This window comes from Coregonus clupeaformis, chromosome 4 (genome assembly GCF_020615455.1).
Source record: "Coregonus clupeaformis isolate EN_2021a chromosome 4, ASM2061545v1, whole genome shotgun sequence".
Taxonomy (NCBI): Eukaryota; Metazoa; Chordata; class Actinopteri; order Salmoniformes; family Salmonidae; genus Coregonus; species Coregonus clupeaformis.
In genome coordinates this window covers 16574052-16634999 of record NC_059195.1, presented here as the reverse complement: position 1 = coordinate 16634999, position 60948 = coordinate 16574052, and the positions used below count along the sequence as shown (strand labels likewise).

Genomic DNA, 60948 nt, shown 5'->3' with positions numbered 1-60948 from the left:
ATAGAATATAACATCAGCACAGGCACAGCACCAAATCCTCTCATCAGTAAAATAATGAGATACACTTGCGCGGATAAGAGTTTGTTTTCTCCATCGATTGGTGATGCGCAATAGTTCGTGGTTCAACTGTAGCACACACTGGAAGCGTCGCAAAACAAATCCATGGAGAGCGAGCGATGAGAAAAGAAATTGATTTCTTCCGCATACATCAGATGCGGCGGAAACACGTGGGCAAACAGGAAGTCCTCGGTGCGTATTTTCCGCGGGCCTTTGACAACAACAGAGATGCAGCAGTGTACAGAAATGGCGGGTAAGTAACACATTAATATATACAATATTTAAGTCGACAAAACCCATTTTATGGTTTGTATTACAATTTGTATGATAGATGTGTTCACCTCTTTGAGTGTTCGAGGTATGTATGTTACTGTCACAGGCAATCGAGCTGTCATCAAGCTAGCTAGCACACTAGGTAGCTAACTGTGTTAGCCCTTACTAGCAAGCTAGCTTGTTAACGTTATCAGGAGTCAGTGATGATGTTGAGGCTAGGGACAAGCTACCCCATTCATAGACGCTAATTGCTTTAGCGCCTATTGACGATAGTATCTTCTTTACGGGGTCTTTTTGTTAAGAGCTCGGTCTGAAAGTTAACACGCATCGCTTGCGGAAGTATTTTGGAAACATAAGGACCTTATCTTTCATATCAGCGAGAAATAATTTTCAAAAAACAAAAGGTTAAATTGATACACACCTTGATAGAGTTAGGGTTAGTGTTCCCACAGGCCATATCTCCATGTTACAGGGCTTGTTTATGGAAGACAAAAGGCGACCACTAGCTATGGGACACATCTGGAGTCTGTGTATTGGTTGGACTCCCTGAGTTGTTCATCGTTCTGGTGGTTGGCAAGGAAAATAACCATACCACAATATAGCTGGCTTCACAAAAAAATGTGCCTTAAAGTGTTTTGTGCAACTTACTTAAAGCTAAAGAAACTAAGTGAAAAAATAAGGGGGGAAATGTTTTATGCAACAGGGCCCAGGACCTTAAGAACAGAACTGTAAGTCCTCTCGAGATGACATTGCCACTCTGTGAATCATTATTAACAATGACTGGGGAAACAGACTATCTAAAGGGACAATCCAGGAGGAATAACATCGTTGTGGATGGCATACCAGAATCTTCACATTAGATTTTGGCCCAGTCTGAGGAGAAAGAGAAATGATCACTGAAAAGTAGGACTGACCCAACTTAGTCGATTGTTTGGTTGATAGGCTGTTGGTCGACAGAGATTTTTTTGAGCTGTGGCAAATGGATTTCTATAAAAAAAATGTCACACAAGACACCTATCTGATTCGCGCCTGTCTGTGGCAGTAGTGGAAAAAGTACCCAATTGTCGTACTTGAGTACAAGTAAATATACCTTAATAGAAAATAACTCAAGTAAAAGTGAGTCACCCAGTAACATACTACTTGAGTAAAATGATTTGGTTTTAAATATACTTAAGTATCAAAAGTAAATGTAATTGCTAAAATATACTTAAGTAACAAAAGTAAAAGTATAAATCATTTCAAATTCCTTATATTAAACAAACCAGATGGCATGATTTTATTTTATTTTTATAGATAGCCAGGAGTACATTCCAGCACTCAGACATAATTTACAAACTAAGCATTTGTGTTGAGTGAGTCCGCCTTATCAGAGGCAGTAGGGATGATCAGGGATGTTCTCTTGATAAGTGCGTGAAATGGACAATCTTCCTGTGCACGTGTCTCTCTCCAGAATGCGCTCTCATCCGCCATGTCGTGTGCATTCATTGTTACATAACTTAGTGTGAATTGTTTGCCCTTTGAGTGTCTATCACTTCCCCATTACATATACCACCAGTAGTAGCCAGCATTTACCGTTAATTCCCATAATTTCTAATCTACAATGTTTGTTTGGTTACGGTAATGGCGCTTCTCAAAGTAAGTTTTTTCCACCTCAAACAGCAAGCAAGTTTTTAGAGTCCATTGAGAATTACAATAGTTCCTCGACGTATTTGAAAAATATTTCCTGCTTTCTCCCTTTTGATAACCACTCAGCATGAAAGGGGAAAATGTAATGCTCTGATCTAGTGAAAACATCATAAAATACCTAGTTACTTCTTATCCCTTGCACAAATAGCCTACGGCTGTGTCTGTCCCGAGCTCACTGGCGCGAGAAACTCTGAGGGCCCAGAATATTTCATACAATGTTGCAAGTTTGCTAGCATGAGCTTAGAGACTGACACGGTTCATAGTTGATACAATGTTTGAAGTTCGTTGCAGACAGGCCATGCATAGCCAATGTGATTTGTAGGATATACATTTTTATCAGGACATTTTCTAACTGCAGGCTGCGATGTTTTTATTTGTTGGTGTTATAGGCTATTTTATATAGTTGGCAATGGAAGTTACTTTTAGATTTGTATAATTTTCATTTAGATTATGTAGAATTTAGACACATGACAATGATTTTGAGATACAAAAATATTATAAATGAAATGCGCATATCAAAATCATAGCTGGCACGCTGATTGGTAGAAATGGTCAGATAAATTGGCACTCCAAATGGAAAAGGTTGCCGACCCCTGGTGTAGCCTATTACCGGCAACTTCAGGATTGTAACGGCAGAATCTGCGAAGGCCAGCAGCAACGGGAGGAGAAGGGTCGTGACATTTAAAAACAAATGTTCTTCTGGTTAGGATATCTTGATCTCTGGCTCCCTCTTTAACAGCGTGCTTAAAGCATCAGACAAGCTCAGTACATATAGTTGATTTTATTAAAACACATAATGTTTCTAAATATGGAAGAATATACGTTTTAAAATTTAGACCAATCGATTGGTTGAAAGAAAAGACAACTTTCTTTCGAGCAATATTTTCTTTGGTCGGGGACAGCGCTACTGAAAAGCTGCAGATGGAAAATTGAGATGGAGTGTGCCCACAGGTCTGGAAAACATGTAACCAGCCTAGGTGACAGACCCAGGCCGGTAGTGGTCAAGTTCCTGAGGTTTAAGGACAAGATGGCTGTTCTGGAGAGAGCCAAGAACTTGAGAGGAACCAACATCTTCCTCAACGAGGACTTCTCTGAAGCTGTGCGCCAGAGACGGAAATAACTTATCCCAGCTATGAATGCTGCCAGAGAGCATGGGAACATTGCTTACGTCCGCTACGACAGGCTCATTGTCCACCCTCTCCCAAACGCTTTGGAGGAATGAGATAGCCAAGCCTCAGGGTCAGTAGCTTCAGCACAACATCACACTTACAATACACACACATATTGATTTATTTTGTTAACAGAGGTCTATTTTCTGGGTGACCTGAACATTGACTGGTTAGCAACTAGCTGTCCTCTCAAGAGGAAGGTTCTAAGTGACTAATGCCTGTAATATGATCCAGGTTCACTCAGCCAACTAGAGTGCATACCAATAGTGTTGGATCTGTCACATCCACTTGTATTGATCATATCTTCACTTAATGCTGCAAAGCTTTGCTCCAAAGCAATACCAGTTTCCATTGGCTGTAGTGAACATAACATTGTGGCAAAAACAAGAAAAGCTAAAGTGCCGAAGGTTGGGCCTAAAGTAATTTGTAAGAGATCATAAAAAAATTTGTTCTCAGGATTATTTTGTTGAAAATGTATGTTGGTCTGATGTGTATGAGGTGAATTCAGATGCAGCACTGGAAGTATTTGTAAAATGTTTAATGCCAATTGTTCACAATGTACCCCTGGATTGATGATGAATTGAAAGATTGTATGGTTCAAATAAATTATGCAAAAGAGGTGGCACATACAGTATCTTCGGAAAGTATTCAGACCCCTTGACTTTTTCCTCATTCTGTTACGTTACAGCCTTATTCTAAAAAGGATTAAATAAAACAATTTCCTCATCAATCTACACACAATACCCCATAATGACAAAGCAAAAATAGGTTATTTAGACATTTTTGCAGATTTCTTAAAAACAAAAAACAGAAATACCTTATTTACATAAGTATTCAGACCCTTTGCTATGAGACTCGAAATTGAGCTCAGGTGGATCCTGTTTCCATTGATCATCCTTGAGAAACCTTTTGTTATTGCCAATCATTTCAATGACTATTTCACGAGTGAAGTGGAAAAACTGAAAAGACAACATTGAACAGTGAACCATCATATTTTTAAATAAAAGATCTCAATGAAAGCGAAGGATTGCTGTTTAGAATTTGGTCAAGTTAGTGTGGGAGAGGTGGAAAAACTATTGTTATCCATCAATAATGATAAGCCACCAGGTATAGACAACCTTGATGAACTATTGAGAATGGTTGCAGACTCCTATTTGCTATATCTTTAACCAAACTCTAAAGGAGTGTGTGTGTCCATAAGCATGGAAGGAAGCTAAAGTAATTCCACTGCCTAAAAATAGTAAAGCACCCTTTGCTGGCTCTAACAGCCGCCCAATCAGTTTGCAGCCTATTCTTAGTAAACTAATGGAAAGGATTGTGTTTGACCAAATAAAATGCTATTTTTCAGAGAACAAGTTAACTACTGAATTTCAGCATGCATATAGAGAAGGGCACTCAACTTGTACTGCACTGACTCAGATGAATAATAATTGCTTAAAATAAATGGATAATAAGATAATAGTTGGAGCGGTATTGTTAGATTTCAGGGCAGTCTTTCAGCCTTTGATCTTATTGATCATAAATTGTCATTGAAAAAACGAACTTGCTATGGCTTACCATCACCTGCCATCACATGGTTGGATAATTATTTATCCAATAGAACCCAGAGAGTGTTCTTCATTGGAAGCTTCTCGAACATCAGAGATGTACACTGCGGTGTCCCTCAGGGCAGTTGCCTTGGGCCGTTACTCTTCACTATTTTTACAAATGATTTGCCAGTGGTCTCACACAAAGCTAGAATGACTATGTATGCGGATGATCTCGCTCTCCAAGGCCAATGTGAGCTAAACATTTAAACAGGTTAACAATCACAAGGCTGCTGGGCCAGACGTAATACCAGGGCACGTTCTCAAAGCATGTGCAGACCGGCTGACAAGTGTCTTCACAGACATTTTAAATATCTCCTTGTCCCAGTCTATAATCCCAACATGTTTCAAGCTGACCACCATTGTCCCTGTTCCCAAGAGCTCCAAGGTAACCTGACTAAATTCCTATCGCCCTGTAGCGCTCACATCTTTAAAAGTCCTTTGAAAGGCTGGTCATGACACACATCAACACCATCATCCCAGACACCCTAGACCCACTCCAATTCGCATACCGCCCGACAGATCCACAGATGATGCAATCTCAATTGTACTTCACACTGCCTTCTCCCACCTGGACAAGAGGGAAAATAACAATGTCAGAATGCTGTTCGTAGATTACAGTTCAGCATTCAACACCATAGTCCCCTCCAAGCTAGAGACCCTGGGACTGAACCCCTCCCTCTGCAACTGGATCCTGGACTTCCTGACGGGCCACCCCAGGGTATTGAGGGTAGGCAACATCACCTCCGCCACGCTGACCCTCAACACGGGGGCCCTCAGGGGTGTGTGCTTAGTCCCCTCCTATACTCCCTGTTCACCCACGACTGCGTGGCCACGCACAACTCCAAAACCATTATCAAGTTTGCTGACGACGCGATGGTGATGAGTCAGCCTACAGGGAGGAGTTCAGAGACTTAGCAGTGTGGTGCCAGGACAACAACCTCTCCCTCAACGTCAGTAAGACCAATGAACGGATCGTGGACTATAGGAGAAAGAGGCAAAAGTATATCCACATTGACAGGACTGTTGTGAAGCGGATTGAGAGCTTCAAGTTCCTTGGCGTCCACATCACTAAGGACTTAACATGGTCCACACACACCCGCACAGTCGTGAAGAGGGCACGGAAGCACCTCTTCCCCCTCAGGAGGCTGAAAAGATTTGGCATGGGCCCTCGGATCCCCAAAAGTTTGACAGCTGCACCATCGAGAGCATCTTGACTGGCTGCATAACTGCTTGGTATGGCAAATGCACCGCCCTTGACCGCAAAGCGCAACAGAGGGTGGTGCGGACAGCCCAGTACATCACTGGGGCCAATCTCCCTGCCATCCAGGACCTCTACATCAGGCGGTGTCAAATTGCCAAAGACTGCAGCCAACCAAGCCATAGACTGTTCACTCTGCTACCGTTCGGCAAACGGTACAAGAGCATCGGCTCTCGGACCAACAGGCTCCAAGACAGATTCAACCCCCAAGCCATAAGACTGCTAAATAGTCAATTAATGGTACCCAAACTATCTGCACTGACTCTATGCATACTCACTAGACTATATATACACACCATATACACGCTCACACACTACATTGACACTCACACAAAACCCACACACATTCACATAAACTACACACACACACAAACAAACATACCGACAACACGAACACACATACAGTGCATTCGGAAAGTATTCAGAACCCTTCCCTTTTTCCACATTTTGTTACGTTACAGCCTTATTCTAAAATTGATTAAATAAATAACAATTCTCATCAATCTACATGCAATACCCGATAATGACAAAGCGAAAAGTTTTTTTGAAATGTTTGCAAATGTATAAAAAATAAAAAAAACATACCTTATTTACATAAGTATTCAGAGCCTTTGCTATGAGACTTGAAATTGAGCTCAGGAGCATCCTGTTTCCATTGATCATCCTTGTCCACCTGTGGTAAATTCAATTGATTGGACGTGATTTGGAAAGGGACACACCTGTCTATATAAGGTCCCACAGTTGACCGTGCATGTCACAGCAAAAACCAATCCTTGAGGTCGAAGGAATTGTCCGTAGCCCTCCGAGACAGGATTGTGTCGAGGCACAGATCTGGGGAAGGGTACCAAAACATTTCTGCAGTATTGAAGGTCTCCAAGAACACAGTGGCCTCCATCATTCTTAAATGGAAGATGTTTGGAACCACCAAGACTCTTCCTAAAGCTGGCCGCCCGGCCAAACTGAGCAATCGGGGGAGAAGGGCGAACCTTCCAGAAGGACAACCATCTCTGCAGCACTCCACCAATCAGGCCTTTATGGTAGAGTGGCCAGACAGAAAGCCACTCCTCAGTAAAAGGCACATGACCGCCCGCTTGGAGTTTGCCAAAAGGCACCTAAAGGACTCTCAGACCATGAGAAACAAGATTCTCTGGTCTGATGAAACCAAGATTGAACACTTTGGCCTGAATGCCAAGTGTCACGTCTGGAGTAAACCTGGCACAATCTCTATGGTGAAGCATGGTGGTGGCAGCGTCATGCTGTGGGGATGTTCTTCAGCGGCAGGGACTGGGAGACTAGTCAGGATCGAGGGAAAGATGAACAGAGCAAAGTACAGAGAGATCCTTGATGAAAACCTGCTCCAGAGCGCTCAGGACCTCAGACTGGGGCGAAGGTTCACCTTCCAACAGGACAACGACTCTAACCACACAGCCAACACAACGCAGGAGTGGCTTCGGGACAAGTCTCAATGTCCTTGAGTGGCCCAGCCAGTGCCTGGACTTGAACCCGATCAAACTTCTCTGGAGAGACCTGGAAATAGCTGTGCAGTGACACTCCCCATCCAACCTGACAGAGCTTGAGAGGATCTGCAGAGAATAATGGGAGAAACTCCCCAAATACAGGTGTGCCAAGCTTGTAGCATCATACCCAAGAAGACTCGAGGCTGTAATCGCTGCCAATGGTGCTTCAACAAAGTACAGAGTAAAAGGTCTGAATATTTAAGTTCATTTTTTTATATCAATTTGCAAAGTTTCTAAACCTGTTTTTGCTTTGTCATTATGGGGTATTGTGTGTAGATTGATTGGGGGTGGGGAATTCATCAATTTTAGAATACGGCTGTAACGTAACAAAATGTGGAAAAAGTCAAGGGGTCTGAATACCTTCCGAATGCACTAACACACACACTTTTACACATTTGCTGCTGCTCTTCTTTATTTTACTCATATTATTATCTATCTGGATGCCTAGTCACTTTACCCTGCCTTCATGTACATATCTACCTCAAATACCTCGTACCTCTGCACATTGATCTGGTACTGGTACTCCCTGTATATAGCTCCATTCTTGTGTATTTTATTTTATTCCTCTTGTGTTACTATTTTATTTTGCATCGTTGGGAAGGGGTCGTAAGCAAGCATTACAAGGTAAAGTCTACACCAGTTGTATTCAGCGCATGTGACAAATAAAAATTAGATTAGATTTTTATTCCACACTACATGTCTGCACCCAAAACCAGTGAGCTCACTGAAATTCTAAATAAGGAGTTCAAAACATTCTCTAAGACCTAAACCTCAACTGGAGTTGTATGTAAAGAGTGTTACAATTGAGGAAGTCGAGGAAGCTAAACTCCTAGGTATAACATTGGATGATCAATTATCATGGGCAAGTCATATTGACAAAGTTGTTGTGAAGATGGGGCGGGGTATGTCTGTTTTAAAAAGATGTTCTGTGTTTTTGACACAATCAACTACTAGTTGTTCAGGCTCTGGTCTTGTCCCATTCTTGATTGCGCTCCGGTAATGGGGTCAAGTGCAGCAAAGAAAGACCTAGCAAAGCTGCAGCTGGCTCAAAACAGAGCAGCACGCTTGCCTTAACTGCACATACAGAACTCAAATCAACAACATGCATGCCAGTCTTTCCTGGTTGAGGGTTGATGAGAGATTAACTGCTTCTCTTCTCGTTTTTATGAGAAATATTACTGTGACAAATGCCAGATGGTCTGCATAATCAAATAACATTCAGCTCAGACACCCATACATACCCCACAAGACATGCCACCAAGGGTCTCTTCACAGTCCCCAAATCCAAAACGAATTCACGGCAATTCAGTTTTATACAGAGTCACAATCGCATTGAACTCCCTTCCATCTCCAATTACTCAAGCAATTACCTTTAAACAACTAATGGAACGACGTGGACTGTGAGGGAGCACAAACAGACACACTCTAACACATTTAGTTGTTTGTACTATTTTTTTGTTGCGTTTATCATTGTATTTTAAATGTGACAGTCCTAGTGTATGTGTTTTGTTACTTGTCATGTTTTTTGTGGACCCCGGGAAGAGTAGCTGCTGATCCTAATAAATAAACAAATAAGATAGAAATGCTGTTTGTTTTGCTCCACAGGGATGAATGTAATGGAGAAGAAGTTGGCAGAATATAAGTGTGACTCCAACGAAGCAATCTGTTTAAAACTAGTGTGATGTCACGAGAGGCTGTGTCCTGGAGGGACGTTACATCCCCCTGAGATGGCTGCAAACCCAGACAGCTATGGCTCCATCTGCTGGTATGGTCGGGAACTCCAACCCTCTATGGCCAATCTTCCCACGCAGCTGAAACAAATGAGGAGCTGATGAGCTGAAGGTTTGGGAAGGGAAGAGACACAGTCTCCAACCTGGGCTCTCTGGAGGACAAGAGTGCTGCACGTCCACTTCCATGAGGAATATAAGGATTTGGAGATACTTACCTTTGGGAAATACTCACCTTTGGATATATGCACCTGTGGAAATACGTGAGAGACATTTGGAAGGACTTTTTGCTGGGTTGGCCACTAGCTGCAACGTGGACTACAGTAAGGCTGGGGAAAAGTTATCTGAGCGAGTGAGAATTATGATTTTGGATGTGGAAGAGACATCCCTGAACTGTTAACCCTTAAAGAGCCACAAGAGAACAGAATTTTGTTATATTTTCGTTAATTTCCCAAGACCTATAATAAAATCCTTGTTTTGTTTGAACCTTGTCTCCTTGCACTACTTGAGCAATCCCGCTGAAAGCTGTGTAGCCTCTCGTGACGTCACAGATGGTGGAGAATACGGGCACGCTCAAGCGTTAATAGTGCATGTCAGAGGAGGATACCGAAGGTTTGATCACCCAGTTTTCCAAGTTGGCCGTAGGCTCCCCGCCGACTGAAATGGAGGACATATTGAAAGCCCTTGTTGCTGGCCAGCAAGCCCAGATGCAAGCAAACGTGGCTCTCTTGGAGGAGCAAAAGAAAGCCAACCTTCTGAAGGCAGAGGAATTGCAGTTGCAGAGACAGAGGGTGGTCCAAAATACCCGCCCAATAAAGGCAAGTGACTTTATATCTAAGATGGGAGCTACCGATGACATTGAGGCATACCTGCATGCATTTGAGGCCACGGCCACTAGGGAAGCCTGGCCCAAGCAACAGTGGGTTGGTCTGTTAGCCCCCTTTCTAACCGGGGAAGCGCTGAATGCTGTCCGGGACCTGGGCCCTGACCAGGTTACTGACTATGATGCCCCTGAAGTCTGAGATCCTCAGCAGATATGGACTCACAAAGTTTGGTATGGCCCAGCGCTTTCACAGTTGGACCTTCCAACCAGACCAACCTCCTCGGGCGCAGATGCATGAACTTGTCCGAATCGCAAGGAAATGGCTGGATCCGCAGAGGAATACAGCAGCGGCGGTGGTGGAGGCCGTTGTGGTGGATCGGTTACCTACGCGCCCTGCCTTATGAGGCAAAACGGTTCATCAGTCAACAGGCCTTGACCACGGCTGATCTGACCGTGGAAGCTGTGGAAAAGTACCAGGCCACAGCGGAGATGCTGAATGCTTCCCCGGAAAAACCCCAGGAGGGCGGCCCCACCACAAATGGGAAGAACCCGTCCAAAGGACCCCAAGGTCTCGAACCCAGCCACGTCAGGACTTATCCCGGCTCCAGGGGAGCCAGAAACCAGGCGGGTCCAAGAAGAGTACACCAGGAGGGGGAAACTCGACAGTGTTACCGGTGTGGGGAGATGGGACATATCTCCTGGCAGTGTGGGAAACCAGCCGATGAACCTATGCCCACTGCGGAGTCCTCCAGCTCAGCACCCACACACCGTTTTGCCTCGCTCTTGGGAGTCGTAGATGGCGGCCCAGATCGACCCCCCCACCTGCCCGGTAACTGTGAATCACCATGATGTGGAGGCCTTACTGGATTCTGGTAGCCGGGCCACCCTGGTGCGTAAGGATTTGGTGGGCCCAACGTGTCTGACTCCGGGGAAAGTCCTCCCAGTTTCCTGTGTCCATGGGGACACCAGAGAATACCCCATTACTGAACTTACAATGACCAGCACACGGGGAACCACACACACGACGGCGGGGGTGGTTGATTCCCTCCCCGTCCCTGTCCTAATTGGACGAGACTGCCCAGCCTTTTACCCACTCTGGAGAGAGTCTCAGGAGAGGATAACCCGAGTACCTCGAAACGGAGAGGCAAGACTCATCCTGGGAAGGCTCCGGTGCAATCCTCCGAGTTACTCACTCCCGCCCGGGGTCGGATAGGGATGGCAGGTGCCCAGACCGACACAGAGACGGAGCTACAGAATCTGGACAAAGAACTGTCTGGTCTGAAGGGGACCGCTGAGAGGTATCGTTTGTTAAAGCAACAGTTAGACATGAAGACAGAAGAGTTAGATATCCTCCAGGCTAAACTCCAACAGAGCTCCTTCCATAAGCAACAGGAGGAGCTGGAGAGGCTGCGCAGGACCATCGAGGAGTGTGAGGAGACCCTGCGCAGTAGTAAGGAGGTCCAGAAGAAGGCAGAGGAGAAGTACAAGGTGTTGGAGAACAAGATGAAGAATGCGGAGTCAGAGAGAGAGAAGGAACTGAAAGCTGCTCAACAGAAGCTAAACTCTGCTAAAACCAAGGCTGATGCGTTCAGTAAGAAACTCAAGGAGAGACAACAGGAGGCTGAGTCCCTGGTCCTAGAGTTGGAGGAGTTGAAGAGAGAGCAGTCTGGCAAGCACCACGGCAATGCGGACGCCCTCTCCCGGCGTGATGCCTTCTTCGCTGCCTTTACCCGACGAGGACGTCGGTCCCGAGGAGGGGGATGTGTGATGTCACGAGAGGCTGTGTCCTGGAGGGACGTTACATCCCCTGAGATGGCTGCAAACCCAGACAGCTATGGCTCCATCTGCTGGTATGGTCGGGAACTCCAACCCTCTATGGCCAATCTTCCCACGCAGCTGAAACAAATGAGGAGCTGATGAGCTGAAGGTTTGGGAAGGGAAGAGACACAGTCTCCAACCTGGGCTCTCTGGAGGACAAGAGTGCTGCACGTCCACTTCCATGAGGAATATAAGGATTTGGAGATACTTACCTTTGGGAAATACTCACCTTTGGATATATGCACCTGTGGAAATACGTGAGAGACATTTGGAAGGACTTTTTGCTGGGTTGGCCACTAGCTGCAACGTGGACTACAGTAAGGCTGGGGAAAAGTTATCTGAGCGAGTGAGAATTATGATTTTGGATGTGGAAGAGACATCCCTGAACTGTTAACCCTTAAAGAGCCACAAGAGAACAGAATTTTGTTATATTTTCGTTAATTTCCCAAGACCTATAATAAAATCCTTGTTTTGTTTGAACCTTGTCTCCTTGCACTACTTGAGCAATCCCGCTGAAAGCTGTGTAGCCTCTCGTGACGTCACACTAGGTTTGTCTCATGCGTCTTCTTATTTAGCTTTGTGTGTAAACTCTTACTTTTGGTTTAGGATGTTGAGATAAAGTAGCTACTTGCACTGACATTTTCAGTTTGGTAAATGGTGCTTTGAGTGTTTCATATTCATAATGCAATATTTGACCCTCTTACTCAAATAATTAAATACAACCATTTCTCTCAGTCCGTTTCGCAGAGGTGGATGATGAAAGCACGACATTCCATCCAGAGTACAGCCACCAGCTGTATGGTGATGAGTGAGTATCAATCCTAATTCAGCCAATAAGATCTGTGCATCTCATTACAGTAACTCCATGTGAACTCTACGGCCGCGTTCCACAGCTAAGGCGAGGCGACGCAACAACCAATGGTTGCGTGCAACGTTATTGACTGTGTCATCGATTGACAAATTGCTATAACATATGTGGTTAGCTGATACTTAAAATACCTATCCAGGTGTTGTAAGATCTGTCAGGCGTCAGCAATGTCTAAAATCTGGAATGCGGCCTAAATCTGTGTGCTGGTTGCACGACTGTAAACTGTTGAGATAGCGTTCACATAATCCAGTTAACTCATCTGCAGTGAGCTCCAAAATTATTTGGACAGTGACAAATTTTTTGAAATACAATGACTATGATGTTAAAGTGCAGACTGTCAGCTTTAATTTGAGGGTATTTTCATCCATATCGAGTGAACCGTTTAGAAATTACAGCACTTTTTGTACGTAGTCTCCCCATTTTTAGGGGATCAAAAGTATTGGGACAAATTCACTTATGTCTATTAAAGTAGTCAAACGTTAAGTATTTGGTCCCATATTCATATCACGCAATGACTACATCAAGCTTGTGACTCTACAAATTTGTTGGATGTATTTGCTGTTTGTTTTGGTTGTGTTTCAGATTATTTTGTGCCCAATAAAAATTCATGTTTAATAATGTATTGGGGTTTTGTAATCACTTTTCATTTGTAAGTAAGTATAGAATATGTTTCTAAACACTCCTACATTAATGCTACCATGATTACAGATAATCCTGAATGAATCATGAATAATGATGAGTGAGAAAGAGGCATAAATCAAATAATTTTATTGGCCACATGCGCCGAATACAACAGGTGTAGACATTACAGTGAAATGCTTACTTACAGCCCTTAACCAACAATGCATTTATTTTTTTATAAAAAAGTAAAATATAAAACAACAACAACAAAAAAGTGTTGAGAAAAAAAGAGCAGAAGTAAAATAAAATAACAGTAGGGAGGCTATATATACAGCGGGGTATCGGTGCAGAGTCAATGTGCGGGGGCACCGGCTAGTTGAGGTAATATGTACATGTGGGTAGAGTTAAAGTGACCTGCATAAATAATTAACAGAATAGCAGCAGCGTAAAAAGATGGGGTGGGGGGGCAGTGCAAATAGTCTGGGTAGCCATGATTAGCTGTTCAGGAGTCTTATGGCTTGGGGGTAGAAGCTGTTGAGAAGTCTTTTGGCCCTAGACTTGGCACTCCGGTACTGCTTGCCGTGCGGTAGCAGAGAGAACAGTCTATGACTAGGGTGGCTGGAGTCTTTGACAATTTTGAGGGCCTTCCTCTGACACCGCCTGGTATAGAGGTCCTGGATGGCAGGAAGCTTGGCCCCAGTGATGTACTGGGCCGTACGCACTACCCTCTGTAGTGCCTTGCGGTCGGAGGCCGAACAGATGCCATACCAGGCGGTGACGATACCAGTCAGGATGCTCTCGATGGTGCAGCTGTAGAATTTTGTTGAGGATCTGAGGACCCATGCCAAATCTTTTCAGTCTCCTGAGGGGGAATAGGCTTTGTCGTGCCCTCTTCACTAATCCCACGACTGTCTTGGTGTGTTTGGACCATGATAGTTCGTTGGTGATGTGGACACCAAGGAACTTGAAGCTCTCAACCTGTTCCACTACAGCCCCGAATGGGGGCGTGCTCAGTCCTCTTTTTTTTCCTGTAGTCCACAATCATCTCCTTTGTCTTGTCTTGGTCACGTTGAGGGAGAGGTTGTTATCCTGGCACCACACGGCCAGGTCTCTGACCTCCCTATAGGCTGTCTCATCGTTGTCGGTGATCAGGCCTACCACTGTTGAGTCGTCGGCAAACTTAATGATGATGTTGGATTCGTGCCTGGCCATGCAGTCATGGGTGAACAGGGAGTACAGGAGGGGACTGAGCACGCACCCCTGAGGGGCCCCCGTGTTGAGGATCAGTGTGGCAGATGTGTCATACCCCCCAAAAATGCTAACCTCCCCTGTTATTGTAATGGTGAGAGGTTAGCATGTCTTGGGGGTACGTATGATAAGGTTCACCCGATATGGATGAAAAGACCCTCAAATTAAAACTGGCAGTCTGCACTTTAACCTCATAGTCATTGTATCATTTCAAATCCAAAGTGCTGGAGTACAGAGACAAAAAATGTGTCACTGTCCCAATACTTTTGGAGCTCACTGTAGCTATTTATTCCCTTTTTTATTGATTTATTTCCTCCTCAGTGAGGTGGCTTTTGGATACAAAGGCCTTCAGATTCAGCTGTACTACAGTGCCGGGAACCTGATCACCCTCTTCAAAGTGAAATATTCAGCCAGAGTCACAGAAAACTTTGACTGCGTGGAGGTAAATAAGTTGTTTGAAATTATGCCTTTTATCACTTAAGCCGAGCACAGTAACACTGCCGTTACCTAAAAAAGAGATGTCCTATCAAACTATATTCCATCCAGAGATGGGCCCCATTTCTTATGTTGTGAGGGTTTCTCAACCACATGCCCTGACCAGGGAAGACTGTGTCTTTGTGAAAGCTTAGTCTTTCCTGGTCAGGTGAAAAACCACCCTCAGTACCCTTATATCTTCTCTTCTGGAGCTTGTCCAGTTTCCCAACCTGCTTTAGTTCGAGGTGAGCTGTTTTGGGAGCCTTTTCGGTGGGCTGCTTTGTGCAGGTTTCTGTGGGCCTTCTGGAGTGAGCCAGAACCTCCCTCTGAGTGGTGGTATTATGCAGCAGATATGTAAGAGATCTCATGTTTTGTCAGACTAATCCCAGTCTATCATAGGCTCAATGGGCCATTGGTACACTAATCCTATCCCTCCCTCTCTAAAGGGAAGGATCAGAGTTGGTTCGAGGGGTCTTGGCTCATCCATTGATTTGAATTTCTCTGTGATAGTCTGCAGGAAGTGGAATATGTCCTGCTGGGGTATGTTTCCCATAAGTGTGTTTTGTCAGGAGGGAGATTGGTCCCCAGAATGATCCCAAATTACAGTTCTGAACCTCTGACAACGTTTTCCTGTTCATCAGCTAATCTGTATAGTGCTTTCAATTGTAAGAAATCCAAGTAAAGTAATGGCCAGTAACACTTCACTTGCTTTACACATAGTATAGCTGTAATTGCTCCAGTAACAACATTGCATTAACACTTTGTTACATTTGAATTTAGCCATTGTATGGAGTTGAATGTTTTTTATTATTACACAATATCAAGAAGACAATGTTGGTAACTTGTTACCAGAATATAGTTACAGCATTTCTACATTTCTAGGTGTAGTAGGATAGATAATGTCAACTGTTACCTGGACGTTTTCTTGGAGATTCACTAAAAGTATGTCGCAATTGTCTAATTGAGTGCATAACATCATTATACATTAACAAATAGCAGCAGGAATATCATATTTGTTATAGACACAGAGCAGTCATCAGTGAAAATATTTTTTTGATAAATTTTTCCGTAGTTGTTTTCTTAGTTGAACATTTCCCAAACTGTCTATTCTGTTCCCAATACTAAACAGTACTCGGATGTAAAAGCGGAAGAATTTCCAGTGAGGATGACAGACAGGCCAGCGTTGACCCACTAGTGTCCACCTCGTTAAGGGTTTAGTGCAGCTGGTGCTAGGTAGAGAGTTAGAGAGCAGCAGCAGAGTTCAGGCTCCAGCTGAAGAGTGTTTGTCTGTGAGTGCATGCTCACTGGCTGGGTGTAGTGCAGCTGGTGAGAGGGAGGAGGGGCGCTGTGGGAAAGAGTTCAGCATGCAGCTGCTACTACTCTAATGGAAGACTTGTCAGAGATCACCTTTACCCTAAACCAGCCAAACGCTATGATGGACTCCACACAGTCGGACATCGTTTTTGTTCCAGTCATTGTTTCATACTGGGCATCACTAGTGAAAATCTGAAACGTGCATCAGTGATGTGTAAATCAAATATGAGCCTAGATCTAAAATGTAAAGCTGTTAATATACAAATGTTTGGATTGTTATTGCAATATGTAGCTTACGTTTAAGTCAGCCAAAATCATTGTCAATGGAGATATCTTTTGTATGAAAAATAAATCCAATAAAAGATAATTAGGTAGATCTACAACTTTAATTAAGCAGATAGTGATGAATTAAAAAGTAAAATTGAAGTGGGACGTTTAGCAAAATAACACAGTTAGGTTAAATGGTAGGGCCGGGACGATAACGGTATTGCGATACTCGCTCGTATCACGTCAAGGAAACAAAACACAAAATAAACGCGAAGCGAAGCGGATTTAACTTCTTTAGGGAAATGTTGGAAACAAACATCATTATGTTGTCATTTAGTCACATGTATTTATTTTCTAAGCTATAGCATACTATGTTACGTTTTGTTTATTCCATATGTAACTCTGTGTTGTTGTTGTTTTTACCGCACTGCTTTGCTTTATCTTGGCCAGGTCGCAGTTGTAAATGAGAACTTGTTCTCAACTGGCTTACCTGGTTAAATAAAGGTGAAATAAAAAAACCATACAGCCGGTTTTTAAAGGACCAAAACGTTTGGTCTGCTTCGTGTTTTCATTTTTACCATGGAACCAATATTGCGATACTGGTATCGTCCCGGCCCTACTAAATAGGCCTAGTTAGTGCCTCTCTGGGTCCTGAGAGAGATCTAATTGAATGTATTTGCTCTATAGGTACATGTAAAATCACAAAATCCAAGAATTGTGAAGGACAACGTGATCTGATTTAGTGTTCTTTATGGGGGTTTTTACCTTCAAAACGTTTTCACTACTCTAAATAAGATATGTACACATGATCAATTATATCCCGAAGATAAAAGGCATTCGGATGAAACAAAACGTTTCTAAAGATGCATTGTACGTCATCTAAACTGAACTATTGTCTTCTTTTATTCAGGATTGTGCAATTTAGTGTCTAGTATATAGGAGAGTGCCTTGGACAATATGACTTGTTTGTCCATGGCCTTTTATTTCTGATCCTCATTCCTCAGAAATGCAGTTGAACAATTGCAATGGTGAAGTGGCATTCAGCTGCAGGTGCATTACTTCCAGTTGGATATTAGCTGATGTCTGAAAGGAGAGGAATTAGCAGTGTGTTGTATTAGCCTTTTGTAGTGCGTTTTGTTCAGGCCTTCTTCATTTCCCTGTTTTCAATGGCAAGCAGAAAGGGTCTCGGTATATAACTAATGCCCATCGCACATGTAAATGGTGTGAAAGGGCTGCTTAGCAAGTTAATACAAAGTGTTCTCATGTCAATCCTTGTGGAAATGGATACAATGCAAACATCACAGCTGAACCAACCACACATTCTAGTGAGTAAAAAGTCCAGGGGGAGGGGGCCCTTTGTCTGCCAGGCTCTTTGGCAAATTCATTTGATTGAGTTGCGCTCGCCAGGATTAGACGAGAGGCCTCTATTATGGATGCCCGAGGTTTGTTAAGTTGAGATCAATTCATGACATTTTATTGCCCAGTGAGATGCAGAAATACGTTATTGTGGGGACTTCATCAAATATTCATGTTTAAACGTAAGTAGTAAATGTATTCAATTAAGTGCTCTTTTACCAAGGGGTTGGGAACTGGGGCGGTCGTCTCTGCTCCGCTGACAGTCTTAATTGCCTAATGGTTCTCCTTTTTGTGGCACAAAAATATGTATTCTTCCACTTTAATTCCTTGTGTTCTCTGTCAATCAGGGCTGAAGCATAGCCTAATGACCGAACAGTAGGAACTTATTTCTTTGGTACTTGTTCGTGATTAGACATGGCAGAGGAAAAAATAAATAATGTCCACAGATTTCCTGATTATTCAATTTCAGCAGATAGTCCATAAAACTAGATAGGCTCTGTAAGGTCTTTGTAATAAAGACCTTCGACATGTTTAATCTATATGATCCAACTATATCAAAGAGCAAACACATTGTACTAAATGTTGAAGAAATACCTTTATTTCAAATGCATGATGGACTTTAAAGGTTATAAGATTGCAGTTGTCCTACTAGCAAATACTTATCTGGCTAATCAGCATACTTTTTTAACAGAAAAGGAACAATTGAATGCATATACATTTGAAGTCAGAAGTTTACATACACTTCGGTTGGAGTCATTAAAACTTGTTTTTCAACCACTCCACAAATATCTTGTTAACAAATTATAGTTTTGGCAAGTCGGTTAGGACATCTGCTTTGTGCATGACACAACAATAATTCACTCACAATTCCAGTGGGTCAGAAGTTTACATACACTAAGTTGACTGTGCCTTTAAACAGCTTGGAAAATTCCAGAAAATGATGTCATGGCTTTAGAAGCTTCTGATAGGCTAATTGACATAATTTGAGTCAATTGGAGGTGTACCTGTGGATGTATTTCAAGGCCTACCTTCAAACTCAGTGCCTCTTTGCTTGACATCATGGGAAAATCAAAAGAAATCAGGCAAAAAATTGTAGACCTCCACAAGTCTGGTTCATCCTTGGGAGCAACTTCCAAACGCCTGAAGGTACCACGTTCATCTGTACAAACAATAGTACGCAAGTATAAACACCATGGGACCACGCAGCCGTCATACCGATCAGGAAGGAGATGTGTTCTGTCTCCTAGAGATGAACGTACTTTGGTGCGAAAAGTGCAAATCAATCCCAGAACAACAGCAAAGGACCTTGTGAAGATGCTGGGGGAAACGGGTACAAAAGTATCTATATCCACAGTAAAATAAGTCTTATATCGACCTAACCTGAAAGGTTGCAAAGATCGTTCTTTTTGGAGAAATGTCTGATGAAACAAAAATAGAACTGTTTGGCCATAATGACCATCGTTATGTTTGGAGGATAAAGGGGTCGGCTTGCAAGCCGAAGAACACCATCCCAACTGTGAAGCACGGGGGTGGCAGCATCATGCTGTGGGGGTGCTTTGCTGCAGGAGGGACTGGTGCACTTCTCAAAATAGATGGCATCATGAGGAAGGAAAATTATGTGGAAGCTTAAAATCTGTAGATCCACCATGTTCATCTTATTTCACCTCGAATATAAGTCTTGATTGCTTCTGGATGCAATTGCTACCATTATGTATGCATCAAGTTCACATGCATAGCTCATGTTTTTGATCGGAATTCTTATGCTGGTATGCACAATTATGTCATTACATTTCCTTTAGAAGACTGATAGCGTCACTGTTATAAAAGTGTAGCATATTTCAGTCCGCAAGTGCCATGCTGTGACTATAAAATAGAGCGCCAAACAGGCACCATCTCAAGACCAGTCAGGAAGTTAAAGCTTGGTTGCAAATGGGTCTTCCAAATGGACAATGACCCCAAGCATACTTCCAAAGTTGTGTCAAAATGGCTTAAGGACAACAAAGTCAAGGTATTGGAGTGGCCATCACAAAGCCCTGACCTCAATCCTATAGAAAATGTGTGGGCAGAACTGAAAAAGTGTGTGCGAGCAAGGAGGCCTACAAACCTGACTCAGTTACACCAGCTCTGTCAGGAGGAATGGGCCAAAATTCACTCAACTTATTGTGGGAAGCTTGTGGAAGCTTGTGGAAGGCTACCTGAAACGTTTGACCCAAGTTAAACCATTTTAAAGGCAATGCTACCAAATGCTAATCGAGTGTATGTAAACTTCTGACCCACTGGGAATGCGATGAAAGAAATAAAAGCTGAAATAAATCATTCTGACTACTATTATTCTGACATTTCACATTCTTAAAAAGTGGTGATCCTAACTGACCTAAGACAGGGAATTTTTACTAGGATTAAATGTCAGGAATTGTGAAAAACAGAGTTTAAATGTATTTGGCTAAGGTGTACAGTGGGGGAAAAAAGTATTTAGTCAGCCACCAAAGTTCTCCCACTTAAAAAGATGAGAGAGGCCTGTAATTTTCATCATAGGTACACGTCAACTATGACAGACAAAAGGAGGGGGGAAAAATCCAGAAAATCACATTGTAGGATTTTTTATGAATTTATTTGCAAATATGGTAGAAAATAAGTATTTGGTCAATAACAAAAGTTTCTCAATACTTTGTTATATACCCTTTGTTGGCAATGACACAGGTCAAACGTTTTCTGTAAGTCTTCACAAGGTTTTCACACATGTTGCTGGTATTTTGGCCCATTCCTCCATGCAGATCTCCCCTAGAGCAGTGATGTTTTGGGGCTGTCACTGGGCAACACAAACTTTCAACTCCCTCCAAAGATTTTCTATGGGGTTGAGATCTGGAGACTGGCTAGGCCACTCCAGGACCTTGAAATGCTTCTTACGAAGCCACTCCTTCATTGCCCGGGCGGTGTGTTTGGGATCATTGTCATGCTGAAAGACCCAGCCATGTTTCATCTTCAATGCCCTTGCTGATGGAAGGAGGTTTTCACTCAAAATCTCACGATACATGGCCCCATTCATTCTTTCCTTTACACGGATCAGTCGTCCTGGTCCCTTTGCAGAAAAACAGCCCCAAAGCATGATGTTTCCACCCCCATGCTTCACAGTAGGTATGGTGTTCTTTGGATGCAACTCAGCATTCTTTGTCCTCCAAACACGACGAGTTGAGTTTTTACCAAAAAGTTATATTTTGGTTTCATCTGACCATATGACATTCTCCCAATCCTCTTCTGGATCATCCAAATGCACTCTAGCAAACTTCAGACGGGCCTGGACATGTACTGGCTTAAGCAGGGGGACACGTCTGGCACTGCAGGATTTGAGTCCCTGGCGGCGTAGTGTGTTACTGATGGTAGGCTTTGTTACTTTGGTCCCAGCTCTCTGCAGGTCATTCACTAGGTCCCCCCGTGTGGTTCTGGGATTTTTGCTCACCGTTCTTGTGATCATTTTGACCCCACAGGGTGAGATCTTGCGTGGAGCACCAGATCGAGGGAGATTATCAGTGTTCTTGTATGTCTTCCATTTCCTAATAATTGCTCCCACAGTTGATTTCTTCAAACCAAGCTGCTTACCTATTGCAGATTCAGTCTTCCCAGCCTGGTGCAGGTCTACAATTTTGTTTCTGGTGTCCTTTGACAGCTCTTTGGTCTTGGCCATAGTGGAGTTTGGAGTGTGACTGTTTGAGGTTGTGGACAGGTGTCTTTTATACTGATAACAAGTTCAAACAGGTGCCATTAATACAGGTAACGAGTGGAGGACAGAGGAGCCTCTTAAAGAAGAAGTTACAGGTCTGTGAGAGCCAGAAATCTTGCTTGTTTGTAGGTGACCAAATACTTATTTTCCACCATAATTTGCAAATAAATTCATAAAAAATCCTACTATGTGAATATCTGGATTTCTTTTCCTCATTTTGTCGGTCATAGTTGACGTGTACCTATGATGAAAATTACAGGCCTCTCTCATCTTTTTAAGTGGGAGAACTTGCACAATTGGTGGCATTGCATTGAGGAGTACACCACATCAGTCACTGGCTTCATCAATAAGTGCATCGATGATGTCGTCCCCACAGTGACCGTACGTACATACCCCAACCAGAAGCCATGGATTACAGGAAACATCTGCACTGAGCTAAAGGGTAGAGCTGCCGCTTTCAAGGAGCGGGACACTAACCCGGACGCTTATAAGAAATCCCGCTATGCCCTCCGACGAACCATCAAACAGGCAAAGAGTCAATACAGGACTAAGATTGAATCGTACTACACTGGCTCTGACGCTCGTCGGATGTGGCAGGGCTTGAAAACTATTACAGACTACAAAGGGAAGCACAGCCGCGAGCTGCCCAGTGACACAAGCCTACCAGACGAGCTAAACCACTTCTATGCTCGCTTCGAGGCAAGCAACACTGAAGCATGCATGAGAGCACCAGCTGTTCCGGATGACTATGTGATCATGCTCTCCGTAGCCGATGTGAGTAAGACTTTTAAGCAGGTCAACATTCACAAGGCCGCAGGGCCAGACGGATTACCAGGACGTGTACTCCGAGCATGTGCTGACTAACTGGCAAGTGTCTTCACTGACATTTTCAACATGTCCCTGACTGAGTCTGTAATACCAACATGTTTCAAGCAGACCACCATAGTCCCCGTGCCCAAGGACTCTTAAGATAACCTGCCTAAATGACTACCGACCCGTAGCACTGACGTCTGTAGCCATGAAGTGCTTTGAAAGGCTGGTCATGGCTCACATCAACAGCATTATCCCAGAAACCCTAGACCCACTCCAATTTGCATACCGCCCCAACAGATCCACAGATGATGCAATCTCTATTGCACTCAACACTGCCCTTTCCCACCTGGACAAGAGGAACACCTACGTGAGAATGTTATTCATTGACTACAGCTCACCATTCAACACCATAGTGCCCTCAAAGCTCATCACTAAGCTAAGGATCCTGGGACTAAACACCTCCCTCTGCAACTGGATCCTGGACTTCCTGACAGGCCGCCCCCAGGTGGTAAGGGTAGGTAACAACACATCTGCCACACTGATCCTCAACACGGGGGCCCCTCAGGGGTGAGTGCTCAGTCCCCTCCTGTACTCCCTGTTCACCCATGACTGCATGGCCAGGCACGACTCCAACACCATCATTAAGTTTGCAGACGACACAACAGTGGTAGGCCTGATCACCGACAACGATGAGACAGCCTATAGGGAGGAGGTCAGAGACCTGGCCGTGTGGTGCCAGGACAACAACCTATCCCTCAACGTGACCAAGACAAAGGAGATGATTGTGGACTACAGGAAAAAAAAGAGGACTGAGCACGCCCCCCATTCTCATCGACGGGGCTGTAGTGGAACAGGTTGAGAGCTTCAAGTTCCTTGGTGTCCACATCACCAACGAACTATCATGGTCCAAACACACCAAGACAGTCGTGAAGAGGGCACGACAAAGCCTATTCCCCCTCAGGAGACTGAAAAGATTTGGCATGGGTCCTCAGATCCTCAAAAAATTCTACAGCTGCACCATCGAGAGCATCCTGACTGGTTGCATCACCGCATGGTATGGCAACTGCTTGGCCTCCGACCGCAAGGCACTACATAGGGTAGTGCGTACGGCCCAGTACCTCACTGGGGCCAAGCTTCCTGCCATCCAGGACCTCTATACCAGGCGGTGTCAGAGGAAGGCCCTCAAAATTGTCAAAGACTCCAGCCACCCTAGTCATAGACTGTTCTCTCTGCTAACGCACGGCAAGCGGTACCGGAGTGCCAAGTCTAGGTCCAAAAGACTTCTCAACAGCTTCTACCCCCAAGCCATAAGACTCCTGAACAGCTAATCATGGCTACCCAGACTATTTGCACTGCCCCCCCACCCCATCCTTTTACGCTGCTGCTACTCTGTTAATTATTTATGCATAGTCACTTTAACTCTACCCACATGTACATATTACTTCAACTACCTCAACTAGCCGGTGCCCCCGCACATTGACTCTGCACCGGTACCCCCCTGTATATATAGCCTCCCTACTGTTATTTTATTTTACTTCTGCTCTTTTTTTCTCAACACTTTTTTTGTTGTTTTTATTTTTACTTTTTTGTTAAAAATAAATGCACTGTTGGTTAAGGGCTGTAAGTAAGCATTTCACTTTAATGTCTGCACCTGTTGTATTCGGCGCATGTGGCCAATAAAATTTGATTTGATTTGACTAAATACTTTTTTCCCCCACTGTATGTAAACTTCTGACTTCAACTGTAAATACAAGGCTACTTTCCCTCATACAAGATGCTGCCCGTAAACCCTGTTCTTTCCTCCCTGCAGCCTGATGATGTTGAAGGGAAGATCCGGGAGATCATCCCTGCTGGGTTCAGCTGCAACACGGACGACTTCATCTCATTGTTGGAGAAGGAGGCCAACTTCAAACCCTTCGGCACCCTGCTTCACACATACCACATTCACAATGTGGAGGCGGGAGAAAACCTTACCTACCAGATTCACAAGGTTCACTTTCTAGTCCTTGTTCCTACAGTATACAGTACTATATGTAATTATATACAGATAACTGTGCTTTCCATGTCACCTGTATGACTTGCAGATTATTTCAGTATGAGGGTGCTCTGCTTATTTTTCATTACTTAGACTGTCCTCAGACCTTCTCTGTGTGCTGTGTTCTCTAGGTGGACGTGTCGTGGCCGGGATTCAGAGACTACCATGAGCGCCTGCAGACCTTCCTCGTGTGGTTCATTGAGACGGCCAGCTTCATCGACGTGGACGACGATCGTTGGGACTTCTTTCTCGTGTGAGTGGTGCCCTCCTTAACCAACGTCACGCTCCACAAACCAATTCATTGACTCATTCAGAAACAATGGGCTCCTTTGAGGTGCTCGCGACCAATTACCAGGCCAGTTTGATTTTATTTTCCCTGGTTATTGGAGAATTGTTGATCTGGCAAGAGGCACCTTTGTGTTGAAAACCCTTTTCATAAAAAAAATTCAGGGCAAGAGCTGAATTGAACATGGTTGTCTTTTGAAACACTGAATGACATCTCAAACAGTTAAAAGAGCCTCTGCCAGTGTTTTCTTTATCCTGGCACCTATTTATAGTGACAATGGGTAAATGGACTGAAGTGATGTGGAGGGCCTCAATCCCCTTTCTACCCCTCTTCTCCTCTTCTAAGTTGCAGTCCTCCAATTAAGTGCTTAACGTATTCAGGTTGTAGCAGGTGTACGGATCGGGACGGGTCTGGCTGCTCCAGCATGCTGACACTGAAAAAGGGGCCCAGAGAATGGAGAGGAGAAAATGGACGAGGCATGGGAGTGTGCCTGTAATTGACCTGCTTGCCTTTGTGTTTTATCTGCAGATTTGAGAAGTACGATAAGGATGGGGAGACTCTCTTCGCAACTGTTGGCTACATGTCAGTTTATAATTACTATGTGTATCCAGACAAAACCCGACCACGTGTAAGGTAATTGCTAGGGGAGCACGTGCCTTCCCATTCTTTTGTACAAAAAAGGAGAGGAAAATTATATATTTCTGTTTCCCTAGTCTTACAAAAATCCCAAATTACTGGCTTATGTATCCAACCATCCAACCCCGCTCTGACTCATATGGGAGCCAAAATTATCAGTATCTTCAACAACAAAAAAGCTTTGCCTGTAAATAAGCATTTTGTTTGATGTCTTGATGGACATGACATAACAATTTGTTACGTTTCTTATAATCACGTGAAAAGAGCTCCCTCAATTTCAATTCATTAGTACAGTGCCTTCAGAAAGTATTCATACCCCTTGACTTATTCCACATTTTGTGTTACAGCCTGAATTCAAAATGGATTAAATGGATTTATTCTCATCTATCTACACACAATACCCCATAATGACAGTGAAAACATGTTTTTAGAAATTGTAGCAAATGTATTGAAAATGAAATACAGGATCTCATTTACATAATTATTCACACCCCTGAGTCAGTACTTTGTAGCACCTTTGGCAGCGATTACAGCTGTGAGTCTTTCTGGGTAAGTCTCTAAGAGCTTTCCACACCTGGATTGTGCAACATTTGCACATTATTCTTTTCAAAATTCTTTAACCTCTGTCAAATTGTTTGTTGATCATTGCTAGACAACCGTTTACAGGTCTTGCCATAGATTTTCAAATAGATTTAAGTCTAAACTGTAACTCGGCCACTCTGGAACATTCACTGTCTTCTTGGTAAGCAACACCAGTGTAGATTTGGCCTTGTGTTTTAGGTTATTGTCCTGCTGAAATGTGATTTAATTTCCCAGTGTCTGGTGGAAAGCAGACTGAACCAGGTTTTCCTCTAGGATTTTGCCTGTGCTTAGCTGCATTCCGTTCCTTTTTTATCCTGAAAAACTCTCCAAGCATACCCATAACATGAGGCAGCCACCACTCTGCTTGAAAATAACACATTACTCAGTAATGTGTTGTATTGGATTTGCCCCGAACATAACACTTTGTATTCAGGACAAAAAGTTAATTGCTTTGCCACATTCTTTGCGGTATTACTTTAGTGCCTTGTTGCAAACAGGATGAATGTTTTTGAATATGTTTTATTCTGTACAAGCTTCCTTCTTTTCAATCTGTCAGTTAGGTTAGTATTGTGGAGTAACTACAATGTTGTTGATCCTACCACAGCCATTAAACTCTTTAACTGTTTTAAAGTCACCATTGGCCTCATGGTGAAATCCCTGAGCTGTTTCCTTCCTCTCCGGCAACTGAGTTAGGAAGAACGCCTGTATCTTTGTAGTGACTGGGTGTATTGATACACCATCCAAAGTGTCATTAATAACTTCACCATGCTAAAAGGGATATTCAATGTCTGCTTTTTTTATTTTTACAAATAAGTGCCCTTCTTTGCGAGGCATTGGAAAACCTTCCTGGTCTTTGTGGTTGAATATGTGTTTGAAATTCACTGCTCGACTGAGGGACCTTTACAGATAATTGTATGTGTGGGGTACAGAGATGAAGTAGTCATTCAGAAATCTTGTTAAACACTATTATTGCACACAGAGTGAGTCCATGCAACTTATCATGTGACTTCTTAAGCACATGTTTACTCCTGAACTTATTTAGGCTTGCCATAACAAAGGGGTTGAATATTTATTGACTCAAGACAGTACCATTTTTCATTTTTAATTAATTTGTGAAAAATTCAAAAAACATAATTCCACTTTGACATTATGGGGTATTGTGTGTAGGCCAGTGACAAGAAAATCTCAATTTAATCTATTTTAAATTCAGGCTGTAACAGAACAAAATGTGGAAAAAGTCAAGGGGTGTGAATACTTTCTGAAGGCACTGTACATTATTCCATGATATCATAAATTATGAAAGTTTGCTTTTTCATTCTTTCTTTCTCAGATGATTATCTTAACATCGAGATCTGATCAGTCATATACAAGGTTGCCTTTTTTCTGTGAATGGCGACGGGTTTGATAGTTCTGGCAGAGGTCAGCAAGGCTGTTCTTTCATGTCTTTGTGTGTGTTGGCCTGGTGTCCTTCTGAACAGCCAAATGCTGATCCTGCCGCCGTTCCAAGGAGAGGGTCATGGAGCCCAGCTGCTGGAGGCAGTGCACAGGTTCTACTGCAATCTGCCTAAAGTACAGGACATTACAGGTGTGTGTGTATGTGTCAATGTAACCAACACAAAATGAGTTTATCTTATGATGTTTCAGTTTGGGAAGGAGGCTATAACTGTGCTAGAGTTTCACACATACAATTTCATACATGTATTTACGTGGTTAAATACAAAGCAGTTACACACAAATAATTGATTTACATAGGAAAATGTAATGAATTTATTTTTATTTAAGTTTATTTGCCAGGGACAATGTACAACAAAACGTAAGTCTCCGAGATGAGAAGTGATGCGTTGCACCAGATGTAGCTGACAGCTAATTTACATCTGCAGTCCCTGAATAACAGAGTAGCATCTCCGCTCTCCTGTCCAGAGGGGCACCCCCTTTTTTCCTGTCTATTTTCCCCTCTACTTTGAATGTGGTCTTTGAATGGACAGCTCCTGCTGGAAGTAGGTCTTCTTATTCCATGTGGCTTTAAATCCTCTCCATGTTGCTCTGTACTGAATTTTTCCAAAACCGCAGTGGGAGCTAGATAAAATGTAAATGCAAGCAGCTTTAGCAGAACTGTGCTTGACACATGCACCCACAATCATACTTTGACAATGGTGTAATTATTTGACTGTGTCAGGAATCCATGGGACCTGAATATATGCCTGTATTGAAAACTTTAGCCTTGGATGTGTTGGGGTGGTAGAGGTGAACAGTTTGAGAATACCTAACATTTGATGTAATTGTATGTAATATATATTTATTTTAAATGGAATCCCAAGCTTGTGTGTAATGTCTTGTTTTCTGATGTTCTTGTCAGCTGAAGACCCCTCAGAGAACTACGTGAAGCTGAGAGACTACGTTCTGGTCAAGCTCTGCCAAACACTGCCGTCATTCTCCACAGACAAGCTTCCGCTGGGCTTCAGTGATGACATGGCCACAGAGGCCAGGGAGAAGTTAAAGATAAACAAGGTCAACAGCAGCTTTAGCCATAAAGCCCAGAGGAGGATACATTTGATTACTGTACTTTCAAAGGATCTTAAGGCTTTTTTCTTTTCACAAAACCCTTATTGGACAAATTCAGTCATTAACCCATGGCTCTCCAGTCCTAGAGGGAAAATGTACCATTTCATCTAAAGGGGTGGGCACTCACTTATCTTACTGCACTTATTCTGCGTCATGTTTTCATTTTTGCCATGGAAAAAATATTGCGATACTGGTATCGTCCCAGCCCTAATGCCCATGGTGTCGCGAGACCAAATTGTTGTTTCTCACTCCGCCATGGCTCTTCCATGAGGCTTCAGTCACCTCAGCATTGTACAAGGAGGTCCTGACTAGCTCAACCAAACCTCAAGCGAACTAAGAAATTGGCTCAGTCTTTTCTAGATGATTGTGGAGACAGACTGTATGGTTTCTTAAAGGTACTAATGGCCCTGTCCTGTTTTTGCCCCTACAGAAACACGCAAGACGAGTGTATGAAATCCTGCGACTGAGGGTGACGGACATGAGCGATGAGACGAAAGCAAGAGATTACCGTCTGGAAGTCAAAAAGAGGCTATTTGCCCCCACCAAGGTATATTCAAAAGAAAGGACCGGAGCTTCTCCAGTGAAATGCATTCCTCCATCCTCCTGCAGTGTCCGCCTTGTGCTCTAGTTTCTAGTCAAATGGAATTAGCAGGTTTTGTCTACTGTGTAATGGCTGTGTATTTCCCTATGGACTTCATCAGTGGTGAATGGCTGTTAGTCGCACTATACAACCTGGGATTAATTCAGAGTTGATTTAATTTGATAATAAGGCGATTCCACACCAGCGGGAGCAGAAAATATTTATACTATCTGATTGTTCTGGTAAATCTCACATAGGAACTTAATTGGGAGGAAGGATGTTTGAAATGCTATTTACATTTGTATCACAAACCAATTTTTTGATGTTTTTGATGAAAGTGGCCATTTTAGGCCCTTTTTAGACCTATACATGCCTCCTGTATGACCTTATGACCTGTGAACGATACATGATACAGACAACATCTTGCTGTCATTATACTGCTTATAGTGTGCTCTAAGTTATGGAGTATGTCTAGATTCTGAAAGACACATTTTCACATTAATATATTCAGCATAAAAAATATGAATATCTCAACTACCCTTTTTTGATTTTGCTTATTTTTAGACATTGTTTGGAAAAGTATACTCTTCAAACACATCACATTTTCAGAGTGGGCTCTCTGGTACTTTTAATGATATGGTCCATTTTATATATAGAAATTGACATTATAGGTCCTTCAAACTCAACTCTGGAGCTTGAAGTCAGTTCCACTGCATTTTTTCATTATTCCCCTCTAATCAGGGACTGATTTAGACCTGGGACACCAGGTGTGTGCAATTAATTATCAGGTAGAAGAGAGAACCAGCAGGCTCTGGACGTCATAGGGTAAGAGTTGAATACCCCTGGTGTAGGTCATTAACCAATCACAGCCCTCCTTTAGGATTGCATATCAGCAAATCATCAGCACAGGGAGTTCCCTTTGAATCCATTTTCCCATTCACTGTGTTGGTAGTGCTCATAAAATGTATCATAACTTCAGAATTAGCAAAGCCCACTCTGGAAATTTGATGTACTTATATATTGTTCCAAACAATGTCTTAAAATTAACTAAATCTAAAAGGGTTGTTATGAGATATTAATATTTTGAATGTTGAATAAATGAATGTGAACATTTGTCTTTCAGAATCAGCACACTATAAGGAGTATAAAGAAACCAAGATGTTGTCTGTATCATGTACGGTTCATGGATCATAGAGTCATACAGGAGGCATGTATAGGTCTAAAATGGCCACTTTCATCATGATTTTCAAAGAAATGGTTTGTGATACAAATGTAAAAAGCATTTCAAACATCCTTCCTCCCAATGAAGTTCCTATGTGAGAATTGCCAGAACAATCTGAGATACCAAAAATATCCTCAACTGGCGTGGAATCGATGCATTAACTGATTATACCACACTTTTCCAAGTGTTTAAAGTGTTTGACAACTAATGACTACCCACAATGCATTAGCATGGTTTAGAAATGGCCAAGAATGAGGCCAAGAATATGACACGCACTTTATCCGCTTAGAGCTACAGTATCTCACAAGTGAGTACACCCCTCACATTTTTGTAAATATTTGAGTATATCTTTTCATGTGACAACACTGAAGGAATGACACTTTGCTACAATGTAAAGTAGTGAGTGTACAGCTTGTATAACAGTGCACATTTGCTGTCCCCTCAAAATAACACAACACACAGCCATTAATGTCTAAACCGCTGGCAATAAAAGTGAGTACACCCCTAAGTGAAAATGTCCAAATTGGGCGCAATTAGCCATTTTCCCTCCCCGGTGTCATGTGACTCGTTAGTGTTACAAGGTCTCAGGTGTGAATGGGGAGTAGGTGTGTTAAATTTGGTGTCATCGCTCTCACACTCCCTCATACTGGTCACTGGAAGTTCAACATGGCACCTCGTGGCAAAGAACTCTCTGAGGATCTGAAAAAAAGAATTGTTGCTCTACATCAAGATGGCCTGGGCTATAAGAAGATTGCCAAGACCCTGAAACTGAGCTGCAGCACAGTGGCCAAGACCATACAGCGGTTTAACAGGACAGGTTCCACTCAGAACAGGCCTCACCATGGTCGACCAAAGAAGTTGAGTGCACGTGCTCAGCGTCATATCCAGAGGTTGTCTTTGGGAAATAGACGTATGAGTGCTTCCAGCATTGCTGCAGAGGTTGAAGGGGTGGGGGGTCAGCCTGTCAGTGCTCAGACCATACGCCGCACAAATTGGTCTGCATGGCTGTCGTCCCAGAAGGAAGCCTCTTCTAAAGATGATGCACAAGAAATCCTGCAAACAGTTTGCTGAAGACAAGCAGACTAAGGACATGGATTACTGGAACCATGTCCTGTGGTCTGATGAGACCAAGATTAACGTATTTGGTTCAGATGGTGTCAAGCGTGTGTGGCGGCAACCGGTTGAGGGGTACAAAGACAAGTGTGTCTTGCCTACAGTCAAGCATGGTGGTGGGTGTGTCATGGTCTGGGGCTGCATGAGTGCTGCCGGCACTGGGGAGCTACAGTTTATTGAGGGAACCATGAATGCCAACATGTACTGTGACATACTGAAGCAGAGCATGATCCCCTCCCTTCGGAGACTGGGCCACAGGGCAGTATTCCAACAAGATAACGACCCCAAACACACCTCCAAGACGACCACTGCCTTGCTAAAGAAGCTGAGGGTAAAGGTGATGGACTGGCCAAGCATGTCTCCAGACCTAAACCATATTGAGCATATGTGGGGCATCCTCAAACGGGAGGTGGAGGAGTGCAAGGTCTCTAACATCCACCAGCTCCGTGATGTTGTCATGGAGGAGTGGAAGAGGACTCCAGTGGCAACCTGTGAAGCTCTGGTGAACTCCATGCCCAAGAGGGTTAAGGCAGTGCTGGAAAATTATGGTGGCCACACAAAATATTGACACTTTGGGCCCAATTTGGACATTTTCACTTAGGGGTGTACTCACTTTTGTTGCTAGCGGTTTAGACATTAATGGCTGTGTGTAAGTTATTTTAAGGGGACAGCAAATGTACACTGTTATACAAGCTGTACACTCACTACTTTACATTGTAGCAAAGTGTAATTTCTTCACTGTTGTCACATGAAAAGATATACTCAAATATTTACAAAAATGTGAGGGGTGTACTCACCTTTGTGAGATACTGTACTTCTTGTTGTGTCTTGTAACTTATGTTGCATGACTTTGTCTAGAATAAGGAGACCGATTATTCCCCAGGTGCAGGAAAATGTCTGGAGTACCAAAGGCTTATTATTGGCGATACAATGGAGCACGGCAGGCCTCCACAGTATTGTTACCCCAGGATTCAATTCCATTCAGAGCAGTGTCATTATGCAGGATTTGCATGTCATTAGGAGGGGGGAGTAATTTAGGTAGAAGTAGGTTGCTAACAGCACATATTCAAGCAGTTAGAGAATCTGCTTGCCAAATAGCACAAGTTTTATATCAGCACTCTTACTGTGCTTTTTGAAATTTGATTATACAAACTGTTACTAATTTTGTATTTACAGGATAATATTGATTTACATATTATGTATGTTCCATGACATGTCATTTTTGAGTGTCTCATTGAAACCGAGCATATCAGCCATTACAGCAGGTTCTACAACTGGTGGCCCGCGTGCCGAATTTGGCCCGTGGGTGTTTATATTTGCCCCCCTCCCCGCATGTCTTTATTTTAATGTATTTTTTATTGTTGGACATAAAAGACTGTAAAAAAAACACCACTAAATCAGCTCCAAGTGATTTTATTTTTGGAAATCTGTTTCGAATTATTACCACGCATAATAGAGAGATGCGTGATCATATACAAATGTAAGCAAGGTTTGAAATTATGTTTTAGTCAACTGTTATATCTGTTTGGGCTTCTTGAGGTCAATTTGCAGTCTACAAATGATTTGTGATTATGTTCCGGCCTCACGACTGTCCGCTGAAGAAAGAAACTGCCCGCTGCTGAGTCTAGTTGATGATTTTACATTTTAGTCATTTAGCAGACGCTCTTATCCAGAGCGACTTACAGTAGTGAGTGCATACATTTTCATACAAATAAATAAATTAAAAAGTATACTCCTTCATGATCCCTGCATTAGAGGATTGCTGTCAGCAGTGTAACCACATGTCTTAAAAAAGGCCAATATCTGCGGAGGAAAAAGGTCTGTGGTGAAAAAGGAAGTAGGAATTCCTTGGGAGACTGGCTGTGGAGTGGAGAGATCTGGCGGCCAGATGCAGCAGGCTGATTTGTTTTTGGGGAGGTTTGGTTTGTAGTTAGCTGAATGGCAGTGTCCTCCTTTCTGTGAATGTGTGGATGATTTCACGTCTCTGCTCAACTTCTCTTCCCCGATTCCCAAGAGCGTGAGAGAAAGTGTGTGTACACAAACTTTTTTGCACTGGCCACAAAATACATGAGTGAGGACTCTTGGTCCATGTCCAGAAGCTTTCAGCACTCCTGCGGACTCAATTACAGAATCCTTTGCCTCCCCTCTGACTATTTGGTTTTAAGACATTAATGAGATGCAGTCAGGTCTGCAATCTGAGGACCTAGAGAAGGAACAATATTAACTTGGTCTTGTCAGTTAAACGTGCATTATGTAAGATTCCCTGCTGCTAATTGCAATCAAAACTTAACAGATGCATTCGCAAAATACCATACAGCATTTTCTGTTTTGCTCCAATAAAAAAACATGGCTAACACAAGCTAATAATGCAAAGTTTTGGGGAAACTAGCATGGGGATTTTACACAAACGCAGTGCGTTAACCAGTGTATGTCTTTATTGTGTGCTTAGAAGAACCAGCGGGAGCTGACCAAGATGATGAAGTGTCTGCGGCCAGAGGAGCTGGCGTCCCACATCAGTCAGATGGACACGGCGCTGCAGCAGGAGGAGCTGGAGAAAAGCTACCAGGAGGTGCTGGCCGAGTACAGGAGAGTCATCGAGAGGCTAGCACAGGCCTGATCCAGGGGGCCTAATGGCGGCCCTGCCTACCCCCTGTAGCACAACCCCCACCATGGCCCCATCTCCTTCTCCTCTTCCCACTGATGGTCCTAGATGTACAGTAGAGGTTGAGCTGCGCGGTGCAGCTGGCTGGCTGGGGAAGGCCCACTCTGTGTCCCATGTGTGTAATCACGCTGTGTGAGATTTAGTGATGGGTAATCATTTACAGGTGATAGGAACACCATCTGTACGGGCTGGCTGTGCAGAACATGCCTCCTTTTGATATAGAGAATAACAGATAGTGATTATTTTTTTCCCTCATATCTGTTATCTCTAGCTTTTTCCTGAAGATATGTTGGTTTTGAAGCACTTCATACTTAAATAAATGAAATGTTTTTTGTACATTGATCAATTGGGTTGACCTATTCATTGATGCTATCCTAAAGTGTAATTTCAGATTCACATGTTCTACTGTTATTGGGACAATGTATTATGTGCAATAATTATTGCACTGGGATGATTATTGTACCAGTAGCTACTATTGTACTTATTGGGACAATGTACAATAATTATTTTCTCAATGTTTTGGTAAACTACAGTATTAAACATAATGAATTCCTACTGTTAACTGCATCCTGACTTAACAGATCAATTATACTTTTAAGCACAGTGTGGAGTTCATCTGGGCGGAATATGCATTTATACAATATCAGTTACTCTATTTAGTCTAATCAATTTACAGATGTAATTTTGTTCAGGCACCCTCTTGTGGCTAATGCAACTTCTGATTCCCCTTTATGCTGAGTGTTGAGCTAATGAGCGTTATGGTTTTCAATTTAAAACCTCTTTGCCTCTGCATTGCCTACTTGTCCAGAGCACTGTGATGAATAGCCATCTCTAGACTCTTTCGCACATTGTCGCAAAATCAAGGTCTCCAGATTAATTCGTTTTTCATCCACTTCAGTTGTAACAAGTAAAACCTCTGAATACTTGACCAGCTCTGATTTAGATTGATTCAATCCACTCGTGTCCACCAGGGGTGTCATTTCACTATTGGAGACCAGACCATGTATTTTTCTGTAATGATGTGAATATATAGCTACAGTAGAAGCTGAACTGACGGGTGAGAGATGGGCTTAATTTTATTGTGAATAGTGGTTGCTGACATCTGATTTCTGACTTCGTGTTGGGACTGGTCGCTGTGCTGTTGGACAGTTTACAGGCCTCCATGATGTTGTCAGAGTGAGGGGCTGTGCTGTGGGACTGGGACCCCATGACTCCCTCCAGACCAGACCAGACCAGACCACACAGTGATGCTTACAGAAGCCCAATTACTCCCCTAGAACTCTGCCATGCAAATCAGGAGAGCCCAGTCCCCCAGTGAACCTGCCTGTAGTAGGTTATAGTGCTGGGGAAATTAGGAGAGAATGTGGCTCAGATTGATGCAAGGCTGTTGACATCTAGTCAGCAGGGAGCATACAAAGATATTTCAAAAGGATTGCTTGATAACATGTTACAATGACAAGTGTTGCTTTAGTGCACTCAAATGGACCTATTGGGGTTATTGTGATAGAAAAGAACCATGTTTAGCAAAAGACACATCCAGACTCCTCTTTAATGTTATTGGACATCTCTATTGTAATGTGTAATATAATTGGATATCTTTATTGGAAAATTATTGGACATCTCTATTGCAGGTTATTCTCCTTCTGCAATCAATCAACCATTCAGGTGCAGTGAATTGAAATATAAAGGGGACATAACAGGTTCTCCCAGGGCGGGACCCATCTAAAGTTATTACAGAGGAGCAAGCGGTGGCACCTTGGTTTGTTATGTTCCCACATAAGAGACATGTCATGTCATGTTATATCAGAGATCAGATGTGGGAGGTTGATTTATGTTTGCAATTTGATTTTCACTCTTCCCTTGCTCTTTCGCGTTTGCAGACAAAGGGAAAGCAGTGCGTGTGTATATACAGAACCAGTCAAAAGTTTGGACACACCTACTCATTCAAGGGTTTTTCTTTATTTTTTACTATTTTCTACATTGTAGAATAATAGTGAAGACATCAAAACTATGAAATAACACATGGAATCACGTAGTAACCAAAAAAGTGTTAAACAAATGAAAATAGATTTTAGATTCTTCAAAGTAGCCACCCTTTGCCTTGATGACAGCTTTGCACACTCTTGGCATTCTCTCAACCCTCTTCATGAGGAATGCTTTTCCAACAGTCTTGAAGGAGTTCCCACAAATGCTGAGCACTTGTTGGCTGCTTTTCCTTCACTCTGCGGTCCAACTCATCCCAAATCATCTCAATTGGGTTGAGGTTGGGTGATTGTGGAGGCAAGGTCATCTGAAGCAGCACTCCATCACCCTCCTTCTTGGTCAAATAGCCCTTACACAGCCTGGAGGTGTGTTTTGGGTCATTGTCCTGTTGAAAAACAAATGATAGGACCACTTAGCGCAAACCAGATGGGATGGCGTATCGCTGCAGAATGCTATGGTAGCCATGCTGGTTAAGTGTGCCTTGAATTCTAAATAAATCACTGACAGTGTCACCAGCAAAGCACCATCACACCACCTCCTCCATGCTTCACGGTGGGAACCACACATGCAGAGATCATCCATTCACCTACTCTGCATCTCACAAAGACACGGCGGTTGGAACCAAAAATCTCAAATTTGGACTCATCAGACCAAAGGACAGATTTCCACCAGTCTAATGTCCATTGCTTGTGTTTCTTGGCCCAAGCAAGTCTCTTCTTCTTATTGGTATACTGTAGTAGTGGTTTCTTTGCAGCAATTTGACCAAGAAGTCTGTTACTTGAACTCTGTGAAGCATTTATTTGGGCTGCAATTTCTGAGGTGCAGTTAACAAATGAACTTATCCTCTGCAGCAGAGGTAACTCTGGGTCTTCCTTTCCTGTGGTGGTCCTCATGAGAGCGAGTTTCATCATAGCGTTTGATGGTTTTTGCGACTGCACTTGAAGAAACTTTCGAAGTTCTTGACATTTTCCAGATTGACTGAACATTTCAAGAACTTTTAAAGTTTCTTCAAGTGCAGTCACAAAAACCATCAAGCGCTATGATGAAACTGCCTCATGAGGACCGCCACAGGAATGGAAGACCAAGAGTTACCTCTGCTGCAGAGGATAAGTTCATTAGAGTTAACTGCACCTCCGATTGCAGCCCAAATAAATGCTTCACAGAGTTCAAGTAACCGACACATCTCAACATCAACTGTTCAGAGGAGACTGTGTGAATCAGGCCTTCATGGTCGAATTGCTGCAAAGAAACCACTACTAAAGGACACCAATAATAGGAAGAGACCTGCTTGGGCAAAGAAACATTTTTGGTTCCAACCACCGTGTCTTTGTGAGACGTGGTGTGGGTGAACGGATGATCTCCGCATGTGTGGTTCCCACCATAAAGTATGGAGGAGGAGGTGTTATGGTGTGGGGTGCTTTGCTGGTGACACTGTAATTTATTTAGAATTCAAGGTACACTTAAACAGCATGGCTACCACAGCATTCTGCAGCGATACGCCATCCCATCTGGTTTGGGCTTAGTGGGACTATCATTTGTTTTTCAACAGGACAATGACCCAACACCTCCAGGCTGTGTAAGGGCTATTTACCAAGAAGGAGAGTGATGGAGTGCTGCATCAGATGACCTGGCCTCCACAATCCCCTGACCTCAACCCAATTGAGATGGTTTGGTATGAGTCGGACAGCAGAGTGAAGGAAAAGCAGCCAACAAGTGCTCAGCATATGTGGGAACTCTTTCCAGAGTGTTGGAAAAGCCTTCAGAAAGTATTCAGACCCCTTGACTTTTTCCACATTTTGTTAGGTTACCGACTTATTTTTTTTTTTTTACAATCTACACACAATTCAAAAACAGTATTTTTGAAATGTTTGCTAATTTATATATTTTTTTAATTGGAAATATCACATTTACATAAGTATTCAGACCCTTTACTCAGTACTTTGTTGAAGCACCTATGGCAGCAATTACAGCCTAGAGTCTTCTTGGGTATGACGCTACAAGCTTGGCACACCTGTATTTGGGGAGTTTCTCCCTTTCTTCTCTGCAGATCCTCTCAAGCTCTGTCAGGTTGGATGGGGAGCGTTGCTGCACAGCTATTTTCCGGTCTCTCCAGAGATGTTAGATCGGGTTCATGTCCGGGCTCTGGCTGGGCCACTCAAGGACATTCAGAGATTTGTCTCGAAGCCACTCCTGTGTTGTCTTGGCTGTGTGCTTAGGGTCGTTGTCCTATGGGAAGGTGAACCTTCGCCCCAGTCTGAGGTCCTGAGCGCTCTGGAGCATGTTTTCATCAAGAATCTCTCTGTACTTTGCTCTGTTCATCTTTGCCTCGATCCTGACTAGTCTCCCAGTCCCTGCCGCTGAAAAACATCCCCACAGCATGATGCTGCCACCACCATGCTTCACCGTAGGGATGGTGCCAGGTTTCCTCCAGACATGAACGCTTGGCATTCAGGCCAAAGAGTTCAATCTTGGTTTCATCAGACCAGAGAATCCTGTTTCTCATGGTCTGAGCGTCTATTGGTGCCTTTTGGCAAACTCCAAGCGGGCTGTCATGTGCCTTTTACTGAGGAGTGGCTTCAGTCTGGCCACTCTATGATAAAGGCCTGATTGGTGGCGTGCTGCAGAGATGGTTGTCCTTCTGGAAGGTTCTCCCATCTCTGTCAGAGTGACCATCGTGTTCTTGGTCACCTCCCCGACCAAGCCCCTTCTCCCCCGATTGCTCAGTTTGGCCAGGCGGCCAGCTCTAAGAAGAGTCTTGGTGGTTCCAAACTTCTTCCATTTAAGAATGATGGAGGCCACTATGTTCTTGGGGATCTTCAATGCTGCATACTTTTTTTGTACCCTTCCCCAGATCTGTGCCTCGTCACAATCCTGTCTCGGATCTCTACGGACAATTCCTTCGACCTCATGGCTTGGTTTTTGCTCTGACATGCACTGTCAACTGTGGGACCTTATATAGATAGGTGTGTGCCTTTCCAAATCATGTCCAATTAATTTAATTTACCACAGGTGGACTCCATTCAAGTTGTAGAAATATCAACAGGATGCACCTGAGCTCAATTTCGAGTCTCATAGCAAAGGGTCTGAATACTTATATAAGGTATTTCTGTTTTTTATTTTTAATACATTTGCAAACATTTCTAAAAAACTGTTTTCACTTTGTCATTATGGGGTATTGTGTGTAGATTGATGAGGAAAACTTAATTTTATCCATTTTAGAATAAGGCTGTAACGTAACAAAATATGGAAAAAGTCGAGAGGTCTGAATACTTTCCAAATGCGCTGTATATACATTTTATGTAGGTTTTCAATTAAATATGTGCTTATCATTTCTGTTGTGTTAACAAAGGCTGATTGGTGTGTGCACTGTGCATGGGCCAGAAATTGGTCTTATTATTGATGACTAGTGGACAGTATAAAGCTAGACTTTAAGTCTCTGGTTTCACCTGTTGGCATGCAGGTCGTCTGCTACTGTTACCTGATGGCGCCTCCCTATCCCTCAACTGAGATAGACAGGGAGTTTGGACCCCTTCCAGCTGTACTGAAGGACCTGATGAACATGATACCTGTGTTGAGGAACCCCGACGTCTAAGCCACGTCTTAGCCTCTGGATTCCCAGGAGAGTGAAAGGGAGGCATGTTGGTGCCCCCCTCCTCCCTCCCTTGTCCTCCTTATCGTGTTCCAGACCTATTGTGCTCCTCGGTTACCCACATACCCCGGGGCGAACGGCCCCCTCGCCAACATTGAACCTGGCCAGTTGCTTTCTCTGGTAAATGAGGCCTCTTTAAGATAATGTTTGATGCGCTGACAAGCAGAACCAAAACACTGTAAAAGGAACTAGGTTTGATGACATCTTTTAATTGTGTGCCAGAAAAAGCATGATTGCGGGTCTTCGACTGGTTGAGATCATGCTCCTGATATGGTAATTTGCTCAAGTAAAGGATGTGATGAAAGTGGTGGTGTTGATATCACAGTAGAAGTCCCTGGAGACCGCTGTGCTTGTGACTCGCTTCACATTATCTATAAACATACCAAGATGGTTCAGGCAGTGCACATAGTCTTTTTTTCTGTAAATTACATGTAGTTTGTGTCAGCAAAAAAAGAAAGGTCCCTTTTTCAGGACCCTGTCTTTCAAAGATAATTCGTAAAAATCAGAATAACTTCACAGATCTTACTTGTAAAGGGTTTAAACACTGTTTCCCATGCTTGTTCAATGAACCATAAACAATTAATGAACATGCACCTGTGGAACGGCCGTTAAGACACCTAACAATTTACAGACGGTAGGCAATTAAGGTCACAGTTATGAACACTTAGGACACTAAAGAGGCCTTTCTACTGACTCTGAAAAACACCAAAAGAAAGATGCCCAGGGTCCCTGCTCATCTGCGTGAACGTGCCTTAGGCATGCTGCAAGGAGGCATGAGGACTGCAGATGTGACCAGGGCAATAAATTGCAATGTCTGTACTGTGAGACCCCTAAGACAGCGCTACAGGGAGACAGGACGGACAGCTGATCGTCCTCGCAGTGGCAGACCACGTGTAACAACACCTGCACAGGATCGGTACATCCGAACATCACACCAGCGGGACAGGTACAGGATGGCAACAACAACTGCCCGAGTTACACCAGGAACGCACAATCCCTCCATCAGTGCTCAGACTGTCCACAGTAGGCTGAGAGAGGCTGGACTGAGGGCTTGTAGGCCTGTTGAAAGGCAGGTCCTCACCAGACATCACTGGCAACAACGTCGCCTATGGGCACAAACCCACCGTCACTGGACCAGACACGACTGGCAAAAAGTGCTCTTCACTGACGAGTCACGGTTTTGTCTCACCAGGGGTGATGGTCGGATTTGCGTTTATCGTCGAAGGAATGAGCGTTACACCGAGGCCTGTACTCTGGAGCGGGATCGATTTGGAGGTGGAGGGTCCGTCATGGTCTGGGGCGGTGTGGCACAGCATCATCGGACTGAGCTTGTTGTCATTGCAGGCAATCTCAATGCTGTGCGTTACAGGGAAGACATCCTCCTCCCTCATGTGGTACCCTTCCTGCAGGCTCATCCTGACATGACCCTCCAGCATGACAATGCCACCAGCTATACTGCTCGTTCTGTGCGTGATTTCCTGCAAGACAGGAATGCCAGTGTTCTGCCATGGCCAGCGAAGAGCCCGGATCTCAATCCCATTGAGCACGTCTGGGTCCTGTTGGATCGGAGGGTGAGGGCTAGGGCCATTCCCCCAAAAAATGTCTGGGAACTTGCAGGTGCCTTGGTGGAAGAGTGGGGTAACATCTCACAGCAAGAACTGGCAAATCTGGTGCAGTCAATGAGGAGGAGATGCACTGCAGTACTTAATGCAGCTGGTGGCCACACCAGATACTGACTGTTACTTTTGATTTTGACCCCCCCTTTGTTCAGGGACACATTATTCCATTTTTGTTAGTCACATGTCTGTGGAACTTGTTCAGTTTATGTCTCAGTTGTTGAATCTTGTTATGTTCATACAAATATTTACACATGTTAAGTTTGCTGAAAATAAACGCAGATGACAGTGAGAGGACGCTTCTTTTTTTGCTGAGTTTAGAAAGTCATTAAGTTATTTGATCGGAATTGAATGACTGAAACAGGTGGCAGACACAAATTCAGTAACTGAACATTTTAAAAATAAATCTGTGAAGGCTGTTGATGGATTGCTATCCATACCGTCAGGATCTGTTTGTGGAAAATATTGTAAACATATTCATACTTCCATCATTTTGTGATTACATCTTTATGTTATTGTGATTGAACTGCCAAGACTTAATTGGAAGCGTCCATACTGAGGGATTTAGAATATGAAAAAAAACATTGAAAATCAGAATTGTATTGTTAAACTGGATTAATATTTGAATGACCATACAGAAAATCAATGGTGTGCATTGGATTTAGTTATAATGATTGACAGGGATTGAACAGTTCCAGTGCAGAGCTTGTTATTTTTTGTCACAAGTGATGTATGTTGGTAGTGCTGAAAATCTAAACAAGCCTTTCCTGTATCACAGCTCGATAAAGATCCAGTTTCAAACTCCAAAGACCACTTTGTCTTGGCCTGGCAGTACGGCTTGGTGAAATATTTTTGGGTTTTGTCGCCTTCATCCGATGTGCTCATTTATTATGTCTATTTTTTCTTTTTCCTCTTGTTTAATGTTCCACTTTTTAAATTGACTTGAACAAATGTAAACGACCAGATGCTATTAGACTGAACATGAGTGATCATTAATGATTTGAACCTGTGTGGTGACATTTGGCTTTCATTTACTGGATGCAGGGGTACATGTTGCCATGTGTGGCGTGATAAAATCAGCCAGGAAGTGGCCTTGAAATATTAGAAATTGTCTTTAGATCTGGGGAGGACAGCTTCCTTGACACAAGGTTATTCATCAAGATTAACTGTACAGCCATCCAGCGCCTGAGCATTAATCTCTTAAATGAGACATGTTGTGGCGGTGGAGGAGAAGCACATACTTGCTCAATGTAGTTTTCTAATTAAAAATGTCCCATTAGGCTGTAATTGGTGCAGCACTATCTGGAGTTTTGATGGAGGGAGGGGGGGACTAGGCAGAGTCACACTGAGATGGTATCAGGTCTAAGAGACAGGAAGCCTCTCTGTAATCTTGTCAGGTTGGAGATCTGTGCGGTGCGATCTGACTGGCCTATTCTGTGGTCAACAGAAGTCGCTCCACAGGACAGGGCACCTTCCCTCAACTCCTGTCTTATCATACCATTTTATGTGGGTTTCTAATGGAGCCTGGCATCAATTCAACCTGGTAGATGTTTATGGTAAAGAGTGTTGTCATGCAAGACTACCTGTTCATTAATAATTGATAACAAACATTTACAGAAGTTTCCCATATAAAGGTCATAGACAGTTCGGTTCTGTGGAGGCATAACCCAATTATAAATGTTTATCCTGTGTATTAAAAGAGACATAGTAAAACGTTTTTGGAGTGCCAAATATAAGAAAGATCATAAACACTGACAACTGTGGTGCAATACAAATCACTTTCTTAATAGCAGGAGAGACCTATCTCAGGAGACAGATTGTTAAGTACAAGCGCACTCTGTTAAGGTGGATATGTAAATACCCAGGTCATAGGCAACACCACAGGCTATAGAGGGCAGACTGTTTGCAGAGTTACTTTTCTGTTTTTCCTCATGTACTGATGTGCTCAGTTTGGACCACCAGCTTGAACCACAAGATGTGATTAAGATATTGGGTTTGGCTGCAGGGAAGTGTTACTCTGTGGACATAATATTTTCCATGTTTAACTGTGGAACAACATAGTGTAAAGTTTGTGTTAGGAAGGTGCCTATGAAGCAGTGGTGGTCGGTGCCGTTTAAGAATAGGGAGGATGTTATTTTTTTTCTAATAGCAGTAAGGCCAAATCAAAATGTTCATCCAATTTTTTGCTACTTAAAGGGGTCTTAAAATTCTAAATCAAATAGCAAAATGATCATTGGTATGACCTTGGGGCGGCAGGTAGCTTAGTGGTTAAGAGCGTTGTACCAGTAACCGAAAGGTCGCTGGTTCTAATCCCCAAGCCGACTAGGTGAAAAATCTGTCGATGTGCCCTTGAGCAAGGCACTTAACCCTAATTGCTCCTGTAAGTCGCTCTGGATAAGAGTGTCTGCTAAATGACCAATTTATTTATTTATTTTATTTACCTTCTTAAAACAATTCCCTCTCCCGGCTTAGACAGGGCTTAGACTTTTTTCAACAGAATCAGCTGAATGAATACACTTCTGATCACACGCACACACAGTTCACTTTCATAGCAGCCACATACAAATAGCATGATCCTTTTGCTCATTGTAGAATTTCCTCTCGCATCTTTTACCTTCACTTGTTGACTTCAGTGCACAACACATCAGCTGTCTGTTACCAGGCGAAAAAACCTTTCCAAGCCAAACCTTCATATCATAACCGCTACACAGCCTACATTGTTGTCACCATATTAGCTAACGTCATACTCAACATAGCTACTATAACTAATGTGTTAGTAAACCTGCTACAATCATGCAGTACAGTGTACAGTCAGCAAGCAGTTTAGCGGTTACACCGGGGGGCCCCGGTGGCAATAAATTAATCAAACCAAAAGCTTACCTTGATTTGGAAGAGTTTCAGTGTTGGATAGCCATAGCCAGCTAGCTAACGTAGCACCCCTCTCTGTTTGAGCCAGGTGTTTGAGTAGGCTAAACTAGCTAGCTGCATTCGCTAGCTAAGTGAAAGTGAAAAAAAAGACAACAAAATCTAGCTATCTAGCTCTCTCTCTCTCTTGCTTCTCTTGCTTCTCCTACACTTTGGACTTCAGAGTAAATCTCAGCTTTGTTAAAAATACACTCAAGATAAAACGTATGTATCATTGTGATTCAGGAGTAACATTGAAACAGAATAATATGCCCCACCAACATTAGACAACTATACAGAAAACCCTCAAATTGCTGAAATAAGTAAATTAAATCAATGATGAGAGAATAGTCTGATTAATTGATTACTAAAATAGAAGTGCAGATGGCACTCTTTTGCTAAATGGGGAGATGTATTTAGACTTTGTGGTGCAGCAGAATGATCAGCACACCTCAAATCCAGAGGTTGTGAATCCAAATCCCAGGTCTGGTCATATTTCATCTGAACAGTGTACCGCTTACTTTAAAACCCTCATGCCATTACTTTTAATGGTTTGGGACCATCACGCAATGTCCTGACAACTGGTAAAACAAATGTCTTGAAAACATATAACAAAAATCCTAACATGGTCCTCACCATTATGGAAACACCACATGCATTTCACATGATGACATGTGAATTCATGATCATTTGCACTTATGTCTGCCTTTAACAATGCTGGACAGTGTTCAAGCTTAATATGTATGAATGGAATACAACACACCACATTAACTGGGATGATATTCCTTCTCACGGGAGACCAAAAAAGAGTTGGCTGAAAGCCACACCTCCAATAAGCCACACCTGCAATATTCTGATAGGCTGCCGCTGCTACAGTACGCTACCAATCAGCAAGTGATGTGCATGTTTACAGTTTAGTCATTTAGCAGACGCTCTTATCCAGAGCGACTTACAGTTAGTGAATACATATTTTTTTTTTTTTTAATACTGGCCCCCCGTGGGAATCGAACCCACAACCCTGGCGTTGCAAACGCCATGCTCTATCAACTGAGCTACATCCCTGCCGGCCATTCCCTCCCCTACCCTGGACGACGCTGGGCCAATTGTGCGCCGCCCATGAGTCTCCCGGTCGCGGCTGGCGGCGACAGAGCCTGGATTCGAACCAGGATCTCTAGTGGCACAGTTAGCACTGCGATGCAGTGCCTTAGACCACTGCGCCACTCATGTTGTCAACAGAAGAGTCAGTGAAGGCACAGTAAGTTACTGGCATGTATTGCTAGTGGTAGCAACTTGCCTTTAGGTAACTGGTAACATTTTGGCAGTAAGCTATTGTGAATATTACATAAACTTCCTGACAAAAACTTACCGAAAACCTTACCAAATGGTTTTCGGTGTCTCTCTTGTCATGATGTGTGTTTGGTCCTACATTTTTATTTTTAATCCCCCGTCCCCCCAGGAGGCCTTTAGTCTCTTGGTAGGCCATCATTGTAAATAAGAACTGGTTCTTAACTTACTTGCCTGGTTAAATAAACAATAATTTAAAAAAACATCTGAAATGACAAATTAATAGCAACAAGTTGCCATTAAGTTACTGGAAATTGCACAATAACATCTTTACAGTGCAGCTCATTAGTGAAGCATGCTCTTACAAAGTTTGCAGAACAGACAGTGTCAAAGGAGTTGCTCAACTTACATCGACATAACCATCAAACACTTAAACTTCTAAAACACTTCCACTGACAGTTGGCACAAATACACATTTATTTGATCATGCCCCCAAATATGCTAATGAGCTCCACCAGTACAATGCCCCCACCTATCAAAGCGCAGTGATGATTGTACCTTATATTTCAAATATTTGGTGGGAAAATGTCCCATTATACCTACAAGGTACCGAACTGTACCATGTGAGTTCATATGTGTACCTGTGAAGTGTACCTTTTACCTTTTTGTACGCCAGGTAACAGCACTGTAGTGTACCCTAACCATACCCTTATTTTGTGTTAATATACTGTATGTTCCAAGCAATTAGTATGAACCTGGTGTAACTGCAGAAATATCGCTGCACTCCCAACCAATAGGTTGCAAGTTTAAATTACCAAAGCATTAATGTATACTCTATGTCAAGTGTCCTTGAGCACTGCTAGTTGCTGGGAAGCTTTAGCAAAGTGCAAAATTGTATTCTTGCCATTACGTCTTTGGCCATATCTATTTTATGCTCACAGACCTGGTGGTGTAGCAGGACATGTAGCAGGACATTTCAGGTTGCTAGCGACCAGTTCAAATCCCATTTAATGCTGAGTCCCAATTGTGTTCACAGTACAAAATTACACCAGATTTATTTTACACTCATTTCAATCAGAATACAGCAAAATACTGTCATTTTATAGAAATAACACCTTGAGGTTGTTGTATATACTTTAGGCAAAATGCGAAAATGTGTTCTTGGCAATATATGTATAGCCAATCTCCATTATGCCCACAGACCTGATGGCGCAGCAGGAAGGTTGACTCACAAGTAATCAGCAGTATACTGTTTTTAAACATTAGCACCTTAATTTAACTGTAAAAATACAGTAACTTGTTGTAGATTTATTGTATTTTCACCGCAACTAGACAAAAGCCTCCAGGGGACCGTGACACAACATTCTAAGAATGTCCTAAAAATGTTCTTGGGGACGTCCCTGGAACAAACCGGGAACTAGACAAAACCTGCAGGGGACCATGACTGTTTAAATTGAATTAATGTCAGTTATGCCTTTTAAAGTAAAATATTCTCAATTACATTTGATACATGGGTTTTCACATTTAAAATGTTGCATCCCCATGTTGTCACATTTATTTCACATGAGATCATGTTTCCACAAGTGTTCAAATGTTGTCACGTGTAGTTTCATGTTATCACATGAAGCTTCACATGTTATCATGTTATCACATTAACTTCACATAAAATCATGTGTGTTTTTTCCATAAGGGTTGTTCCAACTCAACCAAATATATAAATCCCTGTTAATAAAACCAGGGGAAAGTGAGATGAGTGCCATTCCATTCTATATGCCACTCACAATAGGAGAGCAGTAGGAACACTCCCTGTCTGAAACATTCTGAAGCTCCCAGTGTTTTTTGGAGCTGAACCCCAGCTTAGTAAGTAAATAGGAATGCTGCATGTGCTGTGAGAAGACACGCTGACATTTGCCAGATGCTCTGTTCTAATTAGGACCAAGTATTCCCTCTTGTATGGCGTGTGAGAAACCATAAGTGCACCGCTGCCCAACCTATCAGACCTGCCTCAAGTGAAACTTCAGTGTTTGGACTCCATACACTTGAATATAACAAACACTGCTTTATTATTTGCTTTGTAAACCAGAAGTGTTATTCTAGAGATGGAATTTGTCATTTCGTTGTCCAAAGACATGCGAATGGTCGTATAATCCTCCCACACTTTAGCTGGCTCCCCTAGGTCTATAATGCTTTCAGAGCTCTATATTTGGAGTCGTTAGAGACGCCCACCTTGTAGGATTTCAGTTACTGTTGCAGTAGCAGCTCATCCACTTGCTCTTTGTGTGTGTGAGTGGGTTGGGTCTGTATCCTGGTGTGCCCAGAGCTCCAGAGTATGGAGGCCATTTCTGGCAGGGGGTTCAGTTAGAGGCATTAGCGGCGTCCTTTCTACAGGATGCCTCCCGCCGAAAGGTGCAGCCAGACTGGAGAGGAGCACTGTAATTAAGGATCTATTGGCTCTTTAAGAGCCATAGAGGCAGCAGTTTCAGCCTGCCTTACTGCTGTGCCTTTGTGTGTGCCACAAATACAGCAGCACATAGTGTGGAGGAGAAGCAAACGGCCATTACTCCACAGTGGAGATGAACTTGTCCTACTCAGCCTCCATCTCTCCGGTGTGAAATCATGTATTTTTCTTACCTCATCTGCAGGAGTTCACACGTCCAAGTCGTTTTATCATGAAGATTAGTGGCCATGTAAACTGGAATGACATTTTCCAAAACAATCGATACAAATATTGAGATTCTCCCTGAAGTCTGTGAATTTGTTGGAGATGGACCTGGAGCCCTGTTGGAAGGAAACAGTATAGAGCAGGAAGTGAAAGGAGACCTCTGAGCTGTAGCCACCCACAGACCCCCTTCCTCCCCCTCCCTGCCTGGCTCTCCTGGGCTGCAGCATGGGGCTGTTGCCTGGCTCCTGTCCAGTTTCCAGCACTGTGATGGGGAGGGTCATGGTGTGCCTGACCTGGGCTCTGCATGTTGGATGTTGTTATTATTAGTGCCTCATGCCCTCCGGGCTGGCGGTCCCCATTGCAGGGGGAAGCGGTGGGCTCTGGAGAGGCTCTGGACCTGGGGAACTGCTGTGCGGGTTAGAGGCTGCAGGGGCCCCCAGCACTCCTGGCTCCCCTGGGGCCTCTGCACGGACCAGGCAGGAGGTAGAGCTCTGCACTGCTATTTATACACTCTCAGTCCCACTGCACAAACTCATCCTCACACTACAGCAGGCCAGAGGCAGGGCCAGAGGCTGGGCCAATGCCAGCTTACGTAGCGTGGTTCGTTCTGCGTTGTGTACTTTTAATTAGGGCACTGCCACAACTGGAATTCTGATGGTTGGATCATTTTTATTCGACCTGCACACGAAGAGACAACACACAATATGTTAGCCCTTGGTGCAGTCACAGCTCTCGGGCACCTTGCTAGTTGAAGGTCAGGCAAAAGAGCACAGGTGCTGCATGCACACATTCAGTGCCCAACAGCACACTATACAATACAAGTAAAATGATATACATCATAATTCGGACAAAATAAAAGACATACCTGCACACGAAGAGACAACACACAATATGTTAGCCCTTGGTGCAGTCACAGCTCTCGGGCACCTGCGTGAGCACATAGAAACTCACTCAAACACTGTCCCAAATACTCACGAGTTACAATAGGTACCCTAATTAGCGAGCTCGGTGAAAGTTGTTAACATAAATCTGATTAGGTTGGCCTAATAAAGGACAACATACCTTGCTAGTTGAAGGTCAGGCAAAAGAGAACAATAAGAGGGTACGTAAGTACAGATAACCCGCGATGGACCAAACCAAAATATACACAACTTTTACAATTAGGTGTATTTACAATATAGATATATAAAAAAAAAAATTGTACACCGAAAAATAACATTAGCTATGCCGCTGTAATTAAATAAAGAAAACACATTGAATTATTATTATTATTACTAAATTATTAACATCCCCTCTTGACCTGGCCTACTTGAACTGGTCCTTGTGTGCAACTTGGTGCATAATCTAGGGGAACAACATCACACTACTACACTTAACAGCAACACCTCACACCTAGCCCACTCTGCTGGGTAGTTCACTTTTCTGTTCTAGGAGGATGTATGATAGACTCATTTGCACACATGACAACTGCTCTTGACATCATGTAATTAGGGATGAACATGATTCATTATTTTATAGTCCTGAAAATTGACACATTATTCAGGCTGAGACTATCACGACTTTTTTCATTTGCATAAAAGCCACTGGTTTTGAAACACACAGGTCATACGATCACAAATGACTTCTAATCTGAGAACAGTCAATGTTCTTAAATTACAGTGGGCATATTCAATGGAGATCACCTCACTATCTTGATTCAGTCTATTCCTGGCAGATCTCGAGGGGGCCTTCTCAACTGTGTAAATAGCTCTGGAAATTACGCATGCCCTTTGACTGTGTGTGTAATTATGAGCTTCTTGCAGTATTTTGCTTGGCAGCCTGAGAGGTTAACCCCTGAGGGCTGGAGGCCTGGGGCTCCCCGTCTGACTGGCAGCGGTCTCCTCAAAGCCCTGCTTGTTCCCCTGCTAGCCGGGCTGCCTGGGCAGCTCTAAGCACGGCTGATCCTCTGGTGGCTGGACCCTGGGGAAGAGTGGAGGGGTGGAGAAGGCTGTCACATCCAGCCACAGCAGAGGCTCCGCTGGCTGGGCGAGGGCTGCAGCATTACAGGCCCAGACGGACACTGTGCCTGGGTCCCTGGGAGCCCATTGCATTGCTACAGGGATCAACAGTGCCTTTCCCATTATAATTTCCATGAGAGTGTTCTGTACCACCACTCAGCCTATAATAGGACAAGCTCTCACCTTCTTATCTGCGCCATAATCAGACTGTATCCATCGCATGTGTGGTTGGTGATAATGTACAGGTGGACTACTGTAATCTTTGATGGGTGATTTATGTTCCTATTCTGGGCTCACTATTCTGAGGTGTTATAAACATCAGCTCAGGATTTTAATCATTACTATCTGATGAGGTTACATAACTACTTTAAATGAGCTTGTGTACGTTACTGAGCTGAAAATAATTGGACTTTTTTTTTTCAATTTAAATGAGCCTGCATACAAGTTCAAATAGTACAGTGTATTTATACATCCAATAATTATACAATTTATTTACCCTGTCACGCAACGGCCAAAATACATTATTTTTGGTAGGTTTGTATTGTGTAAGAACGCTTTTTGATTTTGTCCATCTTCTTCTGAGAAGAATTTGGGGTCATGTAAGTAATGTGAAGGGTAGAAGGTGCAGTCTGGCCTGTCTGACGTGATTGATGATGTTGCCGTATGAAATGGCCTGTGAAGATGCAGCCTCTTTTTGGAGTCACAGCAGAGACTGTAAAAAGGGAACATGTGCGGTTTCTTCTCTGGGTTCCCACATTGTTCTCCCAAGCTCCCCTCCCACAGGCCACAGAGTTCTCTAAAGCCCCAGACAAAAGTACACTGAGGAAAAAGAGTAGGCGCTCAGACTATCTCTTGTGAGAATAGCCTTTTATGTAATGCTGCCAAGTGGTACAGATTTTCCTCCGCTTTGATTGACAGAATAAAATCGTTACTGAATATTGTGTCAAGCTGGGCCTGAGGCTGTGGCATAATGGTGGCTTGGGCGTTCATGTCTGTGGTGTTAGCCTTTGGAACACACAGTGACATTTACCTCTGGATCTCTCCTCCTCCTCTACCTCTGTTATGTAGGTGTCGGAGAGCAGAAGGCAGTGTGTGTCTGTGGTCCTTGTCCTGTCAGCAGCAGCGTGGCCAGGGCTGGGGATGGATTGGGGACATGGGGTCCGTCCGCCCTGTCTGTCTCAGGGCTCTGTGCTGGGGAGTATCAGCAGCTGTGTAATCAGGGCCTGGCTCTGACCCTACCTGGGCGGAAGGGCTTCTCTGCCCTCCATCATGTCCTCCTGTCACACACCGCGAGGAGAGCGGGCCCCTGATGAACTGGTCGCGTGCAACCTCTGAGGAGCTTTGTCCTGATGCTTGATTTACTGAGGTTACAGGTGCCAGTGGGCCTGAAATCAGAGGGTCTAGAAACGCCCCAGCAAGTAGCCTGCTCTTGTTATTTTCTTCAATCATTGCTGTACAGTATAATCATTGGTATACTGTATTACAGTATAGTGACTAATTCACAATTCCAGGGACTCAAATGCTAGCGCTTGCACATTAAATATAAATGAAAATTTATATTTTATTTTTTGTAATGGAAATGTTCACAATATCCCCATATTTCCTTCTCTGTGTTTATGTTCGTAGCCATACTTGGTGAATAAACCCGCTGTTGATATGACAGAAGAGCCAACTTGATGTGGTTGTACGCGGATCCTCTTGCTGTCCCTGCTGAGAACACTAAGCTCCATATTTGCACTCCTCTTGGTGGAGGATAAAAGCCTCTCCAGCCCAGGCTGAGAGTGGAGCTCCCCGTCGCTGCTCCCTCTGAGGTTGATTGGTGTGGTGATGAGCGAATGAGCGGTGTGAGCCCAGGCCAGGGGAGCCCCCACACTCTGAAAGGGTTAAACTGGTGGTCAGGGAGGAGATCTGCTCTGTGTTCAGTATGTTGAGTGGTGCGCTGGTGTGCTGTTAAGCCGTATGATAGGCCTCGGCGGGCTCCACTCGGGCCCTGATTGGGCTTGTAAGATCACAGGCCCCCTCTCTGCCCCTCCTCAGGGCTTCTCTCCCCACATCCTCCCTGCTGATTATCACCACTGCCAGCACTGCCTTTCGCTCTCCAGCTGCTGTTCGCACTGGCTCTGGGGCTTGGGCTAATTTAAACAAGCCGCATGGAGGGAGAGCATTTTCTCACACGGCCCAAAGAGCATTACACACTACGCTACATAGCTCCTCTCAGGCTGCGGCCGTCTGGCCTCTCTAACACCACTGCCCCTCCTGCTGCTGCTATTCACTACAGAGCTGATTCACATAAATGGGTTGTTTTGTAATTGATATAATTAACAGTCAAAGTGATAGTTCTCTGGTAGAGTCTCCCAAGGTCCATTCAAACAATGTCAAGAGCTGTTGTAGAACAAGGCCGTCATCTTTCACTAATAGAGAAATGCAGACCTAGAAGAACATCTCCAACATGTGGTCTGTGCAGATGTTTCCTCCAGAGGGTCTGGGGATCAGTTCCTCCAGCGTTGTTAGAACGTTGTTAGAGCAGTAGTGGTGTACCCACCCAGTCCCAAAGGTGAATATCAACAGTGTCTTCAAAGGCCAACCTAATCAACAACCGTTACTCCCCCATCTACACATTGTCAACCATATCAAGCAAAACAATTTGGAATGTGTTGGCATGTGTATGCAGTACAATATTCAAGACGTTCCATATGCCCAATGAAGCAATGTAGGAGAGTGTCAAAGTCAGTTGAAGGTTTTCTGTATTTAACATCTTCGGTATTGAATAATGTAATTATTGTGATACCAAATTGCAACCCCCCTCCATTCTGTTGCATTTCAATGTTGGTGTTTACAATGTTATTTAATACAAATCAAGTTATTTGGGGGGGAATTGTCATAAGTTGGAGAGGTGAAAATATATATTTTACACTGTGAGTGATGGAGTCCTCCGATTAATTGCAGTGTGGCAAATCAGTTTTGGAAAAGGTGCATGACATAAATGTGTATCTATACTGAACAAAATGTTTCATGCAACAATGTCAAAGATTTTGCTGAGTTGCAGTTCATATAAGGAAATCAGTCAATTGAAAAAAATTCATTAGGCCCTAATCTATGGATTTCACGACTGGGCAGGGGCGCAGCCATGGGTGGGCCTGGGAGGGCATAGGCCCATCCACTGGGGAACCAGGCCCAGCCAATCAGAATGAGTTTTTCCCCACAAAAGGGCTTTATTACAGACAGAAATACTCCTCAGCACCCCGCCTCCCCCCTCTGACGATCCCACAGGTAAGAAGCCTGATGTGGAGGTCCTGGGCTGGTGTGGTTACACATGGTCTGTGGTTGTGAGGCCGGTTGGACGTACTGCGAAACTCTCTAAAATGACGTTGGAGGCGGCTTATGGTAGAGAAATTAACATTAAATTCTCTGTAAACAGCTCTGGTGGACATTCCTGCAGTCAGCATGCCAATTGCACCTTCCCTCAAAACTTGAGACATCTTAGGCATTGTGTTGCGTGACAAAACTGCACATTTTAGAGTGGTCTTTTATTGTCCCCAGCACAAGGTGCATTTGTGTAATGATCATGCTGCTTTTTGTGTGTATGATCAATTTCTGGGATCTTTTATTTCATCTCATGAAACACGGGACCAGCACTTTACATGTTGCATTTATGTGTTTGTTCAGTGTATATTGAGATTGAACTCCACAAATCATTGTTATTAATTTAGATTTTTTGTTTTACTGTTAAAAAGCACTATTCTCTTGAGATGAAATGTCTATCATTTACATCTGGTTGTGATTTCATGTGACAGTCAACAATTGAACCAGCATTCAGCTAATAAACATCAAGTCCATCCACATCAACTCTCCACTGGTAGATAGCCATACCGCTAGATGGATGATTGCCAAAAAGCTCCAGAGTTAAGCCCAGTATTACTTGTTATTGTGTGCCAGACAAACATTATGTGAGGGGCTGGGAGCGTTGAGGGGAATTGAGTCCCCTGTCAGTCCCCAGGGCTCTGGAGTCTTTCTGCTAGAGCTGCCCTGGGTTGGCCTGGGACATGGAGGGCAGGCTGCTTCTGGTCCCCACACCCCCAGTATGCTAAATGGCTGCATTGTGACTGCAGACCTGCTCTCATCTTCATGTACAATCTCTTTTTCCCCTGCTCCAAGCACATAATGATCCCAGACTATGTGACGACAGGCATTGTATCCAACTGGGGCGACCACAGCGAAATTAAAGATGAAGATCGGATTCAGGGGCTGCTGCAGCTCCTTTAGTTGGAGTGCCATATCCTGCCACTGGTTCAAATGATTGTAAGGTGTGTGTATGTGTGTGTGTGTGTGTGTGTGTGTGTGTGTTTGTTGTTTCCTACACATGTAAAAGTTAACATCAGATCAGCTGCCCAGAGCAAGAAATCAATATTAGGTTTAGCCCTGTAATTTGATACATGTCTTGGTTAACAGGCAGGTTTGGCATAAAAGTCCTATTGTGATATAAAATGTTATATAATGATTCACAATAATGACAATCCCTGTAATTTCAGTTATTTGTTCATGTTAGCTCAGAGAGTACCTTGTCAACATCAAAGACTTGTAAGGAAAGAGCAGAGATCATCATGCACATCTTCTCTGCAAAAGGACAGATAATTATCCATGCTACTATTAGCATCTCAATGCCACAAGTGCGTTCAGCATGCATAGACCACATACAGTCACCCAAACGAGTTCTGCAAACCTATTGGACCTACTTTACTAGAGTCTCAACATGTGCATGGGCAAGTAATTGCTCATTACTCATGATTGGAGTTGAGCTGCACTCCGTTTTTAAATCTTCAGGTTGGCATGACAACTGAAAAAACAGACTTAATTGTTCAGCAAAAAAGCCATCAGTCTCGTCCTCTCTGCTCCACAGAAGCTTCCCCAAATCAATCTTTACCCCAGTGAACAATGTGGTATGTCACGGTATACCTGACAGGTATTCACCTCCTTTTAGCTGTACAGTCTGGCCCTGGCTCCGGCTCCAGCTTCAGCTGGGAAACCCCCTCTCTCCATTATAGCAGCGCAATTTAGGAATCAACCCCAGGAACAGTGATGCTGGCAGTGGAGTTATGAGAATATATTTTTCGTTTAAATAAAGCGAAATGAGCATAGAAACAGGGGAACACACAACCTATTGTGTTGCATCGATATACGGATCGGTCTTGGAAAGGATCCCTGTTGGTCATAGATAGGCTTGTCTTTTGCTATGAAAAAGCTAATTGATGTCCCATCCTCCCAATACAACAGAAACAAATTACATGCAGGTTCATGTAATGATTTGTATGGCATGTGAAAATAGCACATTTTAATGGGAAAATATGCATGAGTATGTATGGAAGACATAGACATAGAACAATGATGGAATAGAAAAAATATCAGACTCCTATTTAACATTTCAAGTCCCTGATATAAAGGGATATACATGGAAATAAAAACTTTAAATGGTTCAGATTGTATCAGTCATTTAAAAATAAAAATATGTTATTTTGTTAGACCTCAAGTTCAACCATTTTTTCTTTTTGAATCACTACCACCTCTTTTTACATGATAACACTAAAAGAGCAGACTGAACTAGGAGATAACATCTTGGGTCTCAAAGGACGATTAAAAAGAAATTGGACTAAATTGTTTCTAATTTTATGTCGTCTACTTTTTCTGTATGTTTATCTTGGTCAAGGTTTCTCAGAAACTCCCACTTTTTGAATTGCTCCAAATGTTTTTGTTTTTCATGCCTCTGGATTTCCAGACGGCCACTTCAGGCTGGAGATGTTATCGAGAATGATGTCAATGTGACTATTTCTCTCTCTCATACACATTCATACACATACAGTCAGGGCCGTAGCTACATATGAGGACACCAAGGTCTGGACCTCTGTATTTATTTAGAGAAAAAACATTTGAACTCAGTCAGGGTCTCAATTTACTGTTGAGAGTTAGAATAGTAGAATACACAAGGTGAATTTTCTAAACTTGTTTGCAGCAGTTTTCGTCTTGTCACTCACTGACAGTCACTCAATTAGCCCATGTTAGTTAAAACATTTTAGATTGGTAAATTAGTCTAGTTAGTATAGCCAGCTATCTAAACTTGAGGTAGGCTAATCATGGCTGACCACCAGGGGGCCCCCATTGATTTCGCTAGTCACTCTCACTCAGATATCATATTCACCTAGCATAAGTCGTGGCAAAATGTGTAGAATTGCAGGAAATTAGCTTTAAAACTGCAAAGTTCTGTAAAGCAAACATATTTGTGTACCTTTTGTTCATATAATACTTATTCTGCTAACAGATCCCTCTGTACATATTAAATTATCGTTTTTAATCCCGGTGCTGAGTTAATGTGCAGCGATTAATAGTATAGCTGATAGGCTATGTGTTTGTAGATCGACTAAGGGGAATGAAGCTACAGCAACCAATGTGCTGTTCTCCAAATTTCATTTTAGAGTTTTTAAATTATATAGAAATGCAGTATTTGAGTTTCAACTTTCTAAAGATGTATTTGACCGGACCTCACTAAAACTCATACCTTAGCTATATATAACATAGCCTACATGGGTCAAGCTTTGATCCACTTTGATCCAGTTCTTGAATTGCCAGTAGCGGCAGGAAAAACAGTAGATTGAAAACGAGAAATGCACAGAGGGGTGTGCTGTTTACTTGTACGCCGGTAGCTGGTTAGCTACTCACCCCCTGACCCCAGGCTCAGGCACAAACTGGGGGCTGAAATATTGTGTACTGGGATCAATGCAGTCCTGAGTGAAATGTCAAGCGTGTCGCTGCTATGTGTCAGGCTGTGGAGGAGTCGTAATGGTTATTGATCCGCTGTGTGCTTAATGCAGAGCTCCCTCGCCACTGTGTGGGCCAGCTGCAGCAGATATATATGTATGAGACGAGCTAAAACTGAGAAAATAGAAAAGAAAGAGCCTACCGTTTCCCCCCCTCCATCCCTCCCTCCTTCACTGCAGATTGATCTTCCTCTTCCTGCTGATTCTGACTGGGGTCCGTCATTATCTTGCTCTGTCATTAGGGGCTCCATTGACAGCCTTGGCCTGTCTGCGTCTCTCTATTGAGACAGCAACACTTTTCCTTCACAGTGTTCCCTACATTTATTAACATCCCTGACAGGCTAGCTGGCCTCAGAGCGCATTAGGGACACATTAACCCTTGCTGCTGGTGAGCTTTCTCTGGATAGATGCCCAAGCTTGAAGGAAACCGTGGAATGATAAGTAAACATGCTAACCACAGGAATCGATTCAATAACAGGCTACCTGTCCTTGTGACAGTGCTAAGGTATAGATGGTGTGGTTTGCATTGCATGATGGGGTAAGATGACTAATCATGGTAGTTCAAAGTCAAACCACCTGTCTGGTAAGGTCTGTAGTTTATCGGGAGTCATCCATGAGGGTTACTGATGCTGCAGTGGTGTTGGTTGGTCTTGATGATTACACCCATCTAGGAATTACATGTGTGCATGAATTTGTGTGTAAAGCCAGTTTTGATGTATGAAAATCCTTCCACAAAATGACAACTGCTGATTTTATCATACAGGGACAATTCCTTTGTTTCCTTCACTGTGAGTCAACCCTTTATCTCAATCATCAATTAATGTCAGGCAAGCCGAATGTTACCAACCCCTTGAGATGTTTGTATTTTGTTAGTATGGCAGACAAATAAACCATGCTGGTGGTAGCAGGTACTGTTACAAGTCAGCAGTGACCTGGAAAAATCTAATTATCTTTTGATTTACCCCCATTAGCCTCATATAGTGGATAATGAATGATATGTGCTTTCAATTTAAACATAGAAGTCTTCAATGGCAAAAAAATACATTATACAACCTTTTTGCAGCCCATAGAGGAAATACTGTATGGCTTCAAGGCTTTCTATTTCTGCATTGCTGTTTGAATCTGCTTTAGTGCTATTCTTGGTTTCTGGACTATTACCATGGCAACTTGACAAGTTGGAGACATTTCTTGTGGCTGCCAGGAGAAGCGCTGCGGGGGGCTGCATGGAGCTGCTGGGGGATGCTGGGAGCTGAGTGTTGGTGGCGGGACTAGGCTATTGGTGCCTGTGAGCTGGACACCCCTCTACATGTCATCGGAGGCACAATCAGGTGGGACCAGGGGGTCCCTGACTGGCTGGCCAAGTAGCACACAGGCTGCTCAATGGGACAGAAGTTATTGGGGGGTTGGGATGAAGCTGATGACATTACATTTACATTTACGTCATTTAGCAGACGCTCTGGCTGGTGACAGGAGACTCATCATTTGAGTGTGATACAAGCATTTGAGCTGCCGGGCTGTAATGTTGCTCCCCTTGTCTGGAAATATGCATCCCAGATTACAGGGCCTAAGGGGTCAGCAGCCATACATGTGGGAACAGTTTAAGCTTGGTCTGAATACATTGCAGTTTTGTGGGGGTATACTAACATCCCAACATGGACAATATCCAGGTGTCAACTAGTCAGCGAAAATAATAAGAAACACTAATCCACCGTTGATAGCAGTGGGATAGTTATTGCTCAATCACACAATGTGTTATAACAGTTGGTTTTAACAGTTTTATAACATTTACAGAATAGGTTAGTAGGGTACACTGGCAATACATGCTCCAAACATTGTATTCATAGATCGGTTGTTCAGTCTGGACAGGGCAATGTGACTCTGAGGAGAGCATGCATTTATTTATTCCAATGAATATTTTGAGGACATGCATTTCTTCACAAGCATTTTTCCAAAGAATAAAGGTACACTGTATGAAATGATGATTCCTGAAATTCAAAAGGTATACCGTTGTCAAGATGTATGCTGGCCATTCACTGTAGCACAGAGATTGAAATTATAGGCTGGCTCCTGCTTGTCAAGAATCTTTTCTATCTTTATTGTGGGGAGGAAATGTTTAATCCGAACCCCCACAGGGAAACAAAAAGTAATGCACATTTCACTGTCTCTCCTGTCTGCTAGCGTGATGAACACCCGGGGTTTAATGCACTCTACAACACTGCCATTCCTGTGTTCCATTGAACAAAACATGTTCTGCTAAATAAAGAAAAGGAAAAGCACAAAATTATTCCTCAGGCTTTTTCTATCAAGCCTCCTGCATTCGTGGCAGTCTGAAGGGAATGTCAGTCGTCCTGCCTCTCAGAGAGGTAATTATCCTCTTCCTGTCACAGAACAAACAAATGATAGCCAACTACTGGGGTACATTTGCAGAAGCTGAAATGTAATCAATAGGAAGGAGAAAGAGGTTACATTTTCAGGCAGCTGCATGTCTACTTTTTATGTTGTTATTCTCAATGGTCATTTGTCTACATATGTTTTTGTGTACGTCCGTGTGTGTGAGGGAGAGAGTGTGTGTGTTTATGTATGTCTTTGTTTGCTAGCTTTTGAGGGGTGTATTTATATGGCCCTACATTAACATATTTATTTATAGTCCTATACTTTCTTCCAGTCACCTTTTCTGTTGTAGCCATTTCACTCTATATTGTCCAAGTAATTTCCCTTTCAGTATCTCTGTTTTTTACCTTTCAGAAAGAGCTCTGAATGGAAGGAAAATTATCACAATTACTCATATAATTGAGCCGTCTTTGTAGCAAGTGAAGCTTCAGTAGCCTTTTTCCATCAGCCAAAATGGTTTCATTATATGTGTTTTTCATATTCGCTGACACGGGGTTCAACTGAGGGCCTGGCACGTGGATGAGATGCAGGGGGAACACTGTGAACCATTAAGGTCACAGTAGGAATAATTATCCCAGCTATGGAAAGAGCATCTAGAGCCTTTTCTCTTCCCCAGCACAAATGCACTGTCCACGGCTTTTAGTCACAAAGAACTTTCTAACAAATGGAGCTTCCACGTACTACTTATACAAAGAAGAGAGGGGGAGAGTAAGAGACTTGTATCAACATGACAATTTTCCATCATTAAGACTAATGACAGGCACGGACTGTGGGGTTCAAGGGGAACACAAAAAAGGGAGCGCATTCAGGTGTTGGCTGAGTGCTGACCTACTTCCTGTATTTTTTAGCAACTTAACTCTTTACAAAAACTAGATAGAGGAGCCAGACGAAGGCGCAGAGGCAGCTGAACTTCAGGCAGCAGCCTAGTCCTCCATGGCAAATGACTTAATTGGGAAATTTGCATGTTTCCCATTTGTGAGGACATTAATTCATTGAGACATACGTTTGCACCCATTTAATTAAGCATTGTTTTAACATGGGTCACAGAAAATTCAACAAATAGTTGACCCCGTCACATTATCCTGTGTATGATTTGCCCCTCTCCTAAAATGAAAGAGCTTTCACTTTCATTCAGTTAATTAAGATAATGAAAACCCCACAGTTAATCACATTTCACTCCCAATGGCTCTCTTTATGGACAATTCTTGGATTGATTTGGACCTCCAATATATCATTTTTCATGTCAGAGAATATCATAATATTTTAAGAAAGTCTGTAGCTAGATGTATTCGTTTAACTTATTTTGTTCCAACATAATATGTCCAATCACTAAGTGTGGAATAGGCCTTTGAACAACGGCAATATGGTGTCTATATGAGCTT

At 43.2% G+C, this 60948-nt stretch overlaps 1 protein-coding gene across 5 annotated transcripts; it reads left to right on the top strand.

Moving 5' to 3' along the window:
- The first annotated feature begins 234 nt into the window (after window positions 1-234).
- Window positions 235-34616, top strand: LOC121552408 (histone acetyltransferase type B catalytic subunit). 5 transcript variants are annotated; one of them, XM_041865330.1, is made up of 12 exons: window positions 242-310; window positions 2968-3255; window positions 9155-9224; window positions 12651-12725; window positions 14976-15096; window positions 24407-24586; window positions 24763-24884; window positions 25446-25550; window positions 27614-27720; window positions 28492-28643; window positions 29128-29244; window positions 34062-34616. In XM_041865330.1, the coding sequence occupies exons 2-12, from the start codon at window positions 3153-3155 to the stop codon at window positions 34227-34229; spliced, it is 1320 nt and encodes a 439-aa protein (XP_041721264.1). In that variant the 5' UTR covers window positions 242-310; window positions 2968-3152; the 3' UTR covers window positions 34230-34616. The 5 variants fall into 5 exon arrangements, with proteins under 5 accessions (XP_041721281.1, XP_041721264.1, XP_041721272.1 ...); XM_041865347.1 differs by lacking the exon at window positions 2968-3255 and having other exon boundaries at window positions 235-310; XM_041865338.1 differs by lacking the exon at window positions 9155-9224 and having other exon boundaries at window positions 12653-12725.
- The last annotated feature ends 26332 nt before the right edge of the window (window positions 34617-60948 follow it).

Excerpts from the sequence above, each read along its gene's own strand:
- LOC121552408 (XM_041865330.1), top strand. The coding sequence starts at position 3,153 with ATGCTGCCAGAGAGCATGGGAACATTGCTTACGTCCGCTACGACAGGC. Across the intron at positions 25,551-27,613 it reads AAAACCCGACCACGTGTAAG|CCAAATGCTGATCCTGCCGC; the intron begins GTAATTGCTAGG and ends CCTTCTGAACAG. Across the intron at positions 29,245-34,061 it reads GGCTATTTGCCCCCACCAAG|AAGAACCAGCGGGAGCTGAC; the intron begins GTATATTCAAAA and ends TTGTGTGCTTAG.